The sequence below is a fragment of the Choristoneura fumiferana genome, chromosome 20 (assembly GCF_025370935.1).
Source record: "Choristoneura fumiferana chromosome 20, NRCan_CFum_1, whole genome shotgun sequence".
Classification (NCBI taxonomy): domain Eukaryota; kingdom Metazoa; phylum Arthropoda; class Insecta; order Lepidoptera; family Tortricidae; genus Choristoneura; species Choristoneura fumiferana.
In genome coordinates, this window is record NC_133491.1 from 15,765,367 (window position 1) to 15,817,723 (window position 52,357).

The 52,357-nt window shown below is 38.0% G+C and overlaps 3 protein-coding genes across 7 annotated transcripts in view; 1 reads left to right on the forward strand and 2 right to left on the reverse strand.

Annotated features, from left to right (window-relative positions):
• Window positions 1–10,486: 10,486 nt before the first annotated feature.
• Window positions 10,487–11,843, forward strand: LOC141439037 (mast cell protease 4-like). The gene has a single exon (XM_074103148.1). It carries the CDS (start codon window positions 10,713–10,715, stop codon window positions 11,682–11,684), a length of 972 nt encoding a protein of 323 aa, XP_073959249.1. The 5' UTR covers window positions 10,487–10,712; the 3' UTR covers window positions 11,685–11,843.
• Window positions 11,844–21,869: 10,026 nt separating this feature from the next.
• LOC141438971 (src substrate cortactin-like) lies at window positions 21,870–38,228 on the reverse strand. Of its 5 annotated transcripts, none has more exons than XM_074103053.1 (12): window positions 38,013–38,228; window positions 35,360–35,499; window positions 33,840–33,926; window positions 32,835–32,944; window positions 31,916–32,070; window positions 30,598–30,763; window positions 28,604–28,725; window positions 27,326–27,499; window positions 26,159–26,227; window positions 24,667–24,876; window positions 23,409–23,588; window positions 21,870–22,988 (listed from the first exon to the last, which is right to left on the reverse strand). In XM_074103053.1, exons 2-12 carry the CDS (start codon window positions 35,497–35,499, stop codon window positions 22,905–22,907), a joined length of 1,497 nt encoding a protein of 498 aa, XP_073959154.1. In that variant the 5' UTR covers window positions 38,013–38,228; the 3' UTR covers window positions 21,870–22,904. The 5 variants fall into 5 exon arrangements, with proteins under 5 accessions (XP_073959154.1, XP_073959155.1, XP_073959153.1 ...); XM_074103054.1 differs by lacking the exon at window positions 38,013–38,228 and adding an exon at window positions 37,737–37,929 and having other exon boundaries at window positions 23,409–23,585; XM_074103052.1 differs by lacking the exon at window positions 38,013–38,228 and adding an exon at window positions 37,737–37,929.
• Window positions 38,229–41,485: 3,257 nt separating this feature from the next.
• Window positions 41,486–52,357, reverse strand: part of LOC141439441 (acyl-CoA synthetase short-chain family member 3, mitochondrial-like) — a 24,514-nt gene continuing 13,642 nt past the window's right edge. Inside the window, 11 exon segments of the mRNA XM_074103727.1 lie at window positions 41,486–43,260; window positions 43,709–43,940; window positions 44,208–44,353; window positions 44,940–45,087; window positions 46,773–46,932; window positions 47,351–47,582; window positions 48,456–48,655; window positions 49,522–49,617; window positions 50,330–50,411; window positions 50,414–50,477; window positions 52,303–52,355. Of these exon segments, the coding sequence (XP_073959828.1) occupies window positions 42,983–43,260; window positions 43,709–43,940; window positions 44,208–44,353; window positions 44,940–45,087; window positions 46,773–46,932; window positions 47,351–47,582; window positions 48,456–48,655; window positions 49,522–49,617; window positions 50,330–50,411; window positions 50,414–50,477; window positions 52,303–52,355 (1,691 nt within the window). The 3' untranslated portion in view covers window positions 41,486–42,982.

Consider the following 52,357-nt stretch of genomic DNA (forward strand, 5'->3'; position numbering starts at 1 on the left):
GTGACCACTCAATTAACTCCGCCCGCAATATCCGTAAATATTTGTTCTTAGGCAATGAACACATTAGTCGTATTTGGTTTGAAAAGATTACTCGAGTCTGTGCTTCACTTTTCCTTTACTGTCTTAGACGTGTGAAATGCCACGGATCTGTTTGGAGTGTTGCAACTACATAGCATTGAACACCACCGAGGAGAATGGATGTCTGTTAATTACAGGATATTAACCTTTGGCAAATGTCCAGCAGTGGACGTTGATGTTTTCCTTTTAGTCTCGTAGCCAGATTTGGTTGCTGGCTACTAAATAGCAATTATGCTTAGCTAACTACCAAATAACAAAAACAAAATAACAAAACAAAGTAACAAAATTTGGAGTTCAAATAAAAAATACAAAAAGAAAACCAATCTTAATTTGATTGCTTAATAACGACATCTCTTGTCCGGGTGAGCGGTTAGTTCCAATGGAATGCTGAAAGTTTCTCGATGAGGGCTACAGTATAGACGTCGCTAGTGTCGCTGCTTAAGTGACTAAATAAGAAACAAGCAAGCTGAGATATGTGGTGCATAGGATTCGTGTCTGTACCCCTGTCCAGTGGTGGTGTAGCGGTATAGCACGTGGCACGGAATGCCGAGGACTTGTTCGATTCCAGCGCTGGGTCTATGTTTTCTGGTTTTTCTGTGCATCTATGTTTCAGTTTGTATTTTCTCATAGCCAGATTTGGTTGCTAGCTACGAAATAGGAATTGTGCTTTTTCACCGTGTTTTGCGATGCAACGGGAATCCTTTAGTCCCATCTTGAAGCTAATGGTAGCTATCTACGAAACGCATCTGTAATACCCCTGGTGTTGCAGATGTTTATGGGCGGTGGTGATCTCTTACCATCAGGAGACCCACTTGCTAGTTTGCCATCCAGTCGAATAAAAAAAAATGGGAACGGGGCTTTTGTATTGGGAATATTTTTCCCATTTCGAAAACCAAATCCAAAAAAAAACAAATCAGGACGGCTACTACGAAATTCGAAAATCGAAGTTCGTATCGTACCGTCCCTCTCAGTCTCGTGTTAAATAATATAAGCGGCAGCGGGACGGCAATATACGAAGTTTTGCACTTCGTAGTATAGACGTAGTAGTTCGATATGGGAGTAAAGCGACGATAAAGATGAATTGTTCCATTAACTTTTTGCCAACGGGCATCCAGGGGGCTACTGCAGTATTCGAAGATCAAGGTTCGTATCGTACGGTCCCTCTCACTCGTATATTAGCAGGACGGCAACTATAGAGACAGGAGAGTACTTCAACCATAATGTGTTTAGCATTTTATTGCCCCTCTCTATCTACTGTTAGCTAATAAAAAAACTGATAATGCAGTTGAAGGCCTTATGCCTTATTAATGTCTGAAAGCAATGCTGCATGCACATTCCTTGATAAAAGTTATTTGAATTACATCAAATGAGAAATATTACTGCGTACTCTTCACGGATTCTCAAAGCATCGCAGAAGAATATTAAAATTTTGAAAGATTTCCATAACTACGTACAAATAACTGCTGTATATCATATAATTGGGTGGTATCTTGAGTAAAAAATGTTAAATTATTTTTTTATTATATTATTTAGTCGTTACCCGCGACTCCGTTTGGGTAGAATTCGGTTATCACTATCCCGCAGGAACTATGCAATTTTCCGGGCTAAAAACTATCCTATGTCCATCCCCGGGATTTAAACTATCTGTGTTCCGAATTTCATCTAAATCGGTTCATCGGTTTAGACGTGATGAGGTAACAAACAAACAAACAGATTTAGAAACTTTCTCATTTATTGTATTAGTGAATTAGTGGGACTAACCGTTACCCGTGACTCCGTCTGCGCACAATTCGTTTATCCCGCGGGAACTATGAAGTAAGTGATGAAGTAACAAACAAACAGATTTACATACTTTCGCATTTATGGGATTATTTAGATCGTCAGTTGGATCATCAGAAAATATTGGACAAAGACCAAAGGCGTCAAAATATCTCTGTAATCTTCTTGGCAATCATTTAAATTTTTACAATACAAATTGTTTTTTTTTTAATATGGCTCCGTCCATCCAAAGACAATTTTGCCAGTGTCTAGTATTTTTTGCCGTTGTACAGACACAAAATATGAGAGGTAATGGTGGAGGAACGATGACCCTGATAAAGATTAAAAATACAATAATTAGCCTTTTCTAATCAATAATATGTTTTGTCTTTGTCGTTGTGACGTGACTCCCGCAAGTGTTCGACCGAAAAGGATTTTTTTTCAAAATTATTTTCATGCTGCTGTCAAACTGTTGGTGTTCTGCAAAATCAACCGCAACCCCGTCATCGCGACTAACATTGGTCCACGTTAAAGCCGCCATTAAGGGGAATAATAATAATAAGCCTATGTTTTTCATATTTTTCTTCAACGTAAATCTCATGGCCATCGAAAAGCGAAAACGATAAAATCCTACCTTTGCCAAGTTCATCGTAACTGGCATTAAACTTTAACGCGACTTCATTCGGAACATTCCTAAGCATCGGTGAAACAAATCTCTAATAGTCCGATCAACATAAACGTTTTCACTGGAGATGCTGGCAATAATTTATCCTACGAGTTTAACATATACTCATATTTTCTACAGTACATTACGTAGGTAGACCATTGTTGTTATAGACGAAACAGGCGGAGTTTAAAAAGTTGGACCATTTTAAGTAAGAAAGAAAGAAAGAAAGAAAGAAAAAGTTTATTTTGGCTCCAAAATGTACCACCTAAAACTAAGACTAGAACTAGCACTAAAACTATGTTACTAGGTGACACAGCAGGATACCAAAAAGGGTCTCCACTCAGCATGTGTTGCCGCACATTATGTGCAGTAACGCTGGTTTTCTGTGGACCCAAACGTTAAATAAACATGTATGCATGAGCCAGTTCCTTTGCCCTAGTCAGACAAAGAAAAAACAAAAAAAAAAATTAAAAAAAAGAAGAAAATTAAGAAATTAAAACCATAGACAAAGGGAGAAGTGACGTGGCTCAGTGTAAAGATAATAATACTTATACTGCTGTCGTGGCAATAAATAGTAATTTTAAAACATTTTCTACACAATACAATACCAATACTTTTAGTACAATTCACATTGAGCGGACCGGGCTGGACTGCGTCCTTAGTGCACTTTATAAGATGCCAAAGGAATTTAGAACGTCTGCGCAGTACTAACGTCACATATTTGAATAGAATTTACACAGCTTGCGGCCGGTCGGCTCCTCACGTACTCTGTCGGCTACCGTCACATTCGATCGGCTCCGTTACTCCGTTCGGCCTTCGTCGCGTACCGTGGGATTAATTCGATTGGGCATTTTGGCTACCGACCGCTTCCGCAGGGTGCTCGAGGAGCCGGTGCCATGCCGCGGCAGGAGACTCGCGCTGTCCAGTTGGAGGACGCCGGTCGACTGCCTCAGCGTGCTTGAGGAGCCGGTGGAACGCGGCGGTTGCCGATTCCGCCCGGTCCGCTTAATGAGAATCGTACTTTAATCGGTAGTTCAGAAGGTTTATTCCGCAGAAGTGCTAAATAATCTGCGTAAAAATTGTCGGCGAATCATTAGGTGACCAGGGAGCTCATTCAAGTCGATCACGGTGTATATCGCGAAGCAATGTACAAATACAAAATAATTTATTTCACCAAAAGAGATAACAGTATAAACTAAGTAATCCGTCAGAGGTCAAACTAGGCTAAGCCTGTATCTTAGCCCTCTGCGAAACACTTGTTTACATTTACTTCTCCAATAATAGAACTCTGTTTTAAATTATTTTAACTAAGTCTTACTCAAATATGTCATCATCATCATCATCCCAGCCTATATACGTCCCACTGATGGGCACAGGCCTCCTCTCAGAACAAGAGGGCTCAAACACTGATACTCAAATATGTAAATCAGTTAAAATGTCCAAAATATTCACGTTTTCCAGTGACAAGTTAACTAGACACGACCAAAAATATCTATAATGGCGTACTTAGAGATGCCAATTAAGCGTTAATTTCTTAGTTTGACTATCCGAATACCCCATTGCCTTTGTTTCAGAAGAAACTCATAAACCAGAATTATTGTCACAGTACACACCTCCGTTGACTGGGCTATAAGATCAGAATATACCTAAATATCTCATACATTCTTAATATACTAGGCGTATATTATTCCAGGGTATCGTACATAGCGCCATGCACGATATTCATGGTTTTAATAAAAATGTTAACGCATGAAGACTAGGAATTACCATACAATCAACCATGATATTATGCCCGGGTATGTGTGGACCTATATCCTTTTTATCCTATCCTCCCTACTGTAATACTCGTATTATAAATGTGAAAGTTTATGAAGACCATCTTACTCGCTAATCCTGCCGTGAAGCAGCAGTGCTTGCATTGTTGTGTTTCGGCGTGGAGAGTAAGACAGCCGGTGAAATTACTGGCACTTGAGGTATCCCATCTAAAGCCTCTAGGTTGGCAACGCATCTGCAATACCCCTGGTGTTGCAGATGTTTATGGGCGGTGGTGATCTCTTACCATCAGGAGACCCACTTGCTCGTTTTCCATCCAGTCGAATAAAAAAAAAGATGTTTCGATATTTGGAGGTTTGCATGTTTGGATGTTTGTTACTCAATCCCGTCTGAACCGCTTAACCGATTTAAATGAAATTCGGTATACAGATAGTTTGAATCCCGGAGAAAGACATAGGATAGTTTTTATCCCGGAAAATTGCATAGTTCCCGCGGGATAGCGATAAATGTATTCTGCGCGGACGGAGGCACGGGTAACGGCTAGTACATTCATAAATCGAGTCTGTTTGCTATCTACTGTATATCTATGACATCATTTCAAATCATAGTGAAAGTTACTTTACTAGAGTTTATCTCGACGTGTTTCGGACTGATTCGTAGCGAAAGGGTAAGTAGCAAACATACACACGCACATACACACAGCTATAATTTTAGTAGGATTAGCAAAGTAGCACAAATTATAATACAAGTAATTTTTAACAGAGCTAGTATGTTACCTAACTAACTGGGCCGGAATTATTAATTCTATATTAAATCCTGTAATGTAAGCCGTGGTGGCCTAGTGGTTTGACCCATCGCCTCTCAAGCAGAGGGTCGTGGGTTCAAACCCCGGCTCGCACCTCTGTGTTTTTCGAAATTCATGTGCGGAGTTACATTTGAAATTTACCACGAGCTTTGCGGTGAAGGAAAACGTCGTGAGGAAACCTGCACAAACCTGCGAAGCAATTCAATGGTGTGTGTGAAGTTCCCAATCCGCACTGGGCCCGCGTGGGAACTATGGCCCAAGCCCCTCTCATTCTGAGGGGAGGCCTGTGCCCTGCAGTGGGACGTATATAGGCTGGGATGATGAAATCCTGTAATACGCATAGAATACACAGAAAATGCCTGAAAAACAATGATTTTTCCTCAAGTATCTCAACATTATTTTAGAAATATTTTCCACGATAAGTACCTACGATTACCTACAACGAGTTTAACAAACATACACACAAACTTCGATGATACTGCAAGGCCGTGTAACCAAGAATATTTTTTTTTAGGAGAGCGTTAACATTAATAGTAGATTGTACAACAAGAGAATAAAACGAGTCATTTTACCCAAGACGGTCATATAGCACCCGAGCCGGTACGGCGAGGGCGGATTGTCACGTCGCGGGGAAAATGGGTTTAATGCTCGAGTTTTACACTCTGCTTTTCACTTCGATTGCAAGAAAATTAAATAGCAACAGTGGAAATCATTGTTTACTTGCTATGTACCTTTTATTTTTCATGCATTACTATACAATGATTAGTTTTTAGTGTTATTGATTTATTTTGCTTGATTTAATTGATTTTTAGTTCTATATAAATAAATAAAATGATTACAAAATATATACCTATGTAGAAACATTTTTGTTTGCGGCTGTTGACACCTGATTGCCTATTGGTCTTAGACGAAGATTTAACTTTATGCACTAGAGCATAAAAAGTCATTTTATGTCGCCTAAATCGAGCATAAGCACGAACTTTACGAGTTTGAGAAGTGGAAAAAAAACTATTATATGTATCAGCCTAAATTTTAGGCCCTAAAAGGTTGCCTGGAAGAGATCGCTCTTAAGCGATAAGGTCGCCTATTGTTTACCTTGTAATTATTCTCTCTGTGTACCTGTTTCTGTATCGCTTACTATTTGTGATGTACAACCCAACTAACAATTTAACGTCGTTCAAAAGTTTAGTAAACGTTATCTTAATACCGTTGATCTTAATAGCTAAGTCACACTAACGTTATAATAATGTTTACTAAACGCGAAAATGGCCCCAGTTATACGACCTACATTGTCATATAATGGTCATACAGAAGTCACAAGCCGACTTCGTTAACGTCATTCAAAAGTCATATGAATGTTATGGAATTAACACTTTCGTCGCGCAGTAGTCGCATCATAACTTTACTGCGACTCGTTTGTTGTATTGTGGTCGTACAGGTGTTTTTGAATGACTAAAACGTTTTATTTAAGTCAAGGAACAACACATATAAGACTTCTTATTTATTCTTCTTGTTAGTGACGCGTGTTTGTGGTTTTGTTTCGAGATTGAGTGCAAAATAACTAATTACAAGAAATAAAAGGTGAGTGTTATTTAACTTTCATATCTTTTGCTAACTTTAGGTAGGTATCTGTCTCTCATGCCGTTTAGTTCGACTGGGAATTGAAGTTTTATGGTAATATGCCTATGTAAATACTATTCAGATTTTCATGCCCCCTCGTAATTTTGTGTTTAAATCATTAATATCATTATATTTTTATTAATAAAAAAAAAATTATATCTAAAAATGTAGGACATGTTGCTTTTGTCGCACACTTATCTCTTTACGACGTTGTAAAAACATAAAGTTGTATTAAGGTTATTTCAAAACCATGCAATACGCCATGACAGCTAGCTATTAGGGTTACTCAAAAAAAAATTAAACCCTTTTCATATTGTAATAGGTATTCACCAAAATTAATTATCTTTAAACTCATTTCAGGAAATAACGGTCATAGTAAACGTGCGGTGCAGATTTCAAAATATTTTAACATTCATGTAACTTTTATCTGAAAATATGGTTCAATATTTGGATATAGATACATTTCTAACGAGAGCAGATTTTAGACTTCTTAATAGATTGGTTTGGCCATGGGAAAACACTCATTTTATATTATCGAACAAGTGCTATGGTTGCCACAGTATCATTGACTTTCATACACTGCGGCCATTTCATTTCATTATAAGAAATAAAAATAAAGTTGGAGATTTATTGCATTTTAAGGATTTTTGGTGCCACAACTGTTTAAATTTTACCGTGTACAATCATTTTTTGCAAGACGAATGTGATTATTGTTTCTACTAAAATATTATTATCATACCTACAATTTCAAAACTTCTCACTTAACTTTTTTTTGCTTACGTACCATCCCATTGAGTTATTTCTCATGTATTAGAATGTATATTTTATTTAGTTACCCATTACCTATATTCCAACAACAAAATAAAATAATCCATTTATTTATTAAAGAGAAAGCACATATTAAGAAAAAATAACCATAAATAAAACAACTATAAACTAACTACCTAACTTAAAAACTTTAATACCTACTAAATTAAATATAATCAAAATTAAATTCATTTTCATAGTTATATACCTACATTAATCTTTTCAAAATTTACTGATAAACAATGATTTCAATATCGGGAAAAATCACACACGATATTTTATAGTAATAAAATAAATATTGATACTGAACCTTTTTGTTGTTCATGTGTTGTACACTTTTTTTCTTCAACATTTGTTGTACTTTTTAATAAAAGGAAATCTCGATTAACTTTCCTTTTGAATGTTCCACTACGTTTTAGTCTTCTCCACGAATTTTTTGCTTTCATTTTTCGTAGTTTTTATCAAACGTTCCGCAAATATGGCGGCTTAGACGTTTTAAAGTCAAAACCTCACTTAAATGCGACTACAAGTTTGATTAAAGTTAGGGAATGACATGAAACTGACATCATGTAATATAAAGGTCATAATTAGAGTCGTAAATAAACAACCAAGTCATTTAAGAGTCTCTAATTGACGGCTGTACAACGTTTTATAAACGTCACTGTTAAAACGTCTATACAACTGCTACATTATATAAATGTCATATAAAGGTTTTTCAAATACCTAATTTGGTCATTCAAAACGTTTAATGGACTATAACGTTAGTATGACTTTGCCTTGACGTACAAACGTTTTAGCTAAGACTGTAATATAACGTCGTATAGTTTAGTTTTACCGACGTTGTTAAGACCAGTTTATTATGACATATTCGTCGCACGACTAATAAGTTAAATTAAGGACGTCTACAGGACCTAGTAGTCATCTCATTACCATTATAAGACTGCTATCCAATTTTATGTCGTACAAGTCAAGACTTATACGACGTTTTTGTTTGTTGGGAATAGTCTTTGTATTGTAATATTGTACCAGTCGTGAAATCTCAAATTTGCTATTTTTGTAGGTTACGCGGTACTGTAGTATCATCGACGATTTATCATCTATCTATCTATCTAATACCTTTATATGAGTAATTCTTATATAATCGTATATAATCTCGGAAACGGCTCCAACGATTTCGATGAAATTTGGTATGTGGGGTTCCGGGGATGACAAATCGATCTAGTTTGGTCTTATCTCTGGGAAAACGCTTATTATCGAGTTTTAGCCCGAGCAAAGCTCGGTCGCCCAGGTGCTAATATTAAAAGGAAGTAGGATTACCTCGTGATTAAGTTCCAAGAAATGTTAGTCCCGGTGTAGTATATAATAGTATTAAATTAAACGGGTGCAGTATTAAAGAGTGACAATCGCGAAAATTCCTCATTTGTTGTTCCAAAAAACCCCAAAAGACTCCCGAAAAGCCTTAAATTACGAGCCGATAAATCTCCAAGTCATTATAACCGTGGTCGCCCTAATCAAGCACTTTTGTCGAAGTCTGAGCCCCAATTCAAACTTAATGCTGCCGCCTTTGTAATTTGTCTCGCAAATTGGTTTTCTTAAACAAAATCAGCACCCTTCGCTGCCAAAACAATTATAGCGGCAATTTGTTAAGACTAGTATGAATTTTAGAGAGACGAATTTTAGTGGTTTGTGTGGGGTCTACTTGTCACCTAGTGCTCCCTTCCTGGGATACTTAAGTAGGTACTATAGTGAAACTAATAATGCAAGCGGATAGGAAATTCAATGTGTCTCACGAAAAATACATTATTTTTGGTGTTTCTTCATTCTAATGGTATCCATACCCATACTAATATTATGAATGCGAAAGTGTGTGTGTGTTTTTATGTTTGGCCGTCTAGCGACAGATCGACTTAATTTTTCGCTTAGAGATATTTTATAGGCCAGAGAGTGACATAGGCTACTTTTTATCCCGGAAAAATTACCAGTTCCCGAGGGAACAGCGCGCGATAACCGAATTCCACGCGGGCGAAACCGCGGGAAAAAGCTAGTAAAACAATATTTTAATACTATTCACTGATTTGTGGTTTATATCGGGAGCTCTTTGGTGAATCGTGGAATTTTTTTCTAAAATAATGTTATGATTCTTGAGAAAAAAAAAACATTGTTTTTCTAGTATTTTCTTTGTGTTCTATAGATAACACACACAATTTAATACAGAATTAATAAGCGATTCGGACCCAGTTAATGGCAAATAATGAAACATGAGCTCTGTTATTAAATGAGATGTAGGTATACATAAAAAAATCCTACCACTACTCTACAACCCCACTCCCCACTACTCTAAAAAATCTGAATAAAATAACCTCAATGAACCCAAATTAATAGGTTATCTTTTAATAGGATTAAAACAATAACGGTACCTATAGGATTATGATCATTTTAACAAGACGAAGTCTTCTCACGGGATTTAAGGAAAAACAATAACACAAAAAAAGACTGATAATCATTACAATTATTATTTTGTTTATACCTGAGATGTATACGAAGCCACACCCACACGGCGGCCACGAAGTACAAAATACGCGTTCTTGTATCTACATAAGCACGACGACGTCTGTACACGCGTCAATGTGTGCGTAAGCTACACAGGGCTGACTACCGCAAAACCCTAGTACTATAAGTAAGTAAAGGTTTAAACCTACTTAAAATGTGTCTGTCTGTGTATTTAAGCATTATTATTTTCAATTACAATAGATATATACGACTACAAACTTAAACGAATTATTCGGTAGGTAGTTATTTCATGTATTAGTCACGATAATTTCAGAAATCATTATTTATTTACTAAAGGAAGGAAGTAGGTAAGGTACCGTTACCATTTCGCAAAATTATTGCTCCCGAACTTAGCCGTGCGGCCGACATACATCGCGTTGCGCACCCGACTGCTTTCCTGCGGTTTTCCTGCAAACTGCGCTTGAGGTAACTCGAATCGGTGCGGGGCGGAGCGTGGCAATTCTGTACGTTAGTACTATTATAATATTCTGTGACGAAGCTTAGCTAATCAACATAACCCACCTCTTTACAAACAATGACTAGCTAGAGACAACATATTTTTTTTAACTTGCACGTCTGTGGCGAATGTCTATATTGTCAATCCCACATCAAACATAACAATGTTAACCATCCATCTAAATCACCGCAAAATTCATGTTGAACGAACTCATCCTTCTCTTACTAACCCAAACGTTCATTAGCTTGGCTGCCAACGATCGGATCATAACAACATTAAAATATGCAAAGGTTCGTGTCAAACCCGTAATTGTGAACGGGATCCCAGCTGCTGACGGGCAGATACCATACCTGGTGTCTCTGAAAACTCGTGAGAAGAATACAGTAATATCTACTGTATTCCTGTGGGAAAATCTCTGCGGCGGGAGCATTATAAGCCCTGACAGAGTCCTCACAGCTGCTCATTGCTTCGAAGACAACGACTTCTTCTTCGCAAGATCCCCACAGTTCGTCAGCGTCGTAGCTGGAACACTACTTAACACCCTAGCACACACCGGCAGAAGCGAGACAACAGAAGAACTACAATGGCGGAAACTCAAAAAGGTCAGGGTGCATGAGGAGTTTCATTATCCACTGCACGACATAGCCTTAGCGACTGTAAACGTGGAGTTCAATTTCAATAATGGTGTTAAAGCAATTCCTCTTGCTAGAATCGGGGTAGATTATCCCAGAGACACGTGTAAAGCTGCAGGGTTTGGTACGATGAGTCATTCGACTGTTCGTCAACCGCCTGTGTTGTTTACAGCGATGATTGTGCCCATGACGCGGTATCAGTGTTCTAATTTGTGGAATATGGATATGGATACTTTCGTATGCACGCATTCTGCTGTCTCGGATGTGGCCGGAGGTGACTCTGGTGGGCCGTTGGCTTGCACGGGGCTCAAGGAAGCTGCTAACGAAGAAGTACTGGTTGGAGTAGTCAGTGGAAAGAATTATGATTTGACAACACTCTTCACGCGTGTGTCGGCGTACAGAGATTGGATAGATAATAATGATAATGTCGCTTGTAAATTGAATAGTGTGTGTGTGTTTGTTGTTGTAATACACGTGATTTTATTATGTACCCATGTTTTGTTTGTGATTGTTAGAGTTAAAAGAAAGTTTTTTTAAGCAGACATCGGAATTTAGGGGGCAAATTTTGAAGACATGTGAGGAGTTCCTGTATCAATAAACTCAGGCCTCTGATGTGGTCGAAACATGGAGGAAATTTTAACAATAAATACTTATATTAGTTATAATTTTGTACCCTAACAAAACTGAATGTAAGTTTCGTAACAGTTTCAGTTGTAGCAATTTCACTATGGTACAATATATTTTCATTTTTAGGGTTCCGGAGCCAAAATGGCAAAAACGGAACCCTTGTAGTTTTGCCATGTCTGTCTGTCTGTCCGTCTGTCCGCGGCTTTGCTTGGGTACTATCAGAAAGCTGTAATTTTTAAACTATGCCGACAAAATGGTACAATAAAAAATTTTAAAAAATTTTTTATAGTGTAGTTACCTCCCATAGACGTAGTGGGGGTGATTTTTTGTCTCATCCCTACCCTACCCTATAGTGTGGGGTATTATTGGATAGGTATTTTAAAACCATTAGGGTTTGCTAAGACGATTTTTCGATTCAGTGATCTGTTTGCAAAATATTCAACTTTAAAGTGCAAATTTTTATTAAAATCGAGCGTCCCCCCCTCTAAAATCTAAACCGGTGGGTGGAAAAATTTGAAAAAAATCAAGATGGTAGTAAGTATATCAAACTTTCAAGGGAAACTATAACGGCTAAGTTTGCTTGAGAATTATTAGTAGTTTAAGAGTAAATAGCAGCCTAAGGTATAAAATATACCTAAACTTGGAAGATTCCGTATAAAATACGAAATCCTTAGAAAAATATTACTTTATTTTTTCGTAATGCCTACGGAACCCTATTTTGGGCGTGTCCGACACGCTCTTGGCCGGTTTTTACCCATAGGTATACCGGTGTCTCTGGCCATGGGGCTTTATATGCAAGGTTCGATTCTATTCGCATAACTGAGCTACTGTTATTTGTAACATTGTCAAGATAATGTTTGCATACCAGTGTATCTGATTAGACGTTTTCCTGCAAATTTTTAATAAGTGCAGGAAATGAAATTCTATTTAAAGCCAGTATAATAACTCATTTCTGTCGCGCTAAAGCTAAAAATGCAAGTTGATCGGGCGGCAATTAAAAACTATCTTCAGTAAAGGACGTTGCATAAATTAATTAGGAGTCTTCGGGATCGAGTCAGTGTTTTTACATCTCGCTGAGTAGTTTTAACAAGGCTGTACAGTGAAGTGCAAAGATATCGACACGGCCAAAGTTTCAATATGTATACACGACTCTATGCACTTAACATTAAGGCCGTGTATTACATATTTTTGCAACTTTGCCCTTGACTGTACTTTCTATTTAATAAACTTCCCTTTACCCGAGTTGAGTTTTGCGGGATTTTCCCAAATTGTCACGGGAATTCCTACAAAATATACAGCGTGGTCTTCATTCACGTAAGGTACCTACTTATTATAATAATAATAGCGGCCTATATGGGTGCCCCCACATGCAGTCGCTAGTCGCTCGTTTGCAGCGATAAATCCAGATTTAGAGATCACCTTCAAAATGGGGTCATTTGACCAGTCAAATGACCCCATTTTGAAGGTGATTTTGAATTCCCCGCGACTCGAAAAAGTAGCGTCTTGTCGCCGCGTCGAGCAGCAGCAGGGCTACTACGAAACTCGAAGTTCGTATCGTACCGTCCCTCTCGCTCTCGTATTAAATAGTATAAGTGTCAGAGGGACCGCACGACACGAACTTCGAGTTTCGTAGTTGCCCTGCAGATTTGAGCGACTGCATGTGGCCCCACATTTAGGCACCGTCGCAGCCCACGCCTTTGTGTAAGGACCGACGCTAGCTGCGGGGCTACTACCAAATTCGAAAATCGAAGTTCGTTTCGTTCCGTCTCTCTGACACTTATACTATTTAATACGAGAGTGAGAGGGATGGTACAGTCAAGGGCAAAGATATCGACACGGCCAAAGTTGCAAAAATATGTATACACGGCCTTAATGTTAAGAGCACAAAGACGTGTAGGTATACATATTTTTGTAACTTTGGCCGTGTCGATATCTTTGCCCTTGACTGTACGATACGTACTTTGATTTTCAAATTTCGGAGTAGGCCGTTGGTGCGGGTGCACCAGGGTGCCTGCAGAGCTACTACGAAGCTCGAAGTTCGTGTCGTGCGGTCCCTCTGACACTTATACTATTTAATACGAGAGTGAGAGGGATGGTACGATACGAACGTCGAGTTTCGTAGCAGCCCTGCAGGTACAATCCTATGCACGCGGCGCGCGCAGTTAGCGCTGTTCATACTATTTTTCAACAGACGTCCACCCGCTCCTTAAGTCGTTCTCGTCCGAGCTGGCAATGGTGCCCATTGCGCGTTGTATTCAATATTTGAGATGGTTCAAGCCTGCTTCCTGGTCAAGTCTCCCAGTTTGTCCCTATATGTCCAAATGCTGGCGACAGTCCCAGTGGCAGCCATCTTTAATTTTATGTCATTAGCAATAGAGGTGACGGCAGGGTGTCGTCTATTTAAACTTCAACACGTTGATGGGCACTACTTTCAATAATAAAACGTTGTTACAGTACGATTACTTGGAGTTAACACTTGACAGATGGGTGTGCCTTCAGTCAATTTTCAACTTTGACGTCATACAAATAAAATATTTTTTATATAATCTGTCCTAGTTTAGAGGGCGTCCGGGGAGCGTCCGGGCGGGGTTTCATTTGTAGTCCGGGTTTAAAAATATTTTATTTTTAGACCAATGCAATTAGAATTTTTCGAAGAATTAATTTCCAGCAAGCTGTAAATCGTTTTATAAGGATCTTATTTGATTGGCCTATATTTTATTATACCTACTGACCAAGTTTAATAAAAACCTAAACCTGTTGACATGTCCGGGTTTTGGGCTCCAAAATCCGGGGTTTTCACGCGTCTTGTCCTGGTAGCCAAATTTTAGAGATGGCAGCCCTATATTTGTATGACGTCAAAGTTGAAAATTGACTGAAGGCACGCCCATCTGTCAAGTGTTAACTCGAATTAATCAAACTGTAAGTCTTAACATCGCCATGTCCGATACACTGATTTAACAATTAAACTTTGAGGATCAACAAATGATCCAAATTTTAGTTTTTTGAAAATTTTACAAAACAAAAATAGCGTAGTTTTGTTAGTAGAATCGAACCTTGAATTTAAATCCCCATGGTCATGGAGAGACACCCTGTATTTGGACGCCTATAGGCGTACTGTCCATCAACGTGTAGCCATAGATTGTGATAAGTAACCATACATTGTGGAAGAGCAATAAAGTATTGAGTGTAGCATTATTGTCTATGGCACTCAGAATCACAATCCTTTTCACCACCTCATTCTGTCACACGGTATAGGATGCGGGGAGAAAGAGTTAGTGAACGCGATGGGAGCGCCCCGCGTTAGACAATAGGTACGGCCACAGATCACTTGACTAGTTTGAACTTAGTGGGTGACAACTATTTACCGGCTCGGACAATACCGACCCGATATTTCGTGTACACGCCCATACAACTGGTGTCAAACTGACAAGAGTTCTATGGGGCGTGTCACAAAATATCATGTCGGTATTTCCATGTCGGTATTGTACGTCCGGGAAATAGTGTCACCCAACTTAGTGACATTCATCCCTCGACTGTTCGTTCATTGTCTTTTAACCTTTTCGCCGCCACGTCAAATACAAAAGACATCACCCATACGCCAGGCTTCTAAATTGCAATGTCTAAAATTTAACCTTAACACAATTGGACGAAGGTTGCTTTTGCACTGAAGTAATGGACGTATATATAAGTCGTTGGCGTGGAACATGCGGTGCGTATATATATGAGTCGTTGGTGTCCAAAAGGTTAACGCATTCACTGCCACCGACGCACATATGCGTTTCCGGAACTCCCCCCAGTGCCGCTGTCATAAATTATTCATACATTTTGAACGCACATGTGCGTCGGTGGCAGCTGTGGAAGTTAGGTGGGCAGTGAATGCGTTAAAGCTCCGTCTTCTTACAACGCATTCAAATGAAACAAACAACAAGTCGATATAAAATAAAATTATTTATTTACTTTTTAAACAATAAATCGTCTTTTATAAAATACAGCTCGGCATTATATACCAACTATACATAATTAGATAAATAACAGTTGTAAGGTGCATGAAACAAGTATCAATACTGTTTGAAATAAAAATAACTTCTATCCGAATCTACCTGTGTAATGGACGCGAATGAAAATTGCGTTAGAATGAGATACATTGAGTGGAAACTGCATAAAACAGAATCGTTTGTCCTAGGGGAATTTTCACAAAAAGTGTACCCTTTCTTTTTTTTTAATTGAGAAAAAATATGGCTTTTCCTGATTCCTGCTCAGAATTGAAAGCACAACCGGTTCCGATAGTTTAAAAAAAATGTCCCAATCAAAAATGTCAGTTTCATGACGTTTTTTTTCATACACTCGGTATTGGGCGTCACAAAACTGACTCCTAAAATTTGTATGAAAAGATTGAATACATTTTGAAAGAAAAGGTGCACGTTTTTGTGAAAACGCCCCAAAGACTTTGATAAAAGCTCGTATCTCGCGTTGACACGTAAACTAAACTCAACCTTGAAACTCGCCAGTAGAGTACACTTCGCAAGATTATCAATTTTGAGATACTAGACTTTTCTGGCGTGTTGTTTGGCGGAATGATCGCGATTATAGGATAAGATAACATTTGGGAACAGAACTTTTCTTTTTATTCGCGATTTTCTTAAAATTATGATCGACGTCCGAAACAAAATTACAAAATATAGATTTAAGGTCAACAAAGAAATTCCTATTAAAATTCCATAAATTCAAATCTATCGTTGAGAAGAACGAATTTCACTTTTTTTACTACGGTTCTTTTCAACGACCGACCACTAAAATCTAAATAGTTTTATATTTTTCGTATAACATAGTAAATGATATCATAAGATGATCTCAATAGTGTTCTAACTTATGATTATCCCCGTTAATATGACACGGCAATCAATTTAACCCCTCTTGTTCTGAGAGGAGGCCTGTGCCCAGCAGTGGGACGTATATAGGCTGGGATGATGATGATGATGAATCAATTTAACATAATATTAAATGATTTATTATAGTTTCATAGAATTTATTTTGACCGAAGTGACCGTTGTCACACTGAATTCCCTGAATGTGAAAATTATCCCGTGAGTTTCTGTGTCGTTCTACGACATTCGAAAAAAACTGGTCCAAACACTAGGAAAAATTCAACATGTTAAAAAAACCACAGGTTTCTTTTAAATTGAAACGTTCGACTAAAACTTTATGCAATCATACTAACGGTGTGTAATGCAACAGCTACACTACGTTTGCTTAGAACACTACATTTGCTTAGAAAATTGATATACTACATTAGAAAAGCACACTCTGTACCATCTCATTTTATGCTGTTAAATTTAGTAGTAAAAAAAGATATCGAATCCACCTGTACCTGGTTTTCCAATATCTATATATCCGTTGAACCATTTTTGCATTTATATACTAAGCGGCAAAAAATCTAGCCCTCAATTGTATGCAGTATATAACAAGTAATTTTGTATGCAGAGTGGGCTAATTTTTTTGCTGCTCAGTATTATGTATTAAGCAGGTTAAATGCAAAAACTAACTCATTATGTATTTTAATGGAATTGGCTTATTTGTACAAATTGTTAATAATAATAATGGAATAAATAAAGATGGCACGGAGAGGAATAAATCTTATAAGTATTGTATCCATAATTGTTGGTGTTTCATTTATACAAAAAAAAAAATGGGAATATTAAAATAAATGTCTTAAATAGTCGCGACGTGAATAATCCATGAAATCAGTCAATAAAATTTAAAATATTTTAAAGCTACAATTTGGTTACTTTGTTCTTAACCTTGTGAGCCCTCGCGTACTTTACCTCTATAAAGGACCAATTAACACTAAGAATAATGGCCGAATGTACCTACTTTATAAAGTACAAATTGTTCATTGAATAAAGAGTTTTAAGAATTTTGAATTAATATCCAAATTAACAAAGCTGGTGAACCACGTCTAGGTCTTAAGTACTATGACTGTTAAAAAAAGTTAGGACTCAGAAGGTTCAATAAACTTGTGGATTTGCTACTGCTAAAATGAATAAAATATAAAATGTTGGGCATTTTAGCAATTCATCACTAGTTCTTAAAAAAGCTGAGGTGGTTTTTCTGAGTGAACTCAATGAACATTATTATAAGGGTAAATTTTGTTAACATATTGATTTGAGACACGATTTTTTTAGTGGTGACGAATTCACAGTGAACTTAACTACTTTTTACAGGGTTTAAATGCTTGCTAGCTTTACGAGACTAAATTATTATGGGTAAAATATTTATAAAAAGCCCGTCTTGCACGTAATATGGTGCAGAACTGCTATGGAACTTACGTCTTTTTTCTAATTTGGAACGTCAATTTTTCCGAACTAACTTAAACTGACACATTCTTGCGTGCAAGAGGGGTTTATAATAGGGAATTATATGCTTTAGCATATGCAATACTGACAAAAGTGTAAAAAAAAATCTAAAATCTATTCGTAAAAATACAAATATTGAATTTATTTAAAAATTACAGTTTATAATATTGCTTCAGGCCACTAAGACAGCTGAGCGGTTATTTATTTGTGTGGAGAAAAATACGAAATTCTCTCTCCATGGGTGGATTTCAACATTGCACAGTGGAGTGTAAAAATAATAATCACTTGAGGAACTTAAATACATGCACCGTCGAGTTTTTATACTTTGAGCATAAATTTTATCAAAAATACGTACACAACAACTCTATTGTTAACGACGCAGAAGGGTGTTCAGATATTTTTGATTGGATTTTTGCTCATAAGCATAAGAACTCAACTGTACCAAAACCTCTCATGCCAACGTAATAAGGTCATGCATGGTAGAATGTTCGAATAAAATCATCATTTTACACTTGACTGTACCTATTTAAATAAACAACTGTTGTCTTTCCGGGTACTAAATACCGTTTATACAAAATATTACTTAGGCTAAATTCTAAGGGGCTGTTTCACCATCCATTGATTAGTGTTAACTGGCGGTTAGTTGTGATGCCGTCTCTATTTGTTTTGTGCGAATAGACGGAGACGGCATCACATTTAACCGTCGGCTAACGCTAACCAATGGATGGTGAAACAGCCCCTAAGTGTCCAATTTGTAATTCCATAATGAGGTTACCATGTCGATATTATAAGTACGCTTACGGTTAATAAATTTTGTCTAAACAAGCTCATTGGGTCATACATAACCGGGATAACATCCATCAAGGGCGGATCCACCATTGTTGGCACCATGGGCATGCCCACAACCCTAATAGACTGGTGATGACACCTTTCACGGTCTACTGAGACCAATAGGCCAATGTCTTGATGCGCGGCGAAAAGGAAACAGGTAATCAAATCCAAAACTCTTTCATGATGATTGTTCGTACTCCGACTCGCACTTTGCCGATTTTCGGGTGACTGTGACCACAACATTTTTAGAGAGCTGAATCCACGTCTGACGTCCATCAGATAGAACGACGCTCTTTCTATTTGGTGTGTAAAAGCTAATAGGTGTGTCTAAGCTACTTTCCTGGTAGGGCCTAGTTTCTGCCAGGGTCGCAGTTCTAACCTAAACTTTTCTTCTAGCACCTTTTTTACACAGAAATAGGCAAAGATGATGACTAAGATGGAGCACGCTTGCCATTAAATGTCCATTCATTAATTAGTTTCTGTCGGGGTCACAATTATGTCATCTAATCATTATTGCAATTGTTGTTATGAAAACTGAATGTTATATTATAAAAACATGGCATTCGATTCTAATTTAAAACTTTTTCGAACGCACTAAAAATAAATCATGCGAAGTTTGTATAACGATTGAACTAAGTACATATTTTTCTTTTTGATATGTCGTGTTTAAGCGTGTGTTGTTTATTGAAATAATAGTAATATCTGTTTAAGTGGAAGCAATTGGAATGACTTAGTTTCTTCATGAAAACACAGATATTTACTTGCTAATACCAAGCGTCTACTTTTTTTTCATTTGGATTTCAGAAAAATATTAGTCCCTTCCTTTGGTTGAAAAACAAGTGTTATAATTAACACTGCGTATGACCCTAACAAGCTTATTAATTTTCGATCCATACATTATTATATCTTAAACACTACCATTATTTATTATACTTATAAACTTCGAGCCTGAGCAATATACTTTTTTATTAAAAAACTATAACACTATCAAAAAAGTTAGTTAGTACATAGTCCTACCTATCCAACTTCCAACATATTCAAAATGTAATCTTAATGTTTAATGCTAAAGCTCGTATTTGAATACACTAAAAATTGGACATAAGACGTAATAACAAAGATGAAAAGTAAAACAAAATATTGTTACGTTTGAAATCTTCCAACTATACAAATTACAGAAAAAACAGTAACATTGACATTTATTTTTGACAAGAACTTATGTCAATCACTTTAGTTAGAATAGTCGTTAACTAACGTTAGGAATTTCTTCTTCTAATGGTGCCATAATATTACCGTAACATTATGTATGGAAACCAGATCGTTTTTGCCACCCTACAGTCTATTCGCCGAGTTAAAAAGTATTATAATAGACTCTGGCCAGCGAAAGCTGTCCACGAGAAACCGCGGAAAAAAAAGGCTGACAACACTTGCTGTACACTGATTAAACGATGCTGATACTAAGATATTATTTAAATTTTCCAGATATTAAATTATAGTCGGGACTCTTCTAGCTGCATCAAAACTCATGAAGTAATGTGTGAAAGTTGATGAAGTAGTTTAGGAGTCCGTTGGTAAATTTTATGACCTTTGTCAGTGCCCATTTACGTACAGTTCAGACGCATCAATTTTTGGACCATTTTGACCAGATTGGCATTGAATATATCTTCTAACATTTGAATTCGAACATAATCTTATAACATTTGCATTTTGAGGATGGTAGGAAGTTGAAATTATTTATTTATTTCTTATAGCGGAAGTATCAAAATTATGTAAGCCGGGCTAGAATGACAATATAACAATTTTGACAGCCTCAAAAATAATACCAGATTAAAGTTTCGTAAAACGGCTTTCACTGGCCAGAGTCTAACGTCTCAGAATAGCGACTGTCGATTAACTATCACAAACTGTATGACGAGTGTCGCTTATCACTGCGCGCACTGAGTATCGTGGTACCAGGTATTCAGTTCTTGTCAAACGCGTGGCCCGTCTAGCGTGCGGACGCGGCCACCATATTGGTATTTCGTTCTGGAATGGGCTACGCGTATTCTTTTCTGTTTTGTACAGTTAATAATTAGTTAAAACTATTGTTTTTATCGGTAGAAAATAATTAGAAGGCCGCCTTTGTCATGAGTTAGAATCCGTGATTTTTAGGTATATATTTTTTGTCAACTGTCTGCGAACAGAATAAATTTCTATCTTTTTTTCATAGACAACATTACAATGACGTCATGTGACGCTTTAGGCGCTTACGCTAGCTGGCGCGGGTGCAGGCAGGTACAATCCTATGCACGCGACGCGCAGTCAGCGCTGCTCATACTATTGTTCATCAGGCGTCCACCAGCTAGCGTAAACCCGAACAGCCTTATTCATAAAAAGTTAGAGCCTCCTTGAAGGCTCCTTGAAGGCCCGATGCTAAAAAACATGATTCATAAACGTCTGTTAGCGCTAATCAGTCGATCAAGGCTCTGCTAAAGTTAGAGGACCGTAGACCCTCCTTTATCTCCCTGCTAAGTCACAAAATGGCCGCCACAAGTTTGAACAGCTGACTTTGACAAGAGCAAAAAACCATACCGAAGATAATTTTAGTGAAGGGAGGATTACGCAAAGATTAAAAAAATTCAGGAAAAATTATTTTCAGGAATTTGTATTTAAAAAACCTCTAAATTAGGTATTTATTATTGCTACTTTACTAGTTTACTAACAATAAATATGAAAAAAATAAAATTAGGATGATTAACATAATTACGGCTTTTTGCACTACACATAACATATTAAATGGCAAACAATAATTCAATTCAATTTAGTAATGGCTATCAATTTGATGACTGCAGTGTTTGACAGAGACACGATGGTAGGTACGACATAATTTTCGGATAACTACATTACTATCTGAAATGACGACTAGGTTAAACTTTACGCTTTTTATTTTTTCTCCTGCTAATTTGCTGTCACTGCTGTCATTTTTTTTTAATTATCGATGAGGCCATTTTTTGTCTTTGATTTGTCAAGATGGCCAACATAACGCGTCTAATCCGTCTATCAGCAGCTCAACAACTAGCAGACTGCTAGCAAGCGTTTATGAATCATACTTCTTGACAACCGTCTAACAAGCTTAATCAGTCTGCTAAGTAACAGACCGATCAAACCTCAATTAAGGATTTTTTATGAATAAGGCTGTTAGAATGGCTTTGAAATAACGGCACCGCTATTGGAGGTAACCCCAGCATTAATAATAACCCTGACAGGAAAGTCACTCAAAGGGCTATGGAGAGGTCTATGCTCGGGGTTTCTCTGCGGGATAGAATCAGAAATGATGATATCCGCAGTAGAACTAAGGTTACCGACATAGCCCGAAGAATTGCGAAACTAAAGTGGCAGCGGGCGGGGCAGATTGCTCGCAGGACTGATGGCCGATGGGGTCAGATCAGAAGGTTCTCGATTGGCGTCCGCGGATCGGGACACGAGCTGTCGGTAGGCCTCCAACAAGATGGAGCGACGACCTGGTTAAGATCGCGGGTCGCAGTGGATGCGGAGAGCACAAGACCGGTCTGAGTGAAGCCTTGGGGGAGGCCTACGTCCAGCAGTGGATGTCTTTCGGCTGACATGATGATGATGATGATGATGACAGGAAATGTGTTAACGATTGCCTCATGATAGAAACTTGTCCAAAACATAAGTAAATTTTTTTTTTGGCACTACGCATTTTTACTAGCTGGATTATATTCAAAGTAACTTTATGTATACATTTCCAACATTAAGATAAAACTAATATATCCCAGACAAACTTGGAAACACCTTGTATATGTGAGGTAAGAACAAGGTAGACACGTTTCGACTTCATTAGCAACATGCTAAATTTTCTAATTGATATCGTAAGATTTCAGAAGTAAGGATTACATCAATGGCAAGGTTACGCCACCGCTGGAGGAATGTAAAGCCGCGTCCACACTCACTTGTCTTGCAACTGGACGTAGTTGGCGGGGAACAGTCCGTACGCGCCTTTACACATGCCTTGCCACCAGCCCTCGTCGATCTGTGAAAGGAATCATTGTAATGAGCAATTGGCGGCCGATGGGTGCAATATGGCGACGATAGCATAAGATGCATGCCTCGAAGATTAGCGGCAGCCTTGAAAGCAAAAGGAGGACACACAAAATATTAAATTAACTATAATTTAGTTATTAAGCTTATTGTATGATTTAATTTGTACAGAGCAAAATGAAGCTATCAATTATTAGCTATGTAAATAATAGTTTTGATGGATATTGAAATTTTAGTTTCAGTGTATAATAGCCAATAGGTAATGAAATATGCCACCAGTTTTCTTAAGATACAATATATGTTGTGGAATCTATAAAGTTGTTAGAGAGAATCTTTCATTTTCACATAATTGTATGATTTATTTCGTCCAGCACTGTATTTCCTGCACAACCTCTCACTGGTCAGGACTCACCATAACGATGTTAGTGATGAGGTCGTCAGGATCGAAGCTGATCTCATCGGGCGCCTGCGCCTGGTAGTCGTAGAGGGCGCGGGCCGTGTACCCGTCCTCCTCGTCGCCCGAGCCGCCGGACCCGCCCTCCGTCTCCCAGCCCACCGGGGACATCACTATCGTCGGCTGACGGATCATCTGCTGCGACGATAAAACTAAATCGGTCATCATCATCATCATTCATCATTATAATCGCAATCATCATCATCTCATTATTATTATCATCCTAGCCTATATACGTCTCACCGCTGGACACAGGCCTCCTCTTAGCACGAGAGGGCTTGGGCCGTAGTTCTTTTTTTTTATTCGACTGGATGGCTAACGAGCAAGCGGATCTCCTGATGCTAAGAGATCACCACCGCCCATAAACATCTGCAACACCAGGGGTATTGCAGATGCGTTGCCAACCTAGAGGCCTAAGATGGAATACCTCAAGTGCTAGTAATTTCACCGGCTGTCTTACTCTCCACGCCGAAACACAACGGTGCAAGCACTGCTGCTTCACGGCAGGATTAGCGAGCAAGATGGTGGTAGCAATCCGGGCGAACCTTGCACAAGGTCCTACCACCTGCGATACGCGGGAGTGCGGATTCAAAGTCAAAGTCAAAGTCAAAATATCTTTATTCAATTTAGGCTATAACATTTTATTTCCAAATATCCTGTCCATGATATAATCATTAAGTTTATAACACGCCTTAGATATTAATGTCTTCTTGACAATAGATCTGAATTTTGTATCCGTTTCATTTGTAATATTTTTTAGATTTTGGATTGGGAACCTTACACAAGATTGAATTGCCTCGCTGGTGTGCACAGGTTTCGCACATGAATTTCGTAAAACTCAGAGGAGCGATAAAGTAAATAAAATGTAGTGAATAAACCATTCCCGTCCTATTTTCTCGAAAATGTTTGTATTTATTAATGGTCAGTCAGCCGAAGTACCCATAAAGACAGCGGAGGAGAAAATCGCAACGAGAGATTTAATAATCGATATAGAGCCAAGATTTTTAATCGATTTTTATTTACACCATTAACAGTTGTGGTGGCTCATTTAGATCCGTCAGTATGGGAAAGTCTGATACGATAAGACATACGAAGATCTATTTTTAAGAACCATGACATCGATTTTAGTAACAAGAAAAACTGCATTCAAAGATTTAAAAAAAACTTGTTCTCAGTACGGGAATCGAAACAGGTCGTTTTAAAAAAAAAAACTTACATTACTAACCTCTTCCTTCTCCTCCTTAGGCTGAACTAGCGTGACATCCGGCAAATTGACCTTCTCTTCTACCGGCGACTCCACCTGTTTCGGCACCGACTTGACCACGCTCGCCGGTTCCTCCCACTTCGCCGGTTCCGGCTGCCTGACCGGATCCGGATGCGCCACCGGTTCGGGTTCAGGTTGTTCTTTGTCTAGACGATCTTTCTCCTGAAGGAAATAAATAAAATAGTTTATTTATTTATAACAGCAATGACACTTGGACAGGTTAGAGAAAAATACATTAGTTGCCGTTATAATTAAAAAGGTCCCGGCTCAACATATCGCTGGTTGAAAACCGGCACTGGTCTTCCGCCGGGTCATATCACCATTGAGCAGAATTTGAAAAAAAGCTTAACTCTCCAGCAATGTTACATACAAATTATATTACTTAGTTATTTTTATTAAACATATAAAAACACTTTATACAATAAAAAGTTAGCTTACGACAGCGTTTTTATCTGTCTGCAATAGCTTCAGGCGTTTTAAAGGCTTAAAGGACTCGTTGGACTATCTTGTTATGAATATAAATAAATTTTAAAAAAAGTCGTCAAATGACATTGATTAAAAAAGCCGGCAGATTGTATTGTTAATACTCAATTATGACCATTACATTTTCATTTACTTTTTGTTAAATTGTTTCCTTTTGATAAAAAGCACTATATTTTATCTACCTCGGCCGGAACAGCAATTGCTAGCGTCGCATTATTACACAGTCCGTTTAAACCAATACGTAGCCAGCAATCGCTTACTTCCCCGCCTAGGCCATAATGTACTATTAGGGCCTACGCTAGCTGCCGCGGTCTGCACGGAGCGGGTGGTCGCCTATTGAACAATACGCACCTTCGGTAGAACAAGGGCATAATTTAACTTTCGATTTATAGACAATTTAGCCTGACCAGAAAGGCTGACCAGTATTATAAAAAAAAACCTCGCCATATTGCGGAAAACCAATAGAACTAATTTCTTGCAATGGCAACACTAAATTCAAATGTCATCTGTCTATTGCTGTCAAAGTTTAACGTTGTTTGTGCGTGGTATTTTAAAGTGTTATTATGTGTTTTTGTGCGTTAAAATGCCGTAGATTACCCCTAGCCTTGGAAGGAAAATAATCTACAATGTATAAAAGTATTTTTCATAGAAATTGTCTGAGGGATTAGAAAACATTCCTTTAAATAACATCACCGACGCCGTTGTCAATATGACGGGTAGGTATCGTATAGTAAATATATAAGTGCTGCCCTCGTGCCAGGTTTTTTATATTACTGGTCAGCCTTTACGATATGAACAAATTTTTCGATTTTTAGACCATTATGTCTTTGTACTATTGAAGGTGCGAATAGTATGAGCAGCTTTGACTGCGCGTCGCGTGCATAGGATTGTACCTTCACCCGCGCCCGCAGGCGTGCGCCCTTATAGAGTTAAAATCAGGATTTTACTTAGTTTAACTTACTTTTTGGGATAAGTCCTTATCCATTTGCTGCCTCTGTTGCCGTATCTTCTGAACAGACTGTAGCGCTTCCTGAAAATATATCATTTATTAAAAAAACAAAAACTGTTTTACACACACACACAAACATCAAGCCGTTACCCCTTCGGAGCCACTTTTAGCAATTTCAGGTTATCCTCACTATAGTTAGTTATAGTATAGTATAGTTTTACAGTTAATCGAAAATTAATCAGGTTTACAGGATCAAATTAAAGGGTCTTTTTACAAGTGTCTTCTACATTTATTTTTGTATATTTATTTGTTTCGGGGACCTTGGAAACGGCACTAAATACTTTAGTGAATGCTTTCCCATGGTATTTTATCGGAAACATTCGCTTTCGTCATGCTACTTCAGTCATCCTCAGTACCCAACAAGAGGTCACACATCAAGAAGAGGGTGTTAGGCTCGGTCCCCACCAGAGGCCGTATTGCGTAAAGTTTCTGACGCTCGCGATCGCAATCAAATGACAGATTTCGCATACAAAAACTGTCATTTGATTGCGAACGCCAGCGTCAGAAACGTTACGCAATACGGCCTCTGAGATGTGCGAGGATGTGTTACGGGGACGTTCTCATGAACCAATAGAAACGCTTCATTTACCTCGCCTCGCTATTCTCAGCTGTATCCACCAGAGCTGTGCTGTGAGGATAGGCAAATGAAGCGGTTCTTTGGTTAATGAAAAACATATTCCTCGCATTATGGTCCCCATGACCCCATGAATAATTATTATTAATAATAATAATAATAAAATCATGCCACAAAAAATAAGAAGGGCACACAAATTAAAAAAAATACACGTAAGCAGGTGGCAATGGGCTCAGGCTCAGCATAAGACGTTTGTTGTATGGGAGCGCCCCGCCCCCCCCCCATAAATATTTATCTTATTCTGTTTTTAGTATTTGTTGTTATAGCGGCCACAGTTATACCTACATACATAATCTGTGAAAATTTCAACTGTCTAACTATCGCGGTTCATGAGATACAGCCTGGTGACAGACGGACGGACAGCGAAGTATTAGTAATAGGGTTTCCGTTTTTACCCTTTGGGTACGGAACCCAAAAAAACTAGCAGCGCTAATTTTCAGCCTGCACCCACCCTTGCTCCGAGCTGGCATCTACAACATCCCCACCTGTTCTTTTTCCTTGGCCATGTTCTCGAACTTGGCGCGTATGCTGCTGGGCTTGGCGCCGCCGATGTCGGGCTTCTGCTTGGTGTAGGCGGTGCCCACTTTTCCCACCTCGTCGAAGCGGTGCGCCGACGCGTCCACGCGGTCGCTTTCAACGCCGAACTTGCCGCCGAAACCCTGGACAGAGGGGTAGCTACTGAACCGTTTAGGGGTCAAACACCTTTTTCTTCTACCTCGTTGCCATGGTTACGTCCCCTGGGCAACTCTTCAAAACATTTGTTAACAATTTGTTGAAACAATTTTTAGGGTAACTTTGCAATTAACAAAGTTATAAAGATTTGAAATTCAAGATTAGACTAAGAAAGACATACTTGCATGTGACGTCACACGCAAGTAGCGCCATACTTGCTGCATAGAGAAAAGCGTTTGAGGAAGAGACAGGTATAAAGATTTTTCAAAAAAACATTATAAATCCAACTTTCAACCGATTTAAGTTTTCTCATTGCTAAACACTGTATGTTGAAAATTGCCTGAATGGCTTCGAGAAAAGTATGACACGGCCGTGCCTTTTGTTTGGTTTGCTCGACTTGGCGGGGGCATTCCCGTGCCCCCAGATGTATTATATATATTTCATAATCTCAGTCAAAAATGTTTGTGACCAAACACCTTCGAAGCAGCTTGACTGGCTTTTATTAAATTTTTTGTGTAAGCATATTCGGTAGGTCTGAGAATAGAATGTAAACTATATATATAGGTAGTCATACACGATGACGCGTGCCGTGGTTCTTATTACAATGTCATTAATGTCTAATTTTGACAAAATCACGCGTCTTCGTGGATGGCAAGCACTACGCACATTTAGAATGAAACAGACACAATTCAAAATGTTCTCATTTTTAAACTCAATCATGTTTTGTTTTATAATAATTACAATAAATTTCTTTAATTAGGCATTTTTTTAAACCCATACAATTTACAGTTAAAAATTAAAATTAATAATCACAATTAAAAATCACAATCCATACATGTCATAATAATAATCATTTCATTAAATAATTTATTTTATTATTATTTATTAATTTATTTATTTTAGTAATGTGACTATTTCGAATTGTGTCGGTTTCGTTCTAAAGGTGCGACTAGGTATAACTATTTTTCGTACTTGGACGCGGACGGAGTCGCGGGCAACAGCTAGTAATATATAAGACATGGCAAATTCAGGAGTTGTCAAATACCGTACCCCGTCAGTGACCCCCGCCCCCGCCGCCCCTCACTGGTTACCTTCTTGTGGTCGGTCTGGCTGGCGTGTTTGGGCGTGGCCTCGTGGTGGTCCCAGCCGAGGGCGGCTGCGTCCTGTCGGTCGGCCTGCACCCCGAACTTGCCGCCGAAGCCCACGCTGTAGTCTGACAACACACGAGCGTAACAATAAAGGCCTACGGTAGCAGACAAGGGTAGCACAAATGTTATCTCATCATCATCATCATCATCCCAGCCTATATACGTCCCACTGCTGGGCACAGGCCTCCTCTCAGAACAAGAGGGCTTGGGCCATAGTTCCCACGCGGGCCCAGTGCGGATGTTATCTCAAACAAATAAAAAAATATTTTCAATAGGGAATAAGTATTGAAATTTCTCCCGTCAAAGGTCAGCACTAGCACAAAACCGTAAACAGTTTTTTGAGTATCTTAAATGCCATAATATCATATTATTTCAACAACATTTTTGGAAAAATAGACGGGCCATATTTTCACTGCAATATGTGGCCGGCAACTATTGGTGTCCCTGTCTAACATGTGAGTAAGAGAGGGACACCAATAGTTGCCGGCCACAAATTGCAGTGATAATATGGCCCGTCTACGAGCCGCTTAATACGAGTACTATCGTAGTAAAATTTAGCAATTTTTTTTTTTTTTTTTTAATTTGACTGGATGGCAAACGAGCAAATGGGTCTCCTGATGGTAAGAGATCACCACCGCCCATAAACATCTGCAACACCAGGGGTATTGCAGACGCGTTGCCAACCTAGAGGCCTAAGATGGGATACCTCACGTGCCAGTAATTTCACCGGCTGTCTTACTCTCCACGCCGAAACACAACAGTGCAAGCACTGCTGCTTCACGGCAGGATTAGCGAGCAAGATGGTGGTAGCAATCCGGGCGGACCTTGCACAAGGTCCTACCACCTGCAAAACAATATTACTTTTATTTTATGTTATTTTGCATTGGCTCGTAGGGCCAAAACTAGAGAAAGCACTGTTTTTGTGTATATAGTGTAAGCTGCGCCTCACACACACTCTCCCATTATGTGTCAAAATAGTCTTAAGGTTTTACAATAAAGGCAGTATTTACTCAGAACTAGTAGTTTTTACTCGTCTCCCATCGCCCACATTACATGTCGATTAAAATGGGGGAAAAACGCGATTGAGAAAAAAAACATTTGGGAAAATCTGCACATGGAAAAATCATGTAAGGAATAAACACGTCACGAGTAAACCAAGAATAGGAAAATGTGCGACTGGAAATTTAGAAAAGATGACTGTGGGAAAATTATCTATTTATTTATTCCAACAAAAAATTACAGCATTACAGTAAACACCAATGCGCTGTAAAATTCAAAATATACACAACAAAAAGACATAAAATACATTTAAAAAAAAAACTATAAATAGTTAGGGATTTTTGAACGTCGTCTTCGTCGCTACCCTAAAACGACGGAACACCACACCCTCCGGCCAGAACCCGGAGCGCAGGAACATCTGCTGGTGCTTGGCAGGCACTTGGAGTCTAAATGAGCTGAAATTGTTAGCCCTATCTATCTGTTAGTCCAGGGTTACTCAAAGTGGGGTACGCGAACCCCTAGGGGTTCGCTATTCGACGGTAGGGGGTTCGCGACAAGGTTTACGTGACTCCAAAAACCACCAGGCTGCAAGACTAGCAAGATGATTAAGATTGGTTTTTGGAGTCTTTTTGTATTTTTTATTTCAACTCCAAATTTGTTCCTTATTTGTTTGTTATTTGTTGGTTGTTGCAAGATGATTCTTACATATATTTGTTACCTTTTATTGAAATAAATAATGTACATTATATTATGATGATGATTGAAATAAAACAGTCAATTTTATTACTTTCTTTGGGGGGGGGGGGAGGTAGGGGTTCGCCATCGTCTAGAAACTTTAACAGGGGTACGTGGAGCCATAAGTTTGAGAAACCCTGTGTTAGTCGTTCGAGCCACAGGGGTGTAGACGCCGGGCAACCATAGTAGGGTAGTGGTCTTACCTTTCTGCGAGTGATGCTTGTCGACCTGTTCGCGGTGTTCCCAGCCGACGGCGGCGGCGTCCTGCCGGTCGGCCTGCACGCCGAACTTGCCGCCGAAGCCGTGGGAGTAATCCTTCTGCGACGAATGCTTCTCGATTTGCTCGCGGTGCTCCCAGCCTGCCGCGCTCTGGCAAATGAGACTTAAATTAACGACAGTATGTCGTAGAACAAGTGGACTACTACGGAAATCGAAATTTGTATCGTGCCGTCCCTCTCACTCTCGTTTTAAATTATATAAGTGTCAGCGGGACGGCAAGATACGAAGTTTGAATTTTGTACTTCGTAGGTGCGATTCAAAACGCTCGCGTCTAAAAATCTGACTCCGACGGACGGACGGACCGGACGAAACTATAAGGGTTCCGTTTTATTCATCATTATGTAAATTTGCATCAAAAGACTTTTTTCACTTCTCATGCTCGTAAAGTTCGTGTTTATGCTGTATCTAGGCGACATAAAATGACTTTTTATGCTCTAGTGCATAAAATAAAATCTTCGTCTAATACCAACTCGAGACCAAGGTAATCAGGTATCAACCAGCCACAAACAAAAAAGTTTCTATACATTTTTAAATATTTTTTAATTTATATAAAACTAAAAATCAATCAAATCAATCATAATAAATCAGTAAAATTAAAATAATGGAATTATTATAATAAAGCATAAAAAATAAAAGGTACATAGAAAGTGAATCATTGTTTCCACTGTTGCTATTTCATTTCCTCGCCATCGAAGTGAAAAGCAGTCTAAAACTCGAGCATTAAACCCATTTTCCCCTCGACGTGTCTATCCACCCTGGCCGTACCGGCTCGGGTGGCTATATGAACGTCTTGGGTAAAATGGCTCGCTTTATGCTCTCGTTGTACAATCTACTATTTTTATTTAGCTTTACGCTTGAGAGAAAAGTAGTTTTGATCCCGTATGTAGAATATATCAATTCTGAGAGGAGACCTGAGCCTGTGCCCAGCGGTGGGACGTATATAGGCTGGGATGATGACACGGAAAGTGAGGCAAAAGCTTGGGTCCTAGTCCCCACGCGGGCCCAATGCGGATTGGGAACTTTACCAATGATTTACTTATTTAGCTCGTGGTAATTTTTAAACGTAATTTCACACATGAAAATCGAAAAAACTCAAGAGGTGCGAGCCGGGTTTGAACCCACGATCCTCTGCTTGAGAGGCCATAGGTCAAACCAGTAGCCCACCACGGCTTCACACTCTCCCAGTATAAGAGAAATAAAAAGATACTACCCCTCCATGTGGCATGGCCTGTGAACACATACCTTATCGACGCGGTCAGTTTGCACGCCATATTTGCCTCCAAAGCCCTGCGAGTAATCCTTCTGCGACTCGTGCTTATCCACGGTCGCTACGTAGTCGTGGCCGACGGCCGAGGCGTCCATACGGTCGGTCTGCACGCCGAACTTGCCGCCGAAACCTACGGGCACGGGCTTAAAATCAGTGATGTAACGAATTCGCATTCGCATTCGCAAATATTTGCATAATTTTTGCATATTCGCATTCGCAAAATTTCTGCGAATGTTTTGCGAATATCAGAAAAAATACAATTATTAGATAATAGTAGGTTAATAAAATCAAAATACATTAATTTCTTAGGTTTTTATACAAGTACAAATAACTTAACCCTTTAGGTACATTATCAGTCTTCACTTAATCATTTGGTATTATTTATTTATTTACGAGGCGTAGGTTGCCGTCGTTGTATTGTACCGTTTTTGTCAAACTTAAAACCTAAAATTGCTAAAAGTAATAATTTTGATGATATGCAAATAAATGAAATAAATAAATAAAGTGGCTCCGTAGCGGTAACATTTCGTGTGATCTGTCTACCCCATATGGGAATACAGGCGTGATGTTTGTGTGTTGTGTGTGTATGTGTGTGTGTGTTTATTTACTTTGCGATGCGTTCGTATAAACTCGGAACAAAATACAAACGGTACGCACTTCGTTTGAACGAAACTGCCATAGAAAATAGGCGCCAGAACGAAAAACTGAATATTCGCATTCGCATTAGCGAATGTCGGAAGCAGATATTTGCATCCGCATTCGTGTTCGCGAATGTTCAAAAAGTCACATTCGTTACGTTCAGAAAACAATCGTTTGTCCATATAAAACAGTTTAGAAATCAATCATTTGCGATTTTTCTGCGAAAATTCAGGATCACCTTTGCTACCAACCAACCTTGCGCATAGTCCTTCTGTGAGACATGTTTCTCTGTCTTGCCGACATAGTCATGTCCAACTGCAGACTTGTCCATGCGGTCTGCTTGCACACCAAATTTACCCCCATATCTGTAAAACAGTACATACAAGATGTTAATGTATGTATGTAAACTCCTTATTGTACAAAAGAAAAGCACCAAAATACAATTGACAAACTTTGAGATACTTTTTTTTTTATTCGACTGGATGGCAAACGGGCAAGTGGGTCTCCTGATACTTGTACAAAGGCGGATTTAACCCTTTAAGAGATGTATACCAGTCAACCATTGAGTGGATGCTATGGATGAGAGGAGCAATCAGTTCGGGTCTGAGGAAGTGACTTTAAGGGGCTGTTTCACCATCCATTGATTAGTGTTAACTGATGGTTAAATGTGATGCCGTCTCTATTTGTTTTGTTCGAATAGAAAGAGACGGCATCACATTTAACCGTCAGTTAACACTAATTAATGGATGGTGAAACAGCCCCTAAGAGTGAAAAATAGTGCGAGCTTTTTGATAGTTTTATATGTTAATAGGCTAGATTCAAAAAATATGTAAATAAAATTAAATAAAAAATAGCCTTTCTTTCGCTGGTAATAAAATACATCATTATAGTTTGTTGACACCAGCCACATTCGTATGAGGTTGTCTCCAAGAATAGGCCTCCTCCAGCCGCTGCCACTCTCCTCTATCCCTCGCTTCTGTAAACCTATTCCAGTGAACGAGGCCAGTGATTTCAAGCCAGTGCCCAAAAATATGTACAAGGTGTTAATTAAATAACTGAAAACCAGAAATCAGTTGGCTCAGAATCGAGAGAAGAATCGATTACACTTTATTTTATATAATACTCGAAAATAAATTCAATCAACTAACTTAAAATTAAAAAATATTTTTGGGGTGTGAGTTTTTCAGTTATTTAATTAACACCTTGTATAACTGTAGTAAGTAAATGAAGGGTCCAATCACTATTAACAAGATGTCTCACCCAAAAGACGATTTTGGTCCCTGCTCGTACTGTTTCTTCTTAGATAGTGTGTCGGCTTCCAGAACTTCCTCGCGAAGTTTTGCCATGCTGTAAAAAGTTAAATAAATAAATCACAATCAAACTACATTTTTTTATTAGGTGCTTTCCTGTCAAATCTTTTTCTTTTTACTATTATACATACATCATCATCATCATCATCATGATCTCAGCCTATATACGTCCCACCGCGTGCATGGTAAATTTTAAATAAAATTCCGCACATTAATTTGAGAAACTCAGAGGTGCGAGCCCGGATTCGGACCCACGATCCTCTGTTTAAGAGGCCATCCACCACGACTTAATCATACCATACCATGACTCTTATCAATACGTGAAAAGTACGCGCTGCTGCTAGACCTTGTCCGCTTGGATGCAGTCAGTGGGAGCTATTTGCGCCTAAATTTTGGCAATACCTTATAGACCAGCGGCTCACGACTGATATGATGAATGTGACCTTATAGACATACATCGGGGTTTTCGGTGCGGGAATGATTTCAGGAAGAGTAGAGATAAACAGAGAGGTTAGTCTGAAAAAAATCATATTATGCCTAATGAATAAACTACCTCTCTGCGAATTGTATACAAACTATCATAAACTCTTTAGCTTTACTACCAAGCCTTATAAGATAATAATAAAAATAACATTAAAAATTACATGCAGTAAACTATTAAGTTGACGCGATTTTCATAACAAAATACATAATATTTTTTATATATTTGGAACAGTCAAGCTACGGCGTCTTTCTATAAATATCCATTTCAACGAACTAAACGATCTTTCTACGTCGGTAATTGTAATAGGCGCGAGTAGGGTAGGGACTTAAGAACAGGTTCATATCTTAATGACTGATCTTATTCATTTATATAAATATTATGTTTTCGTGTTTTTTTTTTCAATTAAATATTCGATAGGCAGAAACCGATCACAATGCATTGTGTTTTTTATGTCAATACCTACTCTTTGGCTAATGTCAAACATTCCCACACCGAAAACCCAGATGTATGCTTATAGACTAGAAGCGACGATGAAGATATTAGTCAGATGCCGGGTCAACGACACATGCCCTTGGCATGATAAATAATGCACTGGCCTCAGACAGGAAACTGCAACTTTGATTTTAAACTGCAATTTTCAACCGACAGAGAAGCAGAGAGCCTAGGTAAATTCAAAGCCGTGGTATCATAAACAAGGTAAGGTTAAACAGCTGTTTAACCTTTGGCCCCTTAAGCAGATTGGTATAGCGAGTAATAAATGTAAAATTCTCAGTATTGGGTCCAAACCACTAGTTTTTTTTTTATCTAATGTTTTAACGAGGCTTTAGTACACCAAATGTGACTATGTCAGCCTCAGTTACATACACCAAACTACAGATATTACGCTCTCCCCACTATTTTTTTTTTTTTATAACGCATGTGAGGCCGCGGGTAGTCTAGTGCTAAAATAAATGAGGTCTAGGTTGAGATGACCAGATGACTCTTACTCAATAGCCTCAACATTCCGTCCGCCAGGCCCCCAGCGCTGCTCATGCTCGGACACATCGTTAATGAAGTCGGGGTCGGTGTCCCAGTCGTCGGCCTCCGCCGGCGCCGGCGCCGCCACGTCCGTCGATGCTTTCCACATCTTAAAAAAAAACATTTTTTTTTATAATTCATTGTGTCAGGCATTTGTGGAATTCCATAATCAATGAACTATGACTAGACCTTATTATCAAGCGGGCAGTTTGGTGGCTACCTAACATTAGTGATGTGCAATGTCAATAAAAACTTTTTTTATTTGACTTTTCAGATACATTTTGGAGTTCCCCATACATAGCTACAATGTCGAGAGTTGGATAGTAAATTGCATATCAATAATTTTATTCAAATTCAAATTCAAATCAAATTCAAATATTTTTATTTGCATAAACAAGGGTATAAATTGGTCTTACATAATGTCATAGGTTCTATTCCTTGTTTTGCCATAGTATGGCATACAAATATTTATAAAATCACATTATCAATTCTAACAGATCACATGCTTACATTTTATTATTCACAATAAGTTTATGTCAAAATATTATTAAATGACAAATGTATACAAATAAAAATGATTATACGAAAATAGTAAAAGTTATTTTAAAGCAGGATTGACAGTAAAAATGATTATAAATATCTAATAAATAACATGATGTCATAATCTAGTACTTACAATTTACAATTCGTCATGAACTTGTCTATAGAGTAGTAGCTGTTTTCAACCAGATGCTTAAACAACTTTTTCCTAAACAAATTGAAAGGCAGAATCTTAAATCATCGGTTATCACTTTGAATATTTGTACTGCCATTCCGTGAACATTATTTTTTGTAAGAAAAAGTTTCGTCTTTGGCATATACAATTTGTGTTATATGCCGCTGAATTTAGACTTGCATGAAAAATAGTGCAAGTTGCATTACATTGCGGCGCTCGATTGACCACTACTAACTCGTTGGCTTCACAGCCTCGCAATTTAATGCAACTTGCATGATTTTTGTGGCAAGTCGAAACTCGGCTTTAGGTAGCGGTGACAAGCAGTTTGGTGAAACTGCCTGGTTGATAATGGGGAATAACTATAAATACAACTGTGGCCATATTGTCTGATGAATTTATTTAGTTACTGAATAGTAATATTGTTCTCAACTTCTTTGTCACTTTCTGAGAGAACAGAAGAGAATTAAAAAAAATCAAAACATTTACAGCCTTATTCATACAAATCCTTAATATAGGTTTGATCGGTCTGTTACTTAGCAGACTGATTAAGCTTAATAGACGGTTGTCAAGAAGTATGATTCATAAACGCTTGCTAGCAGTCTGCTAGTTGTTGAGCTGCTGATAGACGGATTAGACGCGTTATGTTGGCCACCTTGACAAATCAAAGACAAAAAAGTGGCCTAATCGATAATTAAAAAAAAAATTGACAGCAGTGACAGCAAATTACCAGGAAAAAAATAAAAAGCGAGATGTTTGTTTTCCCGCCATTTTCGATCGGCATGTTTATGTTGTGCAAAAAGCCATAATTATGTTAATCATCCTTATTTTTTTTCATATTTATTGTTAATTTATTGTTGCTAATTTAGAGGATTTTTAAATACAAATTCCTGAAAATAAATTTTCCTGTTTCTTTTTTTTAATCTGCGTAGCCCTGCCTTCACTATAAATATCTTCGGTACCTATGGTTTTTTGCTCTAGTCAAAGTCAGCTGTTCAAACTTGTGGCGGCCATTTTGTGACTTAGCAGAGAGATAAAGGAGGGTCTACGGTCCTCTAACTTTAGCAGAGCCTTGATCGACTGATTAGCGCTAACAGACGTTTATGAATCATGTTTTTTAGCATCGGGCCTTCAAGGAGCCTTCAAGGAGGCTCTAACTTTTTATGAATAAGGCTGTTATTCTGTAAGCAGGTCACAAAGAGCTGACCCTCAATGAACACCACAGGCACATTGAAGTATTTTTTTCTAAGCTAACAATAACATAATTTTTATATAACCTTTATTCAAGGTAAACAAAACAGGTTATATTGATGGAGTAAGTATATGTATGACAAACGTACATAATCGCATTTGGACTTACAACTCTAGTTTTCAACAGTAATTTTGCAGCCTTAGAGTTATCTTCTAAAAACCTTATGTTATCAACTTACTTAAGTAAAAAAAAGTCGTAAACAAAGTGACTAAACCAATGTTATCACCAATAGGTACGTGCGCAAGGCGTGAGTCATACCAGAAAACCACAACAGCTCGGTTAAACATTTACATGCAGTTTATAATCGAGCCATGTCGCGAAATCAAAGGTATCAATAATTTGGTAGCAGAGAGAATATAAAGGAGGATTATCAAGAACTTACCATTTTGATTGCAGGTTAATTAGCTGTATCTTAAGACGAAACGTAATCTAATATTATCTTGACATGTCTGCAGTTTGTTTACAGCTAACACTCCCACGTAGTTTTATAAAACTTGAAGTGAAATCTCACAGCGAAATCGAATGCGTTTCTCTCACGAAAACTGTCAGTATTCGCGTGGTTTAAGAAGTACATCGATAGCGTGAGATAATTGACAGAATACAGATTAGATTTCAATGTTTTTGCTTATAAATAAAGACGAAAAAAAGGATACTTTACCTTGTCTTAGCCGGTACTGCGAGTTTCTTTTAAAATACACGTCGATTAGCAATCATAGAAATTTTAAACTCCTTTAATGTTGATGATGCACTGTCTATTTGTTATTTTTTCTCTTGTTTAATTATTAATTGGATTCAGGAAGGGATATTTGGAAAACAAATGGGTGTGGATGGATGGTGATGGTGATGCTTCAGCGTCACTCACTTCCAATTGACGTGCCCATGACACTGACAGAAAAATGACAATCTGCAGGGCTACTACGAAACTCGAAACTCGAAGTTTAAGGCCGCCATTGAGGGAATAATAATAACTCGAAGTTCGTGTCGTGCGGTCCCTCTGACACATATTATTTAATACGAGCGCGAGAGGGACGGTGCGATACGAACTTCAGGTTTCGAGTTTCGTAGTAGCCCTGCTGACAGTGGCTGTTGACATACGGTTCTATGACGATTTTGTCGATGGTTTATGCTGCAGCTAATGTTGAAAATGTGTATTTTGTCGAACAACTGCATAAGAAAATATCAATAAAATTCCTGAGATGAAAGAAAAGTATGAAAAATATATATTTTAGGGTATGAACTGAAACAATTACTTTGCTCACCCGCGACCTTAAGGCGTGGCCACATCCAAGTCACTTGACGCTCGTTTTCCAGCGTCTAATCTGATCACGTGACATAAGGCAATAAAGCTGAATAAATAACTACAAATAAAATACTTATAAACTGCAGTATAAAATTTAAGAAAATAATAAATAATAATACAGGGATGTATGGGGTCCCTTAGTTAAAAAACTAAAACTAAATAAGCATATCTATGTTCAGGGGAAGTGTAGAATGCTTCGACCGTCATAAATTTAAAAAAGGACATTAATGATATTATGAGATGTATAGTCGCCCAATGTCATAAATATAATATTTATTTATATATAATATAGTAATAATATTATTCTGAAACATACATTTAGGTAAAGTAACCATTAAACTTTTGGATTCCGGAGGCAAGCTTACGCCTGCCGCCTCCAAAGTTAGCTTCATCGACTTTATAACCTATCGATGGTTATCTTACACACACACGAATACATCACACAGGTCAGCCAGCCAGCGATCAATGACACCTGCCCAGGCGTTGACATTAAATTTTAGTTGAAATGACATCGGCCGTTTTAACCCTTTGACCATTTTTTTTTTAAAGCAATGAATCGAGAACTTTAACGATACGCACAGCATGAATGATTTTGTTTATGATTTTTGAGAAAGTGAAATGTATATATTTTGCAGGGTTTCGAATTATGAGACGGCAATATGTTTGCCGCTATCAGCCAAGGGCATTAAGTGACAAGACCGTCATGTCAGTTTGCCGGGGGAACTACCGACGGGTGGCACGACGTATCTAAAATAAATAAATTAAAAACCATTTTCCGTTGTCATTTCTAACTAACACGGCAATTGTGAAGGAATATTATTTTAATTTGAACAAAATTTTGAATAATTATTAAAACAACTTAAATACGTTCTTATCAACACCGTTTTGTCGTATGCAAATTATCCCGTTTAACTGACTGCTACTATTGACCAAATAAACCAGCATTTTTTTTCTTTAAACTTTTTTTTTTTTTGGGAAATTGAAAGTGAATCTAGGCATGAGCTATACTGTTAGAATAGTCACAAACTTTTTGAAGATTTGTGATATTTGAAGTTCTCAGGGGTTTCTATTTTTTATTTAACTGTGCCATAAAGTTGAACTCGACGATTTTTATTTCTGTCCTTGGTACAGTATGTTGTTGCATATTTTTTATATTATTTACAATGTGAATAAAAAAAAATAGAATACGCAGTACATTACAGAAAACTTGCCGTTACAAATTAAAGGGCTGTCACGGAAAAAAATCTTTGTCTGACCAGCTGTGTAACTTTGTGCAAGTTAACTATCTCTCGAAAGCTTTGACCGTGTCCGAAAAGTAGGAGTACTTTTCAAAAATGCATTTTGCAGTCACTTGTATGTTTAACAATATGTTGCTATGACTTCTGACTTGAAATAACACTCAGAATAATCAAATGGCACACCATCTTCTAGACACCCTATATAACGGCTTTTTTTCTCAAAAAAACAACCGACAGAGATTGGTTGTCTGGAAGAGATCGCTTTTTAGCGATAAGAACGCCTATTGTCTACCTGTTTTTTTAATTTGATTTTTGTAATGTCTTTTACTGCTTTTGGTGATCAATAAAGAATATTTGTATTGTATTGTAAGACAAACTTCGGCTCAACACAGAAAGAACAGCGCTTGACTGGTTGTGCTGGCGTTCTTTCCGGGAGGCTTTATGTCCATCATTGCGCGTCTAATGGCTAAGTATATAAGTAAGTAGTATAAAAGTAAGGGCGGCATTTTTCAGTTTTTGCTCCGCCTCTAAAAAATCGAAAATCCTGCTGCACATATCGACATCCTAATTGTCATCGGCTTTCACTCTTGGCCATGTCGCATCATCACAAAAGCACTCAACTTTATAGTATTGATATTTAAACCATTTATATGGACCCACCGCAAAGTAACGCCTGATTCAATAAATTTTGTGGTGCTTGAATGAATAATTGAGTGGAATTCTGACAACTGCCATAATAAGCCGTTTCAGGGATCATCATCATCATCCCTCCTCGTATACGTCCCACTGCTGGGCATAGGCCTCCTCTCAAAATGAGAGGACTTCGACCGTATTTCAACTGATAACCACCATTTCTTATACTGGACTAATTATTACGAAGCTGATCTTGCTTTAATCAAAATTGTAAGGGATTCTTGGTGGGATAATACTTCATTCTAAAAAAGGCTTTAAACTCTTTGAAATTCGGTTAATTAATGAAACAATATGCAGTAAACTATTCATATTGATTTATTGTGTTCACACAACTTTATTCTTATAATTTATAAAAAATACTAATAAAACAGAGCTACCTACTAGTCAATTTCCCGATCAAATGAATACAAAACGAGTGACATTACTGACACTTACAAGACATTTAAATACATACCCTTTCAATTCAAATGGATTTAATAAATTTACATGGCTCAATGAAGTTCTTACTCCGCAAGAGCTCTGCGCCACAAACCTATTTACTCATTATTATTTAAAACGTTAATGCACAAGAATTAACAGAATTGTGCAGAAGGTGAACTCAAACTCAATGAGGGCTATCGCGTATGAATTCGCCACTAGAGGCGCTAGTGTAGCGTGAGGTCTCCGAAATGTCAAATCTCATAGATTTTGGGTGAGCTATGCGGGTTTATTTATAATTCTAGAATAATTTTGTGAATATTTTGCAATATTTGAAAATAATTATGACAAATATGCGTTCCGGGGCAATGAATGTCTGTGTTTTGAGACAGTTTTGTCTTTCAGAAACCTTTGTCCTCCCTTTTTTCGAACAAAACGGGGACTATGCAATGTGGCATGCTCGTATTTTTATGGTACAATGTGTATTAAATATGATTTTAATCTAAACTTTGTTTTCACGTCCGTAATAACAGACTTTGAAAGCCATACTTAATTAAAAAACCTCACGCAACAGTGCGCCATCTAGTGAGACAAAAAACGATAGCCCTCATTGATTTATTACTCAAATTTTGTAAAATTACATGGTGTTATAAATTAATAGTGTTTCAAACAAGGGCATTGCAATATAATACTTAACTATTCTATTATATTATATTCTGATACATTCAGTTAGTTTTGATTTATCATGTATGTTTGTCTAATAATTATATGTGTGTGTGTGTGTGTGTGTGTGCGTAAGAATGGGTATACCTATGTGTGTGTAACCCATTTTATTAACATTTGTTTCAATTGTTTTTATAATATGTTCTCTTTGTTTCTTTCTTGTGAAATGTTAAGGCACCTCTGGGTTACTTTAAAAAAAACAAGCTTTTCTCGCAATTTCCTACTTATTTGTAGTGAAATTAACGATTATTATTAAAGAAATTTAATTGGTACCACTACACAATAATTCCACGACGCCAGCGTAATAAATAAAAAAAATAGCGAAGTGCGTGTCGGGTCATAAAGCACTTTGAAAGAAATTGTAAATTATATTATTATTATATATATCTCACCCGCGGGATGTTAAGAATATACAAGCCTCTATCAATTATAGTTTACAGATATGTAGCCATTATGACTTGAAAATATTGCCCTTTTATGACCTATCCCATCAGAATTAAAAAAACACGCTCTTAGTGCATTTTTATGACCCTCAAGGAGCATGCGTCTATAAAATTTTGTCTCTATCTCAAGTGATTTAGGTTGTTCGTTGTTTTTCCGTTAGTCAGTCTGTCACGTTACTCTATTAAAGATTTAAAAGAAGATAACATCAGTTGGTACACTTACATTAATCACGTATTACTTAATGTCAATAAAAGTTGAAGCATGCCTATTCAGGGACACGGCGGTACCCTCTCTAAGACGACAAAAATATCCCTAATATTATAATGTTAAAATAAAGTCGCCAATAAATATTCTTACCAATTTTCTGTACTTTGAAAAAATATGATTGTTGGCCACTGTAAAGTTAAACACTTAGAACTAGATTAATAATAACGACACTTTGGTTAGTTAGCAAACTAAAAAAAAACTAAACACATTTTAGTAATTGTATCCCAAATTGTATCCCAAACTAACTGAATAAACGAATAATTAATCAATGAATGAATAAGAACTAAATTTAAATAATTGCTCACTGCCCTTTTATGATCTTGTTAGAAAAAAAAACATGGAGTCACTAAATAAATACCATAATTAGGAACTAAATACAATAAATATTTCGAACACTCAGTTCGTAAGCGTATAAACTCAAAACAATACATCATTTTAATCTAGACCTTCCAGAAACCGCATGAAGTTCAATTTTACTACAGTTGATGCGCTTTCGAGCTAGGTGTTAACTTAATAAATTACAATTAGTTATTTTCGAAAAAGTTCTTAGACTTCTGGATCTGGCGCGTCAATGGCATATCCGAGTTTCTGTAAAGCAGTTTTAATTTCTCCAAAAACACTAGCATCCTCAATTGTAGCTGGCAGCTTTACTAACTGTGATCTGGCCAATTTTGCAATTGCCCCTCTTAGGGCTTTACCAGATCTTGTTCGAGGTAAAGCGGGTACTGCTACTGCCTTTCGGAATGCTGCTATTGGTCCTATCAAATGACGGACCAGAGCAATAAGTTCTTGGGTAACCGTACTTTCTGCTACTATTTCTTCATCTATAAAAAAGGATAAGGAAATTGGTTATCAAGAAATAAATATAGACATTACTTTCGCCTGGAGGGATATTTATCTTGTGTTAATAATCAAATAAATCAGTAACTTGGTTTGGAAATCATTTTAGGGCTCAACTCAACGCAAGTAAATAAGTTTCATAATTACAAAGTTGCCCAAAAACTAAACAAGTATATAAAAATCGTGCAACGTGAAAGTTATTAAGCAAAGTAGACACTGAGTTGAGTATGGATGAATGACGAGCAATGGACGTCTGCAGGGGCTACTACGAAATTCGAAAATCGAAGTTATGTCGTTCCGTTTCTCTGACGCTTATACTATTCAATACGAGAGTAAAAGGGACGGTACGATACGAACTTCGATTTTCGAATTTCAGAGTACCTAAGCCCTCTGGTTGAAAAGAACATTCATCATAAGCAGTAATATACTTACCATCTTGTGGTGGCCTCATGACATATAAACACAATGGCACATCTCCTTTCATGACATCAGGGGCTCCGACAACGACAGCATCAGCGATCCTTGCGTGTTTGAGGACCACATCCTCTATGGCTGCTGTGGAGAGCCTATGGCCAGCTACATTGATAATGTCGTCAGCACGGGCGACCACCCAAACCGCTCCTTCAGCACTCATCCAGCCTGCGTCTTGGGTATCATAGTAACCCTAAAAGAATATATGATAAACATAAATAACTATGGTATAAAGATTCGAGCACCCACCCATTAATTCATCGAGTGGACGGCAAAGATCTTTGTTTTATTGCGTTATTTTTTACAAGTTCTTTAAGTCCAATTTGGTCCAATAGAGGAATCACATAGCCTAGAAATCATAATTACGATAAACGAAGCAGATATTATGATAGCTTAAAATTAATGAAGGCAATTGAGAAATGGTTTTTAGGATCGAAATAATTTCAAGACAATTTCTTACAGGATATGATTCGAAGTATGTTCTTTTGAACCTTTCATCGGCCAGCCAGAGTGTTGATGCAAAGCCCGGTGGCAACGGCAGCTTTGCAACCAGTCTGCCGACTTCACCCGTCTCGCATTCTGAGCCATCTTCTCTTAGGACGTGAACTGAAAAAAGGTTTATACTAATTTCAGTGTCAGAACTCGGAACACTAACAATTTATACATAGAAGATACAAATCCATTGTTGTAAAATGTATTTATCTGTGTCTGGTAAAGGCAAAGAAAAACACAAATGCTAAGATTGAATAAAATGAGGGTTAATGTTTGGGGAACAGTTCTAGCAAATTCACTGTAAATTCAGTATTTTTTAAGCCTCTGAGAACTATTAAGTATATTTTGCACGTTAATGCGGTGCACAATACAAACCTTGTCAAAAATGAACTGTATTTTTTAAAGAAATAACTGTGAAGCCGAGCTTTAACAGAATGTCAGTTAGTTGCAATTGCATGAAAAAAAATCATTCATTCAGTTATGCAGCAGATTTCTACATTTATTGGTACCAGTACTTTCAACTATTCTGTGTTGGTTTGGCCCAGCCTTTCCCCAACCTTTTCAAACGACAGAGTTCTTTGAGATTCAATGGTAATTCCCAAGAGCCCCTTAAGAAATATCAAGCTTTCACTGATGCCTCACAGCGACTAGTCTAAGATTCTCTGGATCACTTAGCTGTAGACGGTTTGGGTAAACTTACTATCATATCCCGGTACCGGATAGCCAGCGGAGTGTGGAAGCACGGCTTTGATGCCGTAGCCGAGACACGCGGCAGTAATCGCAGATCCTGTCTCCGTCTGCCACCAATGGTTCAGAACAGGCACGCCAAATATGCGCTCTGCCCAGAGCTGCAAAATAAATAATCAACAGTAATTCAGCAATTTGACTTAACGCGCCTCTGGTGCAGAATATGACAGGCCCTCCTGTGGGTATTTTAAAAGACGACTATCGGATGAGAGGTCCAGGGTTCCCTTTTGCCACCTAAGAACTTACAAAATTTCACAAACTGCCACTAATAATCTTTGATCGCGAGCATTACTGTACCATGTGAAATGCGAAACATTGGTCATTTCATTTCATATAAAGCGTGAAATGTTTTTTTTTGCAATTTTGTACACAAAAATCAAGAATAATAAAAACAAAACAAGAACTAGGTACTTGTTTTTTCCTTGTAAATGAAAACTTACTTATCCAGCCTTACTTTCAATAGGTCTACACCGGTTGAAAGGGCGTTAAACAAAGAACAGAGTTCACGTTAACAGTGCCACTGAATTAGTTTGCATAATGTACTGGACAGTTATTGCTTGCTCCGTTATACATTATATCAATGTTTTTAAATATGTCTAGGTTCAAAAATCTTTACAGTTTCCTAGTCTTTTTTCATTTATTTAGCTACTTTTTTAAACAGACCTTGCGATTGTAACGCTCTTATAATATTTTTTTGTCTTTTTCGATACGTTCGTCAAACATTTTTATCACAGATAGAGTAACAAATAAACCACATGTAGCTTAAATAGCTTAATACTAAGGTTGTTAAGTTTTTACAGTCAATGTCTGTTGGATCTGACGGATTCATTGTATGGATCATAGTTCAATAATAAATAAAGATTCAAAAAATGTGTAACGTAAGGTGTGAGGTGTGGTTTGTCACGCGTCGAAATAATTAATTAGTTAATTATTCATTAAGTCAACTGTATGTTTCAGAAGTCGCTATAAAGAGCGACGACCTCTCAAAGCAAACAAAAGACAATAGCGCAGGAGTATTAATAAAACCGGCCAAGAGCGTATCGGACACGCCCAAGATAGGGTTGCGTAGCCATTATGAAAAAATCAAGTAATGTTTTTCTAAGGATTTCATATTGTGTACGGAATCTTCCATAGTTTAGGTATATTTTATACCTTAGGCTGCTATTTACTCTTAAACTACTAATAATTCTTAAGCAAACTTAACCGTTATAGTTTTCCTTGAAAATTTGATATACTTACTACATCCTGAATTTTTTCAATTTTTTCCACCCACCAGTTTAGATTATAGAGGATTTTAATGAAAATTTGCACTTTAAAGTTGAATATTTCGCAAATAAATCGCTGAAAATCGTCTTAGTAAACCCCTTATGATTTTAAAAGACCTATATAACGATACCTCACACTATAGGGTTGGATGAGAAAAAAAAAATCCCCCACTTGACGTCTATAGGAGGTACCGTAAAAAAAATTTTCAAAAGTTTTTTATTGTATCTTGTCGGTCGTTCACATAAGTTAAATCCTACGATTTAACTTATGTGAACGTCAATTTTATTTTTGTTTGTGACTACAGTGAAGGCACAAACTGAATAGTAGTGGGCCTAGGCGGCGATGGTCGAATGATCTAGACGTCTTCCTGGACGGCTGACCGTAAACCGCGTAAAATCGGGTTGAAACGAGAACATGTCCCACTAAGCGTTTGCTCATAAATGAGACCCAACGCTAGGCTAATAACCATAAGGTTAGACCTTCACTAAACCTGACCTTGTATAACCATTACTGTACTTACGCGGGTTTCCTGATCACAGTGCTCTCCAGCAATGAAGACAGACTTGAGAGAGTTGCAGCAGTATCTTCTGGCATACTTGGTGTTGGGGTCGGCCCGCTTGAGCACGCGTATCGCAGTCGGTATGGTAAACAAAGCGTTGACTCTGTGCTGTTCGATGATTCTATATGAAAAATTGTTTTTATGGTTTCAGTTATGTCGAGTAATCGCAATTAAATTGCTTGATCATTGATATAAAATTGCACAGATAACTGCTAACTTAAGAATAACCCAAATCGTTGCTGCTAGTGAAGATATCAATTACTAAGTATATATAAAAAATACAATTGAATTCAGACTTTTCTCCCTTATTCGAATAGGTAATTAAAAGTTTTAAAACACAAATGATCATCGATAAAATTTACGTAAGTAAATTAGAAGTTCACTAAAAAAACACCGGAGGCTCCCAATACCATTTATTACCGTGCATCTTATAAAAAATAAATAGTTATACGGTGAAAATCAAGGTATGGGTGTGTACCTACATATATTATTATGAATATGCTTTATGGTACCTATTTGTTTACGTTCACTAAGCTTACCTATAATATTGGCCAGGGTCTGGAGTCCTGTCAGGTTTGCCCTCAAACATGACAGAGGTCAGGCCTGCGAGCAATGGGCCATAGCAAATATATGAGTGCCCCACCACCCACCCAAGGTCAGAGGCTGCCCACCACACACCCTTTTTAAGACCGTATATGGCGCTCATGGTCCAACAGACAGTGGCAGCGTGGCCACACGGACGTTGCACGCCTTTCGGAGCATCGGTGGTACCTAGAAATATGTATGAGATGAGAATCCCGTTAATAAATTGCAGAAAAAAAATAGAAATTTGGCTTTTGGTGTCATTTTTAGTGAATCATAAGTTTTTTTTACTCATAAACGTTTGTTAGACTCTTCTTAACAAAACTTTCCTTCGCATTTATCTACAACGTTTGCTTTTGTCACACAGACTAAAACACATACACATAATGTAATTATGTACAATAGAATGACTAAGGGGGTAAAGGTACATCACTGTATTTAAATGAAAGCATTAAAAGTAAATATATGTGTTTAGGTACATAAATCAATTTTGAAGTCATTGTTGCAAAATAAAAACTAAATGAATTATTCACAATCATTTAGTTTTTATTTTGGCAAAATGACTTCAAATTTGATTTATGTACCTAAACACATATATTACTTTTAATGCTTATTCAACAATGTTAATTTTATTTTCAAACTGAATATATTTTTAATAATTTCAAAAAATTTATATTTTTAAATACTAGTTATGCCGCGAAAATTATGAAATTTACGAAAATTAAAAATTGTTTTATATTAATTCAAGTTATACTATAAATGTATTTGTGCCAGATTTAATCATAACACCTTAAAGCGTTATCTCGTGATTTGGTAACAAACATCTAAGGGCTCACACTTATAATAATTAGTATGATTGCGGCCCGATTACTCTTCCTTCTTTATACGTACCTAAACTGTACCGCAAGAGCTATTCTTTAAATACCAACATAAAATCCGCAAATTAAACAATTACAAAGTCTATTTCAAATCGAATGTAATATTTTATTTACTACTAAATTACTCGTCATTGAAACTTTCATTCATGTGCTTTAATAAATTCGAATTAAATTAATTGTTTACCGGATGTGTAGAGTATATATAAGGGTTCATTGGCCTCCACGGACACGCATGGCACCGGATCGGCTTCCATGGCCTCTTCCCAACACAAGTCTCGACCCCTTTCTAGGGAACATTCCAGAACCCTTCTCCGTTGATATATAATGCACTTTAAGGGTTGATGCGTGCTTTGAGAAAGAGCTTCGTCTAAGATGTCTTTGTATCTAAAATAATATAAGATATATATGAAAGAAAGTGTTGTATAAAAGTAAAGTGTACCAATTACAGTTTTTTTTAAGGTTTTTCTAATTAGTACCAAAAGTAAGTAGTACATTAATAATGTATGTCTGTACCAACACAGTGGGGGCTTATACGTACAATACAACGGAATTAACCAATACAGTCAATGACGACGACGAATGATCATCGTTATACCTAAAACAATTATATTAACTTTTACTCTGAATTATCTCCAAGTTAAGCAAAACAAAAACAAAGGCACGGCCGTACCATGCTTTTCTCGAAGCCATTCAGGCTATTTTCAACATGCATTAAGGTACGACTAAACCGCTTCCTAATAAACGGTGACTGCACGGAATCGCAGTAACGCACCGTATGCGCACCGCTTTTATCGCATGCTCTCCACACCGCTGCTTAAAATACGGAATCGCAGTGATGTGCCGTAAACGTCAGGACTTTACCGAACAAAAAGTCTTGTCGTTTACGGCCCGTCACTGCGCTTCCGCACCGTTTGCGTATTTTAAGCAGCGATGTGGAAAGCATGCAAAAAAAACCGATACGGTGCGTCACTGCGATTCCGTGCCGTCACCGTTTTTTAAGCAGCGGTTTGGTCGCAACTTTATACGTGACATACATGAAAAAATTATAATTAAAAAACAAATTAATTTGGCATTCTTTCACATAGTTTTTTGTACATAGCCCTGCAAAACTGCTTTCACAGTTTTGTCTGCAGGATACAGTCTCTATAAGAACATGAGTAATAAATAAGTACATTATGTAATTTAGAATTGCATAAATGATTACATTGTTATAGTAATGCTACTGTGTTATTCAAATATATTGTACACACCTGACAATTTTGTTTGTTTCAACACCGCAGCTCGCTGCAATAATCACTGTTGGCTCTGCATGTTCAATACGAGTTTTAAGTTCTCTTGCCGCAAAACTAAAAATACAACGTAATAACTATATCTCAAAACAATATTACAATATCAAAAAGAAGATCGTGGAAAAAAAATTCAATTTAAATGCACATGCAAATATTATTTGATAATATCATCTCACAAGATATGCGTGTCCGCTTTTAAAGCTATTTTCCAAGATCGATTTAAACTTGATAATCAATATATTTATTATATTCTTTTGGTTCTAACGACTTTGCTAGTGTACTTCATTACTTTTGCTAAAAGTCTGGAGTTCTGTTACGCACCGCTGCATTTTCATACATTCTGTCACAAACCCCGAATGGTAGTCTGATCAGCCAATAAAAAAAAACTTGTTTGTGGAACGGGGTGACACTTTTTCCCGGCCCGGATAATACCGGGACGGGATGGAAATACCGACCCTGTTTTTCGTGTACACGCCCATAGAAGCTCCTGTCAGTTTCTATGGGCGTGTACACAAAAAACAGGGCCGGTATTTCCATGTCGGTGTTATCCGGGCCGGGAAAGACTGTCACCCGTGGAACGCATCCATATTTTACAGCTTAGGGGGTTTCTTTCGGGACTTGGGTGGGGTACTGCTAAGTATGTACTGGGCCCCGTTTCTCTCAAAGTTTACAATTCTAATATAGTGTTTTGTCTCGTAAATTTAATTAGAATATGTAACAAAACACTAATATTATTAGACTAATATGCTTCGAGAAACTGGGCCCTTACTTACCTCCAAAAACTACAGAATGTATGCCGCCAATCCTGTTAGTTGCCAGCATTGCGATCACCGCCTCCGGGATGAGCGGATGTAGATGAGCACCCGTGAGCCGCGGGTCACTCCCAGCTCTGACAGCTTGCCGGCGAGGCGGGATACCTGTACAACGAATGAGGGCTATCGTTTTTTGTCTTTCTAGATGGCGCCACTGTTGCGTGAGGTTTTAATGAGGCTATCGCGTATGAAATCGCCACTAGAGGCGCTAGTGTAGCGTGAGGTCTCCGAAATGTCAAATGTCATAGTTTTTGGGTGAGCTACGCGGGTTTATTTATAATTAGAATAACTTTGTGAGATTTTGCAATATCTGAAATTAATTATGGCAAATATGCGTTCCGGGGCAATGAATGTGTGTTTTGAGACAGTTTGTCTTTCGGAAACCTTTGTCCTCCCTTTTTTCGAACAAAACGGGGACTATGCAACACTGTTGGCATGCTCGATATTTTATGGTACGGTTTAAAGGTGTATTAAATATGATTTTAATTAAACTTTTTTTCACGCCCGTAATAAACAGACTTTGAAAGCCATACTTAAAAACCTCACGCAACAGTACGCAATCTAGTGAGACAAAAACGATAGCCCTCATTGAAAGCCAAGTCTTTATTACGGGCGCGAAAACAAAAACAAGATTAAAAATTGAATACACCTTAAAACCGTACCATAAAATATATGAGCAACCACAGTGTTGCGTAGTCCCGTTTTGTTCGGAAAAAAAGGGAGGACAAAAGTTTCCGAAAGACAAAACTGTCTCAAAACACAGACATTAATTGCCCATAACGCATAATTGCCAATAATTAATTTCAGGTAATGCAAAATATTCACAAAATTATTCTAATTGTAAATAAACCCGCGTAGCTCGCCCAAATTATGAGATTTGACATTTCGGAGACCTCACGCTACACTAGCGCCTCTAGCGGCGAATTCATACGCGATAGCCCTCATTCAAATGAAGGCCATTGTGATCTATCTATTTTGGTACGGATTCCTGTCGTTGACTCCAGATCAGAAGGTTGCGTGTTCAAATTCTGTCGGGGTCTGGGGGGTAGGTTGCAATAGAGATTTTTCTCCAAACGGATTCTGGGGGTCGGAGTCCGATGAAAGAGCGTCAAACAAAGAGTCGTTGTAGAAAGTATTCATCTATGCCTGTATTGTTTTTTTTTTATTTTCACTGGATGGCAAACGAGCAAGTGGGTCTCCTGATGGTAAGAGATCACCACCGCCCATGGACACCTGCCACACCAGGGGGATTGCAGATGCGTTGCCAACCTAGAGGCCTAAGATGGGATACCACAAGTGCCAGTAATTTCACCGGCTGTCTCACTCTCCACACTGAAACACGATAATGCAAGCACTGCTGCTACACAGCAGGATTAGCGAGCAAGATGGTGGTAGCAATCCGGGCGGACCTTGCACAAGGTCCTACCACCGGCAAAACCCGTTGTACTCGTATGGCATCTACGGCAATACTAGCACTTTCGTTGTTTCGTTGTCCCTTTCTGTCATGAAGCTCCTGCCTTACCTACGTGTGTAGGCATTTAAAAGTTAATTTAATCGGAGCATCCTTAGTATTTATTTTACCCTCTCTACGGCCACATCTGTGGCGCAGTCCAAACACATAGTATTATAGTAAAGGTAGTATTCTTTGCTAATGACCTGGTCTTACAGCTCGCTGTAGCCTGTGAGTGATGCGACACACGGTGTCCGAAGAGGGGAGTCATACACCACTGCATTTGTGGTGTCTCTACGGCCACAGTGTTGTGGCATACTGACGTCTGTGGCCAACACACTACTGACTGACCTGGTGTCGCCGCTCATAAGTGATGTGACGCACACTGCCCGTGAGGGGGGAGTCGAGTACCAGTACCACTGTGGTACCCTCTACGGCCGCAGTGTTGTGGCACACTGAATCTGTGGTCACACTACTGACCTGGTCTCGCAGCTCGCTGTAAGTGATGCGACGCACAGTGTCCGGTGAGGGGTGA

Excerpts from the sequence above, each read along its gene's own strand:
- LOC141439037 (XM_074103148.1), top strand. The coding sequence starts at position 10,713 with ATGTTGAACGAACTCATCCTTCTCTTACTAACCCAAACGTTCATTAGC.
- LOC141438971 (XM_074103052.1), bottom strand. Across the intron at positions 32,071-32,834 it reads ACAGAAGGACTATGCGCAAG|GTTTCGGCGGCAAGTTCGGC; the intron begins GTTGGTTGGTAG and ends CCGTGCCCGTAG. Across the intron at positions 30,764-31,915 it reads AAACTGACCGCGTCGATAAG|AGCGCGGCAGGCTGGGAGCA; the intron begins GTATGTGTTCAC and ends CTCATTTGCCAG.